The 72,089-nt window shown below is 31.6% G+C and overlaps 3 protein-coding genes across 5 annotated transcripts; all 3 read right to left on the bottom strand.

The window, feature by feature from the left end:
- Window positions 1–2,130: 2,130 nt before the first annotated feature.
- Window positions 2,131–7,141, bottom strand: LOC120092323 (transcription factor bHLH153-like). 2 transcript variants are annotated; one of them, XM_039050507.2, is made up of 7 exons: window positions 6,680–7,050; window positions 5,476–5,648; window positions 4,726–4,848; window positions 4,397–4,462; window positions 4,136–4,201; window positions 3,310–3,357; window positions 2,131–2,691 (listed from the first exon to the last, which is right to left on the bottom strand). In XM_039050507.2, exons 2-7 carry the CDS (start codon window positions 5,479–5,481, stop codon window positions 2,533–2,535), a joined length of 468 nt encoding a protein of 155 aa, XP_038906435.1. In that variant the 5' UTR covers window positions 5,482–5,648; window positions 6,680–7,050; the 3' UTR covers window positions 2,131–2,532. The 2 variants fall into 2 exon arrangements, with proteins under 2 accessions (XP_038906435.1, XP_038906434.1); XM_039050506.2 differs by lacking the exon at window positions 5,476–5,648 and having other exon boundaries at window positions 6,680–7,141.
- Window positions 7,142–36,163: 29,022 nt separating this feature from the next.
- On the bottom strand, window positions 36,164–61,036 carry LOC120082742 (C2 domain-containing protein / GRAM domain-containing protein). Its single transcript, XM_039038030.2, has 18 exons — window positions 60,382–61,036; window positions 58,759–58,812; window positions 58,483–58,580; window positions 56,361–56,436; window positions 53,056–53,184; window positions 52,897–52,943; window positions 48,483–48,606; window positions 47,936–48,052; window positions 47,789–47,818; window positions 47,595–47,694; window positions 47,231–47,337; window positions 40,912–41,070; window positions 40,721–40,825; window positions 39,955–40,101; window positions 39,016–39,069; window positions 38,613–38,676; window positions 37,103–37,164; window positions 36,164–36,642 (listed from the first exon to the last, which is right to left on the bottom strand). The coding sequence occupies exons 1-18, from the start codon at window positions 60,601–60,603 to the stop codon at window positions 36,526–36,528; spliced, it is 1,812 nt and encodes a 603-aa protein (XP_038893958.2). The 5' UTR covers window positions 60,604–61,036; the 3' UTR covers window positions 36,164–36,525.
- Window positions 61,037–64,018: 2,982 nt separating this feature from the next.
- Window positions 64,019–67,292, bottom strand: LOC120090836 (uncharacterized). 2 transcript variants are annotated; one of them, XM_039048546.2, is made up of 3 exons: window positions 66,346–67,292; window positions 65,700–65,738; window positions 64,019–64,526 (listed from the first exon to the last, which is right to left on the bottom strand). In XM_039048546.2, exons 1-2 carry the CDS (start codon window positions 66,719–66,721, stop codon window positions 65,734–65,736), a joined length of 381 nt encoding a protein of 126 aa, XP_038904474.2. In that variant the 5' UTR covers window positions 66,722–67,292; the 3' UTR covers window positions 64,019–64,526; window positions 65,700–65,733. The 2 variants fall into 2 exon arrangements, with proteins under 2 accessions (XP_038904474.2, XP_038904470.2); XM_039048542.2 differs by lacking the exon at window positions 65,700–65,738 and having other exon boundaries at window positions 64,171–64,526.
- Window positions 67,293–72,089: the final 4,797 nt, after the last annotated feature.

Here is a 72,089-nt window from a genome sequence, read left to right as displayed (position 1 = left end):
TTAGCCTCTTTTTCTTATTCATTATAATAAGAAAAAATGTTTTAAATGAAAAAACTACTGAAAATATTTTCAAAGATAGCAAAAGGTCATAGTCTATGACACTAATAGACGTTGATAGAAATCTATCAATGATAGATGAATGTAGTGTATTAGTGTCTATCACTAATAAACTATGATATTTTGATATATTTGTAAATATTTTGATTCATTTTTCCATATTTGAAAACAACCCTTATAATTTAATGTCATGTTGCTATTATTATTATATAAATATTATTTAAGTTTCAAGTTTTATTGTTTAATGGTCAGCATGATGATTAAGTTAGAATTGAACAATTAAATTTAGATTACATATATGAATATTTGATTGATAATTATTTTTTCTACTAGAAAATTTGAGTAATTTTACTTCAAATTCAAATCGTCCATGTGGAACAAATTTAAAAAGATGGTGAGAAATTTAACTATTTAATTAAAAATTTCCCATAATAATCAATTAAGATAATTAATCTTCTTTTAAATCAAACAAGAAAAAGTTTGGAACCTAATTCCTATAAATGCTTCAATTCTCGTGGAAAATTTAACATATATGGCGATGAAATGAGGAACAGGTCTCCACCCTCTAGACATCTCTAGAAGTGTTAGACCATAGATTGAAATAGAGAAGAGATAATGGAAGATGGTGGTAAACTGATGTTTAGATAAAGTGATAAAATGATGTTTAGATAAAGTGATTTTCGTTTATATATATGTGTATATGTAAAACATTTTTTTTCAACGGTTATGAATATTATCACAACTTTTAAAAGTTCAACAATATTTCTTAAACAAGGTGCAATTTTTAGATTTTGATTTTTTAAAATTAATCTCTTTCCTTTCAATTTCTTACAATAATTTGCATTTTTTTTTTAAGTACAAGAATTAAAATTTTTACCAAATTCCAAAAACAAGGACATATATATATATATATTCAAATTTTGACTTAGCTTTTTAAAACATTGATAAAAAGTAGATAACAAACTAATAAATTTAGAGATGAAATGAATATTTATAAACTTAAGTTTTAAAAACAAAAAATCAAATGATTACCAAACAAAAAATAAATAAAAGAAATGATTATATTCAATTAACAAAAAAAAATGTCCAATTACTTATTTCATTTTATAGAGAATGCCCAAGTATAGATTCAGAGTGATTTTGATATCGTCAAAATCATTCATCATGTTCAAAATCACTCTCAAGCATGTCTTTATCATTAGAGATGTCCACGAGGCACGGTAGGAATTTTCCTGTCCCCACCCCTTATTCTATTCTCCATTCCCGCAAATTTCCCGCAAGGAACGGGAGAGGGATTCTGTGGGGATTAGACTACCCGTAAGAAAAAATTCTCATTTTTATCTAACATTTTTTTTTATTTCAATTAAATATTTTTTTTACAATTCTTTACACATTTTCAATGAAATTTTCATTTAAATGAAATATTATCAATTTTACTAATTAAAACAATAATACACATACAATTTAAACAATATAATTAAAATGCTAAATTTGTAAAAATTAAAATTCAACAATTAGAGCATCCTATCTTAAATATTAAGACATCTAAAGAATTAAAATAATAAAAATCTCGAACTTAAATAATTAAAACATCCATAATTAACTTAATAAGTACACAATATTAAATATATAAATATATATTAAAAATTTATAAAAAATCGGGACAAAAAACAGAACGAGGTCGGAGTCGAGGCTAAGGACCAAAAATATATTTCTCGTCCCCAGCCCCAAATTGTAAATGGTAAAAAAAAATCTCAACTCTCCCCCATTCCACGTGTATTCAGAAATTCCCCACCCATTCAGGACGTGTTCCCGAGAGGTACCAACCCCACAGATTTTTTGGACATCTCTACTTATCATCAAAATTAGAGTTCATGATATGAAAACAGTATTTAAATGTATAAAATTAAATATATGTTTGAGAGTAATTTTAAAAATATCAAAAATAAATTTAGCAATTTCAGAAACACTCAAATATGTCCTAAATTATTCATCAAGCCACAAAATACACATACATCAAAAACTGATGAGAAAATAACTAACAAAGCATCCAATATGAACATAACTCAAGGATTAAAACAACTACTCTTTATCTAGGCAGGTAACAAATGCCACTCCACCATGAATTTCTGATTAGGGATCATCATATAATTCGTTTACAATATACACATTTCCACCATTTAATACACCAAATAATACACTACCATAGATAAACTATACCCTTCACCCGCTAAAACTAGAATGGTGTGCCGTAATGATTCATAACTTGGAAACCGATGAGACTCGGCTATTCTTTTGTAACAGAAGAATTACATATCCCAAGCACCATGCCTAAATTATTTGATACAATATTCTTCTACTTCCGGGAAAATTGTTATAAATTAGATATGAAGATGAGTAGTTACCCTTTTTACCAACCGTATGCAGAAACTTCAGAACCATTTGGCTAGCTGCTGAGCGATGATGATTTAATGGTCAATTGAATGGTGAGATGGGCTTCTCATATTTGGGGGAAATTGTCTTCACAGGAGCCCAAATATCTGCACCGTTGCTGCGTGCAACTCCAGCAGTACACGAGATTGGAACAAGACATAAGCCTCTGCTCCTCAGGCTGTGGCTGCATGGCTCCACCTCCTAACAAAAGCCAATATAACCCTTGCGATAATATTCAGAAAGATATCTGGATGTCGAAGCAGCACTCAGACTTAAATCCAATGTATAAAGCAGTGAAAAGGTGCAATGGCACAGGTTGAAGATAAATTTAGTATTACATCATCTAAGACTTTTCCTCACTTGTGGACTTTGAAATATATAGAGAACCCATCAAGTAGAAATCAAGAGGAAATAGCATTGCAGGTGTTTGAACACATGACTTCTTGAAACACTTGCTATGACATCATGTTAAACCACCGATTGATCCAAAAAGTTACATTGATGAGCAAGTTAAAGTAAATTTTACATGATATCAAAGTAGGTTTTATGTTGGACCTTCTATAAATTTTCAAGCTCACAAGTGGGGAGAGTTTTGAATTATAAATTATTTATATAATTAAATTTAATGTAATCTATAAGCTCAAACTTTTGAGTTGATTGATGACTTGATGAAGACAAATAAATTTCGAGGTAAGGAACACACTGCAAATTTCCCTGAGGGAACAGACGTTGGTTTTATTTTTCTTTTTAAGAAAAAGTGTTTTATGAAACATATAATTTTAGTCAAATCATGAAACAAAAGGTCCAGCATAGGCTCACCTGCAACAAAACAGTGGGTGTGCTTTGGAGATATGGAGCACTCAACACCTGAAAGCACGCCAAAATAACATAAGAGAATATGTAACGATACTTGAGAGTTCTAGCAGCACAGATACACAATTAGTATTTAATAAAGTTCATTGGAAGTGGCAGACAAATTTTCAGTCTATGTCACAGATGAATCCTGGTGGATGTCGATAAATTTCTCTGTTCTAGTCCTCCACCATCCAAACTACACCAGTTTCATGGACTTGGATGATAAAAAAATCAATGGTTAAAAATCAGGCAAACAAGATTACATTAACTGTGGTCACCAAAATTCTCTTACGTCACAACACAATCATAGTCTATACGAAGAGAGAACCATAACTGGTTGCACTACTGATTGATTCAATCTTGCAGCTCGTGTTCCATTGCTGATTAGAGAGAGAGAGAGAGAGATGGAAGAAAGGGACACAATGACTAAATACCTAAAACTAAAATAGGTATAGAAGAATACTTCAGCAAACAAAATCCAGTATCGAGAGAGAAAAAGCGAGGGAGAGACATAAACCAAATTGATATTAAATTTTACACCAAAAAGATCCAATCGATTTTTAGCCACCGATTGATGCTCAAAAGGTTTTGCATGCAAGTACAAACTAGTGTCGGATGAAAAATATGGAAGTGCGAAAGAAATATATTCCCTGGACCAATTAGAAGGAATTTATGGAGGGAAAAAGTATCATACAGGCCATAGGCTATATGCATGGCATGATAGCCATTCGTATCTGGTACCCATATCAGAATTAAAAAAGATCGCAAACTTTAAGCAAGAAAATCATACCTTGACTTGCTCGTGAAGGAATTGGATATATTCCATTGCCTCCAGAAGAACAGATGCCGTATCTGTCTGCAGTGAAATTGTACAATTTTAATTCAAACAAGGCAATGATTTAATACTGATGGCAAAATTACGAAACATAGCTTTATGGATTTCAAGAGCCAAAATAAAATTTGGTCCAGATCATCTAAGCCCTCAATATTATCCTGAAATTTCAATATAAAAGATCAACTTCTTTGAATATTTAATTGGTTCCCAACAAACCTTTCCGTATGGTGAAACAAGTTGTTGCAAGGCCATAATTCGTTCACCCAGTTTGTCTTTCCTCTCCTGTAGAAAGAGAATGTTACTAGGAAAACCATGGTATGGAGGGACAGAGCATATCGTAAAGAACAAAACAGGACGATATAGGGACTAATCAAGTGAAAAAATAATGAAATATTAGACCACCCAAAACAATGTGATCAGAAAGCCTGTCTAATGGACACCCCAAAACTTACTATATATATACTATTAACACTGATTAATTATCATTACTATAGGAACTTAATCTTCAATATGCTGCTATGTGAAGTTGAACCAACAATAGGAACCTTAGAGGAGATAGAGAAATCAGTCTTGTGTCGCTTGGATGTCAGAGAAGTGAGAGCGCTCTCATCAACAGAGCATAGACTCCTCTTCTGTTCCATCATCGTTTCTACGTCCATCACTTCTGCCTGGAACGGAGATCATCAAATTCAATCAATCAAGATGCAAAGAACATAGGAAACAAATATACAATGTTGTAAGTCAGAATGAGTACTATATTTTCATATTGACTTCAGATTTGTGTCTATTTAGTTCCTAAACTTTCAAAATTATAGATTTAGTCCTTGAATATTTGAATTTTTTAAAATTCACAAATATACTAGACATAAAATTGAAACTTTAAGGTTTCATTAGACATAATATTCAAATTTATATCTAATAGAACAATTATTTCTAAAGATTTCAAAATTTTCGAAGACTTATTAGATACAAATTTAAAAGTTTAGAGACCTATTAAACACTTTTGGAAGTTTCAGAAGTAAATGGACACAAGCCTCAAAGTTTAAGGACTAAACTTGTAATTTAACCTTTCATAAATTTATTGAGGGGAAGAAAGAAATAGCAAAGATACTAAAAAGAGATTTGATCTATGAAAGATCTCAAACAACAAAAGTCAACTGAGAAAATCTGCAACCATACAGGTTCAAGACAGGGATATTCTTAAATCCGTGTTCGTGTGTTTTTACATATAAATACATATTGTTTGACTTTTTTTTACCAAAATGAATATTACAACCAAGTAATAAGACTCCCACCTTCATAAGTTTTAATTAAATGCCTTCAAATAATTGCATTCCCATAGAATGGACAAAACATTATTACTTTGATGCAGAGGTTCAGACAGCATGCAGATGATGTATATCGCATTGGATTGTTAAATTAATAACAAAACCCAATCATGGTCGTGGTCAGAGGTCAAACCAACAACCTAAAAAAAGTAGTATAATATGATCCATTTGATCTACTACATTAACAACAATTATCGATATTAATACAAAAATACTAAAAGACAAAAGGAATACAAGTGGACAAAAGTTCCATAGTTTAATGACGGTCTCCAACAAATATAATATTGAAACCAATAAGCACAATTAAAAATAATAACTAAGAAAAGGGTAGGGACAGAGGTATACTATATTAGGATAAATAGGTTAATAACAACGAGAGCAATTTACATGAACTAAACAAATAAATACACTCATCTATTAGCAATTCATCCCCAAATTAAAAGGATCTAGATTTTGGCTTTTCGCACTGAGCATCTTGACCAACAAACAGTTAAAAGATGCATCTTTTAATCGAAATTTGGCTCTTTTTGTCAGTAAAAAGAGGAAAGACAGTGAAACCTTCCATCACAAAAGACAACCCAAGATATGAATACACAAACAAAGTTACAAAAACTAATGATACATTGGAATAAGAAACGGGAGAACACCTGTAAATTTTTTCTTTTCCTTTTACTTTTTGACACAAAAGTAAAAGTGTTGGGTAATTGGAATCCAGAATAAGTATTATATTAAACCAAGCAGGTGATATAAATGAAACAAGGTGGGCCCAGATATACAAATTCTTTTTCATTTTTTTTCTTTTTCAAAACCAGATAAACAAATTCACACTGGCATGGATTAAATTAAGAGAATATGTAATTTGCGTACAGAATCTTCATACCCCTTCATTTAATATATTGAACATACCAATCAATGGCAGAAAACCAGACAGTAAAACCAGATTATGATATATAATGAAACGAATAACACAATTATCAAAAACTCCATAAAACATTACACGGTTTAGCAATGGACACAGAAAGAAAGAAGACAAAAGAAAAAAAGGTTAAGAAAGTATTCGCTACTCGAAAACAAGAAGACAAAATACAGTAATTGAAACGCAGTTCAAGAAGTATTCCTGATTTTTTTAAAAAAAAAACAAATAGAGAAATAAATCAAACGAAAAACACACCGGGAATTTAGCGGAAGCATTGCAAAGAGAGCTCGCAATCATCCCGACGAAGTTTAGAGCAAAAATCCGTCCACAGGAAACAACAAAGCAAGATTTTCGATCGAGAAACGAAAGCTCTAAAGACTATAATCAAATTCAGTAGAACAATCGAAGAACAGAAGCGCGTTTTTCCACGTTAATCGATTTTTGGACTTCGAAGAACAAATTAATCTGCGTATTCACTGGAATTTGAAGGTTTAGAAGAGTATTAAAGTTCAAAAGTGGAGTGAAATTGAGGAATCAAAGAAGAAGGAATCCACCATGAATGAGGTTTTTCAGAGAGGGAAGAAGAGAGTTTGAAACTCTAGTGGGAAAGGGGAGAAGAGGAGAGTGAAGGTTTATTTGAAAGTGTTTAAATAAAGAGAGAAAAAAAGAAAGACAGAAAATAAATTAATAAATTTAGAAAAACAAATAGAGATATTTGAAAATTGAATATATTTGTTTTTATATATATTTTAAAAAATTGACAGCTAATATCCAGCCAGGAAGGGAGGTGGAAGAAAATTAGGCAAAGGAAAGGAAGTAAAATTGACCACAGATGGAATTGTTTTTTCCAAGGCTTAATATTTACTCCTTTTTTTATTTTTTTAATAAGAATATTTACTAACTGTAAATTCTTTTTCCTATTTAAATATTCTAAATGATTTTTTTATCCTCTCACCTATTTGAGAATAATAAAATTATTAGTTAGAATATTATTTTGATTTGATGTTGGTTCAATTTTAGTTTATGTATCTCTTAGAAACCTTAAATTTATTCTCTATGGTTTATTTATTATTGATTTCTTTTGAAAAAAAAATGAATTTATTTGTATGTTCGTTATCAATTTTGAAACATATTCATATATTATATTTCTTTGAAGAAAAATTATTATTATTATTATTTGTACATTTTAATTTTTTTAAAAAAAAAACTAACTTCGATAGATTAATTTTAAATTTTATTAAAAGTACCAAAACTAAAATTAGACATTTAAAAATACATGGACTAAAATTAAACAAATTTCAAAATATAAAACTAAAATTATATTTAAGCAAAAGTATTTCTAGACTATTAAATTTGACTTAGAACATAAATTTTGTTGAGGAAATTTTTGAAAATATTAAATTTATTCAAAATTCTCAAGTTTAGGTTTTTTTTTTTTTTTTTCATATAATGATATTTGTAACTATGATATTAAATTTTTATCGATATTTTCATATTTTCATGGATTCGACATCGACTAAGGAATACATCAACATTAGGAAAAAAATTACAAAATTCCACTAATATGGATATAATATCATTAATAATCAGTAATATCAACAATAATCATTTAACTTGTTTAAAACAACCTACAATGTTTATTTACTAATTTAATTTATTTTAAATTTTCTATTTTCATAGTTTCTACAAAAATATCTACTCACGTCAATATTTTACCTAGATCTTTATCGACATATTCGTAAAAGTGAGGCTCTAATATTTTTGTCAATATCGACGTTTTAAATATTGATCTTTTCCTTTTACAATGAAATTAAATTTACTATAAAGTAAATTAGAATAGAAGGTTCTAAATTTAAATTTTTATGATATTATTTTCTCTTCATTTAATATTTATATACTTTGGTCTCATAAACTTGTACTAATATTTGAGTCCAAACACGATCGGATGTAGGCGCAAAATAATAATAATAATAATAATAATAATTTTTTAAAAAAAATCTTGCCATGTGCAATGACCGATTGGAAGGGGGAAAATGTTGAATTATATAAAAAAATTCTTAAACTTGGAATAGTTATCAATTATATTTCTATGTTTACGTAAATTATTGAGATAGTTCATGCATAAAAATTGACTAGATAAATAATTTTGATCATATATTTTGAGATGAAATAAATAATAACAACGATTTAATCTATTATATATTTGTAAATAATATCGTACACACTTTTTAGTTTTTATTCGTTTAGTTACTACATCAACTTTCATCCTTTATTTTAACAAGAGAATATATATTTTTTAAATAATTCCAATTTTCAAATATAGTGTTTTTAAGTAAATTTAAAAAAATTAATGCCCGTTTGGTAACTATTTATTTTTTGTTTTAATTTTTTAAAATTAGGCATATTTTATCCACATTTCTTATAATGATTTGCATATTTATTGAGTATAATGGTTGAACTCTTAACCAAATTCAAAAAACAAAAACTACTTTTTGTAGTTCTCAAATTTTGGCTTGGTTTTTTAAACAATTAGTGAAAAGTAGATAACAAAAGAAGATATTTAGAGGTGAAAGTAGTGTCATTTGACGTAAGTTTAAAAAATAGAATGATTACTAAACGGACCTAAAATTTTCAAAAGTTTACTTGTTTTGAAACTCCGAGAGTAGGGCAATAGGTTGGATGAAAGACCTTGAAACATCTCCTTTGCAAACACCCTCACCTTTTCGTATAAGTTTATAATATAGCATCGATGGGATTATAGAAATATGGGAGTAACCTATACAACTCATTTGTTCTCACCTTCACACCATATCATATTTGGTACTAACTTAAACATCAGAGTATGTTGGATAAAAGCATCATATTAATGCAAAATTTCTTATTTGTAGGCCACTTAAATTATTCAAACATGACTTGTCTTATAAGTCATTTTCTCATGCCTTTATCCAATTTATTAAATTTAAGTCACTTCAATTTTCTTAAGGGGTCGTTCTTTTCGCATACATCCTATATTTCCATGGAATGGACATCTGAACTATCGTACTTGTGAGATGTCCCGGGTGTCTGAAGATTAAATAATTAAATATGGGTTTTCTATGTCCCCGAGTTGAGAGCATTCTTATTTTACTTTTTTGTCATTCCTTTATTTGCATTATATAATTAAAATAAATACTTAATTATGTATGTCATATATTTTTAGTCATATCATAATTCTTATTATTTTTTAGTAATATATTCAATTTTAAATTTAAATTAATATTTATTTTATAAAAATCTTAAATTATATATATTAGTTGGTTGAGAAAAATAATATATAATAATAATATATTGGGTTCATTTTAAAAGACATTCAAATTGATTAAAAAAAAGGGTATATAAGTTCAAATTATATCAAAATAATTATAAGTAATAAATAGTAAAGTCATTCTTAGAACTTTATATAAATTTAAGACGTTCTCGAGTAGAAATCCTACGAAACAAACATAATTATTAAAATATTCCCATATATCTACAAAAATATTCCTACAAAACAAGAATGATAATCTAAAGATGTCGAATGTTTATAATTCCTAACATATATAATTCTGGCATCTAAGATTTCGGTTATCTACATTCCTAAAATACAAACGGCTTCTAAGAAACTCAACTCATTAGTTAAAATTTGAAGAAGGTTTGAAATTTGATTTCAAACTTAGTCCTCCTTGTTACAAACTCCAATTATCCCAAATATCAATTAAACCTTTTATTGATTTTAATTTAGGCCTCGTTTAGTAACCATTTCGTTTTTTATTTTTAAATTAAACTTATTTCCTCCTCCCTTCTTACTATGATTTGCATCTTTTCTAACTACAATGGTTGAATTGTTAGCCAAATTTCAAAAACAAAAATAAAATTTTAAAAATTACTTTTTTTTAGTTATCAAATTTTGACTTGATTTTTTAAACCATTAGTAAAAGGTCAATAACAAATGAAGAAATTTGAATGTGAAAGTAGTGTCTATAGTTTAATTTTCAAATACAAAAACAAAAAACGAAACGATTACCAAACGAAATCTTTTGGACTAAAATCTCATATCTCTTATATTGCTCTTGAGTAATGTGATGTAATCCCTCACTGCACATATCATTCTTTTGTAATTTTATACAACAATGAAATTCTGATTAAATTTTCTTCATTGAAAAAAAAAAAAAGAGACTATTCATTGTTCACGAATATAGATGGTGAGGGTAGGATTTGTGATCAAATGGACTATATATATATATATATTGCTTTCAAGATAATTTAACAAATAATTATTTTTAAAGCATAAATCTAACAGTAATGTTACGAGATGTAGTTCACTTGTTTCTATATAAAGAAAACATATGATTGTCTAGGATTTGAACAAAAATAGCTTTAGCTTCTCTAGCTTAATTTATGACAATCATAAACAAATAAATTGTTAATTAATAATTTAATGATTCTTAGGAGTTAAAAATATGTAATTAAGAGAGTAATTTATTGGACTTTTGGCTCAATTGAAATTAATTACCAATCATTTATGAAAGGTTGACTACATTTAATAATTAAGCTCGTGGATGAATTAATTCTATAATGCATAGAAATGGAGTTCCAAATTTCTAATTAAATGAATTTAAGTTAGTAAATGAAAGTTAATTAATGAGTTAAATTAATTTATTTCAAATTATTAGAACTCATGATTTTAATTTGGAGGTCCATAAAAAGCAAATCCTTTTGCTTGTTAATAGAATTTCCATGAATAATCAAGTTTTAAAAAAAATAATAATAAATGTTGGTCTTCAATCTATTTACAATCAAATTATGAAAATGCTTCTTAGTTTTTAAATGTAATCTAAACTAAATTATGCATATATGTAATCCACATACGATAATTAATAAACTAAAAGATGTAACTTAAATGGTGTATAATATATGAATGTAATTTAGGACCTTACATTGGTGATGTTATTGATATGCTTTACTTATAAATATTATATTTAAAAAAGATATTATTTTAGATAATTCTTCGTACGTAAAAAATATTTTATATAATGGAATTATGAAACAATAAAACGTGACACATGTAATATTTCTTTATTTATTGAAAAAAAAATATATATATCAAAGGAATAATCCTAAATCAATTATTGAATTTTTGTCAATGGAGTAATAATATTTTTCATTTGCATGGTAATAATGGCTTGAAGATACATTTGTTATGTTTACTATTTTGGGACATAATCGTATATTAGGTACCTAGGAATAATAATATATATATGAAAAAAATACATATCTTGTACATAAAGTTTATGTTTAGTAGTATCTTGGTTTCATTTTAACTAGTTTAATGGCATTTTGCTATTTATTGTTAATTGGTTTTGAAAATATTGTTTATTAAAAGTTATTTTAAAAATAAAAATATATATTTTTCTTTTTTCTTCCTTCTTTCATCTATGGTATGTCATCGTGCCACCGTCTCATCTTCTTTTCGTCTCATTTTATTTTCTTTTATTTTCTTTATTTTCTTTTTATTCTCTTTTTTTTCCCTCTTCTCCGTCCTTTCTCTCAGGATGAGAAGATTGAGGGAGGAGAGGGAGACAAAACTCAAAGGAAAATTAATTGTTATTATGTTAAGAAATGTTAAAATATACTTTACAATGGGAAAAAAAAAACATTGCTATCAACTTCTTTTAGCTACCCTAATGCAAAACTCCCAACAAATCCGAAAATAAAAATGTAATTTTCCTTATATTTATATAAATGATGTTAAAAGTTAATTAGAGTTTATTCCTTTTTTTATTTAGTTTTTTTCAGTATTTTTTTTTTTAATTTTCCCTTTTGTTGGGTATGTTGATGTTTACTGTAAGAAGGAGGAAGAAAGGGAGGCTAAATGATCATTGAGAGGTGAAGGCTAAACGATCGTTGGGAAAAAGGCTAGACAATCGTTGAGAAAAATGCTAGATGCTCATTGTGAAAAAAGCTAGATGATCGTTGTCAGATATCTAGACGATCGTTGAAAAAAAGGTAAACGATAGGACAAGTGTCTACACGATAGAGGTAAGCGTGTAGACAATGGAGTAGGAGATTGCACGATTGGGTTGAGCGTGTAGGCGATAGAAGTACACGATAAGATGTAGACGATCGGGTTGGAAGTATACAGATGGAGAATACACGATAGGATGTAGACGATAGAGGAAATTTGCTATATGATAGGTAGAGAGCATAAACGATAGAGAGAATTGATTAAGACGATCAGCCTTCACGACCGGTATCACTCGTCGTGTAGCACTATTTATTAACATAAGAAAAGCCACATGGAAAAGTATCAATGGTCTACAATAACAACCACGAAAGAGAAAATACATAATTAACCACTAAATAGTGGAACTTGAAGCTGAAAAAGAAAATGCAGAAAAATGAATGGAAAAATTTATTATTTTCTTCAGTAACGTTGCACTCATTTATCATCCCCCCACAAACGAACGAGGAGCTGCCGCGACTGTAAACTTAGTTTTCAAACTAAGAAAACGAAGACTTTGTAAGGCTTTTGTCATGATGTCGGTTAGCTGATCCTTAGAGAGAATGAATCAAACTGAAAGTTGTTTGGAAGCAACTTTTTCTTTGAGAAAGTGAAGATCAATCTCAAGATGTTTTGTCTAGTTGTGAAGCACAGGATTGACGACCATGTAGGTGTCGTTGAGATTGTCATAGAGCAGCAAAGGGGTGGAGATGTTATTGACACCAAGTTCAATGAGAACTGATTGGATCCATAAAACCTCAGCGGCAGCATTGGACAAACCACGATATTCTGATTCTGCACTAGATCGAGAGACGACCTTTTGCTTAGATGAGCTCCATGAAATAAGGCTTGAACCAAGGAAGACACAGAATCCACTCGTGTTTCACCTGTCATCCAGGCAGCTGGCCCAATCGGCATCTGTGTAGCAAGTTAAGGCCAAAACAAGGGACTTGGTTAGAATAATACCATGATTGGTCATGCCTTTGAGGTACCAAATGAGATTTTTTGTTGCTTGAAGATGTGAAGTGGTTGGGGCGTGTGGACTGACAGAGCTTATTGACACTGAAGCTGATGTCTGGTCTAGTCAATGTACAATATTGAAGAGCACCAACTAGGCTTCTGTATTCAGAGGGGTTGTCTAGCGATTGTCCATCGGTGAGGGACAGTGAGGTGCCAACAGCCATTGAAGAGTGAATTGGCTTGCAGTCAGTGAGTTATGCACGTTCAAGAAGACTATGAATGTACTTGGACTGAGACAAATATAGGTGGTCTGAAGAGTGAAACACCTGAATGTCAAGAAAAAAAGATAGATCACCGAGATCTTTAAGTGCAAACTGAGTGTTTAAGCAAATGATGAAGTGCTAATAGTTGCAGGGCTATTTCCAGTAACAATAATGTCATCAACATAGATAAGAAAGGTAATTAAAGTATTTGAGTTGCGGAAAAGGAACATATATGTATCAGACTTTCCATTAGAGAAACCCCATTGCATCAAACAGATGCTGAGCTTGGAGAACCATACGCGAGGACTTTGCTTGAGGCTATATAGTGCTTTGTGTAGCAGTAATACGTGATCAGGGTGTTTGTCACTGATGAAACCAGGTGGTTGCTTGATGTATACTTCCTCAGATAGATCGCCATTGAGGAAGGCATTGTGTACATCAAGTTGTCTAATGATCCATCTTGAGACAGAGCAATTGACAGAACAAGCCAAATGGTAGTAGGCTTGACTACTGGACTGGAGGTCTCAAAGTAATCGATGTCATAGTCTTGGTTGAAGCCTTGAGCAACCAAAAGAGCCTTGTAACAAGCAATCTCACCATATGGAGTTTCTTTAAGTCTGAACACCCATTAATAACTTATCCTGGGGCAGAGCTGTGAGATACCATGTATTATTTTTTATGAGGGCTTCATATTTCTCAAGCATTGCTTGTTTCTAGCTTGGATGAAGGAGAGCTTTCTTGTAGGATCGTGGTTCTGTTTTATCCAAGTCAGTAACCTCGGACAGCTAAGCCTTTGGTTTGAAAATGCCCATCTTGAACCGTGTAATCATGGGGTGGTTATTAGTTGTAAGGGGCAGGGATGGTGTTGGTTCTGAGGTGGTAGGGAGGTTGAGGTGTGGGGAAGCAGGAGGAGTTGGGAGAGCAAAGGTAAGTGGTGGTGAGGGAGAGGGAATAATGGGAGCTGGTGGATTGGTTGATGGTTAAGATGATTGGGAAAGATAAGGAAGGGTTTGGTTGAGAGGTGTAGATGCATGTGTGGGTTAAGAGGATAGGGGTGGTATAGAGGGAGGTAGGTGGAGGGAATGATGGTGATGAACATCGTTGCTGTCGGAATTGGCAGTGACCTAATGTAAAGGAGAAGGGCTGACTGGAATAGGAATGGAAAGGACTTAAGAGGAAGAGTGTGAAGGAGAAGAGACTGATCGAGAGTTATCAAGGAAAAGGAAAGCAATTTCATTGAAGATGACATGCCTAGAGACATAAATTCGACCAGTTGTACGATGAAGTCAAAGATATCTTTTATGCAAGGAAGAGTAGTCTAAGAACACGCACGGATGAGATCTATATTGGAGTTTATTGTCGTTGAACGGTCGAAGGAATGGGAAATAGGTGTAGCCGAAGACTTCCAGGAGTTGGTAATCAGGAAGTTTGGAGTATAAGGTTTCATAGAGGGATTTATTTTCAAGGAGAGGTGTAGATAGTCGATTGATAAGGTAGATGGTAGTATGGAAAGCGAAGGGCCAAAAGTTATGTGGAACAGGGGAGTAAGCAAGCATGGCTATACCAACTTCAACGACATAACTGTTCTTTCGTTCAACAGTGTCGTTTTGTTGGGGTGTGTAAGGACAAGATACACGATGAATTATGCCAAGTTTGTCTAGTATAGGAGAGAGAGCTTTGAACTCCCCTTCTCCATTAGTTTGGATCGATTTAATAGTGATGGAAAACTGATTCAAAATCATAGCTTGAAACTTAAGAAAACAAGGTAGAACTTCATTTTTTTTTCATCGTATAGATCCAAGTGAAACGAGAGAAAGCATCGATAAAAAGTAAGAAATATCTATCTCCATTTACTATGTAAGAAGGAGGAAGAAAGGGAGGCTAAACGATCATTGAGAGGTGAAGGCTAAACAATCGTTGGAAAAAAGGCTAGACGATCGTTGTTAGATATCTAGACGATCGTTGGGAAAAAGGTAAACGATAGGACAAATGTCTACATGATAGAGGTAAGCGTGTAGACGATGGGGTAGGAGATTGCACGATTGGGTTGAGTATGTAGGCGACAAAAGTACACGATAAGATGTAGACGATCGGGTTGGAAGTGTACACGATGGAGAGTACATGATAGGATGTAGATGATAGAGGAAATTTGCTATACGATAGGTAGAGAGCATAAACGATAGAGAGAATTGATTAAGACGATCAGCCTTCACGACCGGTATCACTCGTCGTGTAGCGCTATTTATTAGCCTAAAAAAAGCCACATGGCAAAATATCAATGGTCTACAATAACAACCATGAAAGAGAACATACATAATTAACCACTAAATAGTGGAACCTGAAGCTGAATAAAAAAATGCATAAAAATGAATGGAAAAATCTGTTATTTTCTTCAGTAATGTTGCACTCATTTATCATTTACTTATTTGTCTTCATAATGTATTTTGATTAAGTTAATTTTTAATACAATATACAAGATTAATAGAGGGAGATTTTCAAAAATAGAAAAATAAAGAAAACTATTCACATAAAATAGCAAAATTTAACCATCATCTCCATTTTCCGTCTTCTTCTTATCTGTCGTCTTCTTCTTCTTCTCCCTCTTCTTTTTATTCTTTGGTCTGATCTTGGCTTCTCTCTCTAACCTGCACGCTTTCTTCTTCTTCTTCGGTCTAATCTCTGTCACTATCTCTAACTTACGCATTCTATCGTCCAACAGCTATCGTACTCATGCCCAATCGTCAATCCACCATTGTTTGAGTCTACGTTGCAGATTTGGTTGCACGTTGCCACAGTGAGCCAAATTTTCTCTTTCTACCCGACTCACTCTCTCTCTTCTCTAACTCTTAGATTCGTGCAACCCAATCCTTGTCACTACCACTGCTAGAGTCGCCAGATATTTTGCTGGTAAGATTTCGGGCATTTTGGGTTTATTTGTTTAGTTCTTGAACACCTATTAAGTTTTGGTGTTAAAATTGATTTACCTATGAAACTGGATGCTAGATTTGAGTTTTGTTACCTTTAGATAGTTGTGATAGACATTGTTATCAATGTCCATCATAGATAGATGCTGGTAGAAGTTTATGAGTAATAGAAGTTTATAGAAGTTTATTAGTGATAGAAGATGATACAACTCTATGACACTATTAATAGTAGAAACTGATACAAATCTATCATTGATGGACAGTCTATTAATATTTTTTTACTATTTATGTAAATAGTTTAATATTTTTTTTTATCGGTAGAGTTTTCCGTCAACGAATTCAATAAACTAATTTTAGGAGATATATATATATATATATAATTCAATCCTAGGTTGTGGTTCTAAATATAGAATAACAAAAGATTGTAATTTAAAAGAATAGATAAATCAGCAAGGGAAGAGAAGAATAAAAGAATGGAGATAAGAGAAGGTAGTAGATATTAAAACCTAATTTATTATGACTCATCCGATTCCGATGTCCAGTGCTCAATAAATTTATTGATTTTGTTTGACAAATTCGAACAACTATTCATTGATTTGACGTTTGATCTAATAAATCTGAACTCTCTTCCATTTTTATTTTTCCAGATCTGAGGAGGTTGAAGGAAAATAGAACAGAAGAAGAAAAAGAGAGTGACAGGCGTGGGTCATCAACGTCAACAATTTTTCTCCTTTTTTTTGTCTAATTATTCATTTTCTTATATTGTTCTTTCTTTGTTAAAATAAAATTTTTACTTCACCATATTTTAAAATTTGTTTTATTTTAGTATTTACTATTTTTAAATATTTAGTTTTAGATTATATCTTTTCAATAAATCATGAATCTAGTCTCTATCTTATGTTTTACCAAAACAAAAATATTAGGTCTTCTTTAGTAACTATTTAACTTTTTGTTTTTGTTTTTAAAAATTAAGCATATACCATATACATTTCTTACAATTATTTACATTTTTCCGTAAGTATAATGGTTGAATTTTTAGCTAAACTTCAAAAACAAAAATAATTTTTTGAATGTTATTTTTTTTTTAATTCTCAAATTTTGGCTTGGTTTTTTTAAACCATGGATGCAAAGTAGATAACAAAGGAAGAAATTTGGAGGTGAAAGTAGTGTTCATAAACTTAATTTTAAAAAACAAAATGGATATCAAATAAGGACGTAGTTTTTAAAAAACTTATTTTTGTTTTTGGAATTTTGTTAAAAATTCAATAATTGTATTTGATAAAGATGCAGATCATTGTAAGAAATTTGGTGGAAATAGACTTAATTTCTAAAAAACAAAAACAAAAAAACAAAATGGTTATCAAACGAGGCCTTAACATTTACACCTCGTTTAGTAACTATTTAGTTTTTGAAAATTAAGTTTATATCCTCTTAGTTTCTTATGATAGTTTTTATTTTTCTTAAACAAAAGAGTTTAGTTTTTAGCCAAATTTCAAAAGCAAAAATAAACTTTTTAAAACTATTTGTTTTTAGTTTTCAAAACTTAGTTTGGTCTTTGAAAATAATAGTAAAAAGTAAATAACAAAGCAAAAAATTTAGAAAATGAAAAGATTTTTATTGACTCGATTTTTAAAAAATTAAAAACAAAAAAGTTACCGAAGATAGTCTTCCAAGTGTCTTTCAATTTACTTCTAGTTATATTTTAAACATTTTCACTTTAGTCTCTCTCAAAATTGATTAACATTAATCAAATTAGTCGATAAATTTACATAACACAATACTTAATAATTTAGTTGAAATGTGGATGGAAGGAAAATGGTCAAAAATCACCCATTTTTCATCTAATAAATAAGTATAGAATTTAGTTTTTTTATATATTTTTTTAATTTTTTAAAACTAGAAAGTTTTCAATTTATACTATAGACTTTATTAGTTGTATCAATTCAAATTTAAAAAATTCGTAAGTATATCAATTTACATCATTTATTACGTTTCATTCAAATAAAATTAACATCATCTAAGTCTTATAGTTTTCTCAATTAAATCCTTGAACTTTCACAAAGGAATCAATTTATACAAAATCGTCTATGTAACAATTAAACGTTCATTTTCTTAATTTGGTATTTGAAAAACTACAAACTTGTAAAAGTTGATGCATGAGCGTGGAGGTTCGAGTCCTCTTCAATGTATAATGTTGAGAATACCCGTTGAATTGGAAGGAATAAGTTCGGCAGCGGATCACGAAATCTTGGCGATAGTGATCTTATTAAAAAGTCAAAATTAAGTCATTTATGAGTTTAATTAATATAATTATATGTATCACATAGTACTTTTTGAAATTAAATATGAGGTATAAATCAATAAACTATTAATAAAAAGTTTTGAGTGGTGCAGTATTGATTGCACCTATCTTCACATTCTTTATTTTTTTTTTAAAGTAAAATAATTTAAAAATATTTTATAAATACACGGGGTATTCATGGACTCAATTGAGTTGAAAGACTTTTTAGACCCAATCTAATTATTTGGATTGTAAATTTTTCAACATAAATAACCCTTATTAAAAAATGAACCAATCCCAACAATGAAATATTTGGGTTGGATTGGTTTGGGTTAATCGGATCATGTATTTAAAATTTTGTTCTAAAAAGAAGCAAAAAGTAAATATATACAAATATAATTTAATTATTTTTATATATTGAATTAAGATTAACAACTCAATTTTAATTTATATATTGAAAATTTTCTTTCTATAATGTAAAAAAACTACTTTTAAGAGTTGTAGAAGAATAAATTATTCAAAAAGGACTGAAATTAAATAAAATAAAATTCAATATATATATATATATATAATATTGTGTTATTCGCAATAAAAAATATATATTTTAAAGTTAAAAATAAATTTGAATTGATTCAGATTGGTTTGAGTTATATTAAATGAATCTATGAACCAACAAAATTTATAAAATTTTTATTTATTTGAACTCAATTTAATCCAAATGAATTGATAGCCCACACGAAATAAGATTTGATGGATTTTTCTAGATGATCTAATTTTTTGAACCTTCGTCTTTCGGCTTTAGGACTCACTCAGTCTTCTTAACCCTACCCCAATTGTTTTCAAGTTTTTTTTTTTTTTTTTTTGAATGTTGGAAAGGAGGAGGCGGATGAGGAATTGGTAGCGGCGTAAAGTATAGTAGAGAGTGGAGAGAGACAGTGTGGGGTCCCACATGTCCAGTCGTCGTTTAGTGGTCCGTGAATCCTACGCGACTATTCTTAAACAATGGTTACGCCACGTGTGCATGGGTCCCACATGGATACCCCAAAAGTCGCACAAAAAAGGCGCTGGTGGGACCCACTCCCGACGCGGTTTTGGTCTCCATCGCAGATCGCTCAACTACTGAAAGTACCTGATTTGGTACATTTCTCAGGACAACCCCTTCCTCTATTTACTCTTCCACCCCTTGTCCTACTCCTCATAACTCTCCTATATATATATATATTAATTACAAAATTATTATTGATATAATTCTATATATATATATATTAAAAAAAAACAAAATGATTTTTTTATCACTTTCTCAAAATTTAAGATTTTTGCTTGAGAAAATTATCCTTAATTTCTTTTTTTTTCTTCTTCTTCTCCATTTTCCTTTTATCTATTTATTTTCCAGATGCAAATGTGTCCTTGTCGGCCATCGAAAGACTAGATACCAAAAGGCAAAAGAGTGAAAGAGAAAAATAGAGATAGTTGATGAGAGTATCGTCGTCAACTAAAACAACAAACTTCATCATCGATGGGATGTCGTTGGCAAGAGAGAGAGGAGATCAAGGTGGGGTGAAAGGGGAGAGGGAGAATCACAATCTACGTGCGCAAGGTTCTATTTTGGTAATTTGAAGCGAATATGACGTAAGCAAAATATCATAAAACTTCAATTTGAAAATATAGGACATATTTCATTTTAGGCTCAGATTTAGGTCATCCATGTGACTTTCCATCATTATTGTTGTTGTATCTATTTGTTTATTTTTTTTAAAAGAAAAGTTTGCCCTTATTATTATTATTTTAGCTAATTTTGCAATAGTATCATATGGATATGCACTTGGAGACGTTAAGAGTCTGTTTGATAGAGAATTTGAAAATAAAAATTTAAAAATAAGGGATTAAATGGAAATAAAGCTGTATTTCATATTTTCAGATATGTGTGTTGGTAATTGATTCAAAAACTGGATTCTAATTTAAATAATTATTGTAATTTGGTACTATATATCTATAAATCATAAAACTAATTGTTAATTAACAACAAACTATAATTAATTTATTCATGAATATGATTTATGTTAAAAAAAAATTAATATAAGTATTCTTTTGTAATATTATATAATTTATGATACATTATATAATATATATTATATTTTTTTAAAAAATGAATTGAGTTTAGAAGATCATGTTCTATTTCTAAATATTTCTATCTTTATTTATTAAAATTCTACTTTTTAAAATTTAAAATTCAAAATCTAAATACAATGAAAACATAAAAATGTCGTTTTCAAAATTTGCACTGTTTTGATCACATAATCAAAAAATAGTTTTTAGGAATAAAATCTGAGTTATTTGCCAAACATATATTTGTTGAACTTAGTGAATCTAAAAACATAAAACAGAATCCGAATTCTATACCGAATAGGTCCTAATCTCTTCAATCGATTTTATAACGTAAGATTATCTGGGATTTTAATTAATTCCTAAGATGTTTGTGAATTTTCTATTCCTTGTTTCACACTTATTTTCATTTTGTAAGGTTATGTTTGGTAATAATTTGAATTTTAGTTTTTGTTTTTGAAAATTAAACATATAGATACGCTATTTCTAATTCCAAATTTATTTATTTGTTATCTATTTTTTACCAATAGTTTAAAAACCAAGTCTAATTTTAAAAATTAAAAAAATTAGCTTTTAAAAACTTGTTTTTATTTTTGGGATTTGACTAACAATTCGATCATTATAGTTAAAAAAAATGCAGATCGTAGTAAGAAATTGAGAAGAAAATTTTCAGAAACTAAAATAAAAAACGAAATGGTCACCCAACTGAGTCTTATATTTTAATTTTTGAGTTTTTAAAATTGGTTATCTTTTATTTTCTTAGGATTTTGGATATATATATATATTTTGTTATAAATTGATCCTATAAGATTTCTACATCTTCAATTTCTTGTCTTTTGTGTTTTTTTAGGATCATAAAAAAAAAATATTTATTGTTTTTAAAGGTGTGTAAATTATCTTGTAATTTTATTTGATATGGTTAGTTTCATATTATTTGATTTAAGCACGTAGATTGTGTATATACACCCGGTAACAATAGTAATTTTAGGCAGGGACATATCTATCCCTGTTTCAATTTAATAGAGCAATAAATCTAGTCATTTTAGCCATTTTTAGGAAAAATTATGTTAGCCATTTTTCATAAATAATACTTAATTTATGTTTTTCCCCCTTATTTTAATCATTTATCCAAATTAATTAACTATTTGTAAGATAGGTCTCACAACTAAATAATGGCGTTTTTGGTCCAAATACTCTTAAGGTATCATTTGGTTGAAAGTTTTCATGCATGGAAATGGACACAAACGTCCGAAATCCATGTTTATTTCACAACTTTTAACACTTTACCGAATAAGTAATTCCTAAACGTTTTCATTTTCCACATACAAAGAGTTTTCTTTTCTCTTTGAAAATGGTGGGTTTTTTCTTTTTCCCTCTCCATCTATTTTTCATTTTGAATATAGTTAATCAATTAATATTAATTTTGAATGTTAATATAATATTAGTATTAAATCAATAACATCTATTAAAATATTTACTAAATTTATTTTTATAATAAAAACTTATTTCAGTTATTAATCAATTAACTAATAATATTTTAAGTAGATTTAATTAGTAAACTAAATAGATTTAATTAGTAAATTAAAAATAGTTAAATTTAGTTATTTATTGAGATCACATATAATTATTGTTGATTATTTATAATTAGTTAATTATTTATTAGGATTAATTTTTATGCTTCATTCATTATTAACATATTATATTTATAAAACCATTTTTTAGTATTCTTAAACATATCATATTTTTATCTCATTTTTACGTTTTATACAATATATTGTTCATTGAAATATATATTTTTATATTATTTAATTAAAATTAAAATTACAAATCTTGAACTTAATTAATTATAAAAATGATAAGTTCGTAGACTATAATTAATATGATGCTCATTAAATATATTAATTGGTTAGTTTTAATTATAAATTACTCAATATTCAAATATTTATAATTGAAATTATTATTGAATCTCAATTATTATTTTTTATCAATATATTAAATGATATTTATTTATTTATTAATTAATCTATTACAATTTCATAAGATTGTCATATTTAATTTCATAAATTAAATACAAATATAATTTTTGTTCATAAAATTCTGATAACATTTTTCATGTACAACCAAATATAATCATATTCCATTTTCAAATATAAAATCTTAAACCAAATGTTTCTTAGAATTTTTTGGTAGCGAATATGTCTTGTCATATATATTTTCATCAATATTTTCTTTAACATTATGATCTCAACATTTTTGTCTCCATTGACATTTAAATTCTTGCAAGGTCTTTTCTTGTAATATTAAAAAGTGTCCAATATCAATAAAATTAAAATTTAATATTGCCTCTAATAAATTTTTTCTTTAAAGAATGTTTAATAAAGTTTTAAATTTTAAAGAAAGGGAATGAGGCACTATCAAAACACAATCAAAAGAAATAAAATAATAATAATAATAATAATAATAAAACAATCACCACACAGAAAAGTTCACACAACTCAATGATATATGTCCCAAAGGAAGAGACAACATGAATCCCCCGATGAAGTGCTAAACCACTTAGAACAACACATAAAAACAATATACCACAAAATTTAACTAATTACCTGGAGAACTCGTAAGATAGCCACATGAACATAAAGATTACACTCTCTCAAAATAGGATAAATAACAACACACTAGACCACTCTTTAAACCTTACACCGCAATCAATTGTATGCATCATATGACAAAACCAACTCAGTACCTTTGCACCAAAAAAAAAAAAAAAAAACTATCTAGGCCCAGGATTCAGATTAGGATTCAACACCTTATTTGTCCCAACATTCTCCTATAACTTGACACGTTATCATCTTGTGCTTCCAAGACTAAAGACTATCTCCACAAACCAACACTGGTCATTTCAGCATGTTTTGTCCTCACTTACATGCATTGTAGGAAAATTACTAGGAGGTCATCAAACATAGAATTGCTTCAAGCTAAGCAAATTTAACTTTGGAGTCCTTATGATTGAGCCGCCGAAAAGGAATATGCATCTTGTTGGTATAGATAGTAATTTTCAATTATTTTAAGTATTTCTTAACCATACTTTTATATTTCCAAGACCTCTCTCATTCGAATGTGATATCGGTTCATTTATTTATCCTTCCTGAATTCGCGTTGTTACATATCCACTAACTTTTGCTTGGTTTGTTCTTGAACCACATTTTATTGGGGGAGGTTCTGCTTTGATACCATCTACTACGCTCCAAACCCAAGATTCAGATCAAGATTCATGATTTTGTTTAAAATGCCTATTTGATTGGAAAGTTATTAGATATAAATTTAAAAAATCCGTACATATTTGCCATTTTCTAAATTCAAGAAATTATTTATAAAAAAATTAAACTCTAGTGACTAAGTAAATATAATATTAAAAATTAAAAGATTTATTGACCTTTTTTTATTATTTAAGTATTATATGATACAAAATTAAAACTTTATAAACCAATTATAAAGTCAAAGTAATGGGATGAAATTTCCAATTTAATTCTATTATTAAAATAGAAATAGAAAATAATTTGTTTTCTAAAGTTAAACCCTATTTCCATTCTTTAATATTAGGCCCTCAACCATAAGTAAAAACTTTTTTGAACCCTTAACCTCTTATTTTTGTACGTTTAATAAAAATCTTACCTAGTACTAGTACCACACCCTTTTACCTTTTATTTATAACAACATTAAAATATATAGTTGTAACAAAAAAAAAAAAACACAAATAAAAAGAAAAATTCTTCAAAGGAAGGAAAACAATGAGCAAACGAGAAGGCACCAATTTTTTAGTGTGTGTATATATTAGATTAGGAAAAAGAGAAGTGAACTTTAGAGTCGAAGTCAAGAGAAAACATAACAAACAATCAATCAAATAGGTAAAAATAAAGTACACGATTGGAAGAAAAAAGGCGTTTCGGATCCCACGATAGAAATTCCAAATGATCTAAAATAAAGAATAAAAATCTCAGACCAAACAACCAAACAACCAGAGATGCATATTTTGCAAAGGTAGAGTTGGGTATCGGTGTAGTAAGATTTGAAACCGAAGCAAGGGGAAGTAGTTAATTAAAAAAAAAAAAGTTAAAAAGTATTATTTCTAAAATAATAATGATGATAATGGAAATGAAATTAAAAACGGGATTGGTTAGAGTATTGACAAAGTTAAGGGGAGAAAGGGTGGCAACGGGAATTGAGGCATAAAACATGGATTTCCAAATCAACCCATGAAATTGACATCACATCTCTTTCAACTTTTTTCCTCCTCCTTTTTTAACTATTTTTTAAATATAATTTACTTTAAATTATAAGTTCATTCCATTCATTTTATATCCAACATTTTTTTTTTTATCGTCCTAAATGTCCAATAAATTTATAAATTTATATTTTTATGTTTAATAAATCTTTGACATAAACATGCACTTTTGGATTATCTCGATCTTAACTTTCTCAAAAACATCTCTAAGGAAAAAAACTTTTTTAGTCCCCAAATTTTGAGTTTACTTTTAATTGGGTTATAGATTTTAAAATGTTACACATTCGTCCTTAAGTTTTGAAATTAGTTTTAATTTAGTCTATAGATTTCAAAATATTACAAATTTACCCTTGAGCTTTGATTATGTTTCAATTTGGTCCTTAAATTTCAAGATTTACACTTTTAACTACAAATTTTAACTTTCTATCTTTAGTAGTAATGTTTGTTAATTAATTTAAAAGAATTATAATTATTTAAGTTTTACTATTTTTATCACTATTAAAATTAAAATTAAAAATTTACATAATTTTTTAAATTAATTAATAAACATTAATGCCAATGACCGAAAGTGAGTATATTTAACAATAAATCGAGGTTAAAAGTGCAAATATTAAAACTTAAAGACTAGACCACATTGAAACGAAACTCAAATCTCAAGAGTAAAATTGTGACATTTTGAAATTTAAGTCTTATTAAAAAAAATCATTTTGAAATATAAAAACTAAATTGAAACTAAACTCAAAATCTAAGGACTAAATATCTTAAATTTTGAAGCCTAGAGACCAAATAGAAATTAGATACAAAATTTAGGAACTTAAAATTATTTTCCCCTGATTTTAAATATGAACGAGTGGCTTTCTCTTATTCTCAAATCATATCATCCTTACATCTTGGGATTTCCATATGCTCATTGAGTTGCAATTTTAATTTCATTATTATTCATGCTTGGTTTAAGCTGAAGTTCAAACTTCATCAAGGCCAAAATTGTGCATTATCAAGGGGCAAGTGGGAAGTTTTTTTTATATAAGGGGACAGTCTCGATATAGCTTTTTATATTGTTTTGTGTGCCCACAATGTGCAATCTAGTCCCAACGACCTATTCTTTCTTAATGGCTCAACGATTGTTTCCAAAACAATCTTTATTTAGGCGTTTATAATTACGTAATTTTTGTTTTGCTAATTTGGTAGGGTTTTGGGAGAATAATAATTATAAAATTAGAAATGTAACGTTGAAAAACAATAAGAAAAGAATAGGAAAAAATAAGTGGAGAATTGTGGTATAAAAAGATATAAGAAAAGAATGGGATTCAAACGAAAGCTTTAATTTGTAGAATGGACATTTCATTCACTATATGACTGCAATTACGCTGTTCAACTAGATCCAGACACAACCTGGTATGTGACCTAGATGTACCTACATCTTTGCTTTTTCAAGCCAAGAGAGGTTAAGTCGTGGCGCAATTTACCCTAATCGACACTTAACCACATGAATTGAATTTAACTCTTATTTAGTCCTCTTAAAGAATCACATTTAGGAGACTAAGCAATAAAACACATATTTCTATGGCTAATTCAAACTTAAATAGTTAACATGCAATTCAATGAACCTATAGGTCAAATGAAATCCCATGTTTAGGCTTTTCTCCTATATTGCTTGTATGTCAACCTAGATGATCAATTTGAGTTAACCATATGTATAAAATCAATAAAAGTAAACGTAAACTAAGTGTAGAGCAAGGACAATTCCATAGGACATCCACCTATTTGAATCTCAAAAGGTTGTTTAACTCATAACATAAAGTAAAGAACACAAAGACATAACCTAAAGTAAACTTAACTTGCCTCTTAGTCTAGCTAATCCCTTTTTTTCGAGATGAACAATATTGGGTTGTATGTTCTGAAACTTATAGGAGACGTTTAAGGCAAGAACTATCCTAAGACTATAATAACCACCTTTTGTTATAGTAAATTCTATTTCAAAGCCTCAAATTAACTACAGTCAATATCATTCAAAATCTCATTTTGTATTTACTATTTGCTACAGTTTTTAATATTATACATTCATCATTTTTTTTTATTCTTTGCTACAATGTTTACTATTTTCTTTTCAAATCAAAATAGTTTATACCTCAAACACATACTATTATAACCCAAACTAAAATAATCTACACCCTAAACACAAACTATTATAACCTAACTATAATAATCTAGGACTATAATAACTAACTCCTTAATCCAAACGGCGTTGTAGTTTGTGAACATTAAACATATTCTATTTACATTAAAGTTGTTATTGAAATTTATTCAGTAAAAATGTTATTGAATATGTGAATTACACTTTTTAAACCTAAATTCAATAAACTAAGAACCCCTAGCTATATTATGAATACTTTAACTTTATGTAGAGGCATAAAAGTAGATCAAGTTCAAGTAGTAGCCAAAACGGTCTATAGTGTAGGGGTTAAGGTTGGGTATTTTATCTTAGGGACACTATGGATGCGACGCACTTTGTAATTGTTACAATAGTTGTAAAGCATTACAAACAATGTGATCCTGAATCGTTCATGTTAAGACATGCGAGTGGGACATCCTATATAATGAGTTTGCATAAGACCAGATCACAAAATAATCACTTTTACTTTATAACATCGTTTATTGATAAGATACTATTTCAATTCGTTAACCTAGGTAATTCAATCTTAATCCTGAGCTAACTATAAACTCATGTTTATTCGGGACTATCCTTTAATCTGCATAGATGAGAGTGACTCAATACCACCGACTCAATAAACCTCCCATTTTATGTGTAAGATTGGGTAGATACCTGGGGACATAGTCCTACAAGATGAAATTCTCTCCTACCCGCTTATAGGGTAAGTAAATAGGTTGTTCTCTTAAGTGCTAAATTCAGGTCTTGAACAAGGGACCCCACCCTCTCTAAGACTTGAGAAGGACTCGGTTTATTGGTTGGACCACAAACCAATTGTTCATTAAAGGATTAGTGGGATTTAAGGAGCAAGATGTAATTATAAGGGTAAGACAGTAATTTTGACCCAATTGTAATTACGAACAACCTGTGAAAGGCCGACTTACTAATTAGGGTTCAATCAAGTGGATAGAAATATATCTAAAGTGAGGAAAGTGCAGCTACTGGGTTTTAGTGGAGTGTCCCGGTAGTTAACGAATGTTGATTAATTAGATTAATTAGTTTAACGGTTAATCTCGGATTGTTGGAGTTCATTATTTGTAGGTCCATTAGGTTCCCCTACTAGCTCATAATGCACTAAACTTTAAAATAGTGTGGTGAGAAAATTTGAAATGTTTAAATTCGGATTAAGGAATAAAATGTTAATTATATGTAATATAGTTATAATGTTTAATTATCTAATTAAACAAAATTGGGGAGATGTAAATATTTAAATTCAATTTAAATATTATACATGTGAATGGAGATTCACGTTCGGAATTGGTTTTTTATTAATTTAATATTTTATATTAAATTAATTAAATTAATTAAATAGTTTAATTAATTATTTAAATTATTTTTTGAATTAATTTTATTTAAAAATAAACTTGAATTTATGAAATTCAAAAAATAAAAATTCCTTTTAAATTAATTTTAAAATAAAGAAAAATTGGAAAGTGGGAAAATCCCACATTTTCCATTCATATAATACCTAAATTCCCACTAATTTTGAGTAGATTTGGTGTCAATTCAACATGCAATCGGATTGCATGGATTTTCTCTATAAATAAGAGGAAAAATTAAGGGAATTTTTTTTCATACAATTTTGCCAATTTGAAGAAGTTTGTCCTTCAACCTATATACACCAAAACTCTCAAATTTTCTTAAATTCCCATTAATTCTCACACAATTTGGACCCCACAATCCATTATAAAGTTAGAGAATAGTAGGGAAGACTCTAACGGTGGTCTACGAACCATTCGTGACTAAAATCGAGCCAAGGATTGCAGGAATTTTGAGTTCAACAAAGGTCGTTTTTCTCAAACCCCAATTTTCATTATGAACTTGCATGCTTGATCCTCAAAATTAATATAATTAGAGTGCTTAAGATCCAAATTGCTTCCTCATGTTAAATGTTAATTGTTGGCTTTCTCGTCCTTAACTTCAAATTAATAAAATTTAATTATTAAATTGATTAATTAATTAATATTTTGATGATAATAAATCTATTTTTATCTATTGACAATTTGAGTGTTTTGAAATATATATTGTATAAAGCTCGAAACAACGATTTCAACATAATTTGAATCCAACTCGGAGCTCAAACGAAAAAGATATAGGCAAAACAAACTTAACAGAAAAATCTCGAGACATGACATATATTTTTCTTTCATCAAAGTGAACCAATTTTCTTAGCCACTTGGAGCATGGAAGGAATGACACAGGGTGAACTTTTGATTTTTGGATTGGTTTAAAATAAAAATGAATATAATATTATTTTATGTTTGTGTCTAACGTTAGTAGGACATATAATGAACTTTTACTTTTTGTTGGGTTTTAAAAGAAAATGATTTATATATATATATATATATATATCATTATATTTATTTTTGTGTCTAACTGCTAGTTGAGTTATCGTTCAATTTTCTTTTCTAAGATGCAATGACCCAAATTAAATGTGATTTCCAACAAATTTTCCTCTCTATTTAAACTTATCTTTTTCTCCAAATCATAATAACAATTTTATTATTTTCAATCCTCCAAAACTTATTAAGTTATCATTGTTCACTATCTCCAAGCTTAAATTTTCTTCTTGAGAGAGATATTATATGTGTGAGGATTGATTCATTGAGTGCTAAATTCGTAAATCTACTCTTCAAGAGTTCTCATATTGTTCTTCATTTCCAAATTCATTGTAAGGTTGCTCTTGATCCCTAAAAAAAGTGGTTGTAACGGTTTGATCCTCAACCGTGGAAAGAATTGGGTTCATTTTTGCTCTCGAAAAAAGAACATTGTAGCGGTTTGACTCTAAGTCGTGAAAAGAGTCAAGTTCGTAGTGACATATCTAAGAGGAGCTTGAGAAGTGGATGTAGGCCGGTTGTGCCAAACCACTATAAAATTCTCAATTTCTCTATTTCTCTCCTATTTAATTTTGCAATTAATCTGTTATTATATTTTATTGCTTGAAATTAATTGCATTTTTTAATCTTGAAATTAATTGTTCATATTAGATTATTTTGATTGGTTGTTTTTGAATTTCTATATCCATTATCAATCTTATTATGAGAACGAGTTTGGGTACTTTTTGATTATTTTGACTTGAATTTATTTGTTTTAAATTACTTGTGAGTAAAAAGTTTGTTAATTTGTTTAATTTAGCATACTTAGAGAAAAAGCGTTAATTAGTTTGATTGAACCCTATTCACCTACTCTAAGATTTACCGATGCTACATTAACTCCTTCAAATAATAGCCTTACAGCGTGTTTACAAAAAATAAAAAGAAAAAGACAGAAAAACACTGAGATTTCTAGGTAGATTGAGCTTTTGAGCTTCTTGGTTGATTGATGCTTTGGGGAGTGCAAACGATTTTTTTTTTTATAGAGTTGAAAGGGGAGAGAGTTTTCTTAGAACACCTTGCAACTTTTTCCTGATCAGTTATGGACGGAATAAATACAGATTTGATATGATTTGGATCGACATTAATAAGAATCAACAAACCCCCACCGATCTCGGAGTTTATGTTTTTGGTAGGCACAATTTGACTATTCCTTCCAACTTTCTATTCTGTCATCTAAACCCTTGCAACCTTGACAACCTTGACAGTTTCCTGCAAATGACGTAAAAACATAACAATTACTCAATATTTTACTCTTTTTTTTTTTTTCTACATCTTTCACATTATTTCACTCATCGAGGTTAAGCTACATGCATGACTTGTTTTTGTATAAGAACACTCGTAAATCTATCAAATTTGGCATTAAACACATGCTTTTGACTCAATAACTTAAGTATTTTAAAGCTAAATAACTTACTTAAGGGAAGTTATCACCCACCACACTCTGATGCCTAAATTAGTACAAAAAGTGTATCGTTCAACTAAGCACATAAGAAGTAATGCAACGCTCTCCTTTGGAGATGACTTACTCTCCCCTTTAGGTTCACCAAATGAGTCTATTATAAGGCCCTTCCTCTGACAGCTGCTTGTGATTATGTGTAACCTTGACAATGCCAACTAACCGAGTGCAGCTTAATTATTTTCCGATTGGTATATGTTCACCAGCTCTATTGATCGACCCAAACTTTGAGACTTTAACTTTTTCCTTTTGAGACGTGTGTTTCTCTATGTCCCCTCCTTGTTTTCTTTTGACTTGGACATACCAGTGAACTTTTAGTCTTGCCTTGGACAACCCTCAATAAAGTCTGATAACAAAAGGATTAAAAAAAGGGAATTTAGGACATTTTTTAAGTACAACAATTGAAAAGTTATAACAAATTTGCAAGGTTAATAATGATGTAGTAAATTTAATGTATATTTCTATTTGTGTATATATATATATACACACTTCTTCCTTTTAAGTCAGTTAGTTAAGCAAACTATTCTAGATTGACTTTTTTGGCTTTAACAACCTTTTTTCATAAGGCATATGGTTGATCAAACCAAGACAAGAGATCTGTTTTGTTCACAAAACCAATATTATTTATAGAGAAAAGCAATCAGTTCAACTTAAGAAGCATACCAGAAGAGGAGAACTTCTAAAGACCAAAAGATTGAATTCCAAACTATTTATGGTTGAACCTTTCGAATTTTTAGAGAAAAATCATGTTACATTTTTATGAGATTTTGAAATTATTTCAAAGGGCAAAACCTTGAAATACTTTTCAGTCGTCTTTTGCATGAGACCTTACTTCTGCGATTACTCGATAAAATCTCCTTGAAGTCTCCTCGAGTAGTCCAAGATGATCTCCTTATTAACGTCGTTCACTTGTAGTATATCTTTGGATGGCAGTATTGTGTCTCTTTTATAATTTTTTTTTTTGAAAAAGTATATATTTGGTTTGTTGATCTTTATTATTTTGATTTATATAATAAAAAATTCTTCATAAAAAATAGCGAGAATTTGGGAGAAAAAGGGAAATATTTGCTGTTTTATGGGATGTATCTATGGAAAAATGCATCCCTAGTTTTCATAGTATTTGAAAACAAAGAAAACAACCATTTTTATTTTTGAAAATATGCTATTTTGGAGAAATTTTGAAAACTAAGTTTCCAAATTTAATATACCAATTTTCTTTTTCAAATCATTTTTAAATATTTTTTTACTATAGAAAAACAAAAAACTGTAATTGAACCCATGAATCTAAATGGGCCTAAACCTCTCAAAACTCAACAAATTCAACACAAATAATAATACATCTTTTTGCACCTCATATCTATTTATTACATCGAACATATGTGATAATATTTCTTTTAGCTAATAGTCAACATGAACATAATTTAGTGGAATAGTATAGTCTATCGACTCGGAAATTAGAAGTTTGAATCTCTCGTCTTATGTATTGTTAAATTAAAAAAATTAACCAATAAAAAAATAATATCTATCTAAATTTAATCAATACGATGACATTAAAAGTTTAAGAAAAATTTATTCACACCCTAAATTCAAAAGATATTTACTTTTCTTATAAAATGGTTGCTTAAACAAGAAAAAAAAGTCGCAATCCCACATCAGAATTAGATCTAAATATTAAGAAGTGCCAACCACCATTTATTTTATTTTATTTTTTTTATTGAGTGTCCAATCAAATGCAAATAAACCCAAGGGTAAAATAATTATTTATAGCATCACTATAATTTTTGTCTCTTTAATTTTTTCCAACATGGTGTCTCTTTTTTCATATATATGTAACCATACTTTTATATTAAATACCTTTTCTTTTGCTAAAAAGATTCTTAAAGATCTTATTAACATGTAAGAAACCACCTTTACAAAGATATCAATTTAGTTGATCACCAAAGAGTAAAATGGGGAAAAAAAAAGTAGGCTACAAAGAGTGAAAAAGCAAAAGATTGGACATCACAATTTCTTATTTCACCAAGTGTTCCAAAATTTTAAAACAGTTATAAAAGTTTGCTTCACTATAACTTCATACTTTCTTTTTAATTTTTTTTTTTCATAAATATGCACACCCTATTTAGAGGATTAAGGCTCGAGGGAGCATACATTTTTAGTCACCAAATTTTAAGAAATATGTATATTTAGTCTATGAGTTTTTAAAATGTATATATTTAGTTCCAAATTTATAAGAACACATGCATTCAGTTCCTAAATTTTCAAAATGTAATTTTTTTCTCTCCAAACTCTTAAGAATAGGTTTACAGGTTCCTAAAGAATTTTCTATTACTTTAAATAATTATATGATATTTTAAATTTTGTTCCGAGACTAATTAACTATTTAGAATAACAATGAACATAGGAAAGCTTGAACCTATTATAAATCCACCGTTATATCTATCGTAAACTTTTTAGCAAAAAGGTTGATAAAAATATCCTCAAGTTAGGGTGAAAAAGGCAAATAAAACACATTTTATATATATAAAAAAGAAGGTTAATGATTGTCAAAGTTTGAAGGAGTCAACATCTCTCTTGGAGACTTCAAAAGAGCCTAATTTTTGAAAGATGAAATATGCTTATTTTGTCAAAACCCTAAATCCCTTTTTTGACAAAACAAAAACAACCAAACTTTCCCTATTGCCATTTCTTTGTCATTCTCATCACTTACTCTTTAGTCTTTACCTAAAAATCATTTTCTATTCATTGCACACTTAAAAAAAAGACTAGATTCTCTTAATTCCTTAATATGTGAATCATAATTACAAATTACACCATTTTTGTGTCAACTTGAACATTGCTTATTTGGTCATATTATTAATATATTTTTTTTATATAAGTTGTAAGTTCAAATCAGTTCTCTCTTATTGGAGAGTGATATTCTAGAAACAAATTATTCTTAAATTTCAAATTTAATTGGTTGACATAGTAGATATAAAATGAGTCACGAGTGAAAATTATGTTAAAAAATAACAATTAAATTTAATTGAAGGAAAGTATTTATAGAATTACAAACTGTGCAAGCATTTAAAATTATTTCAATTGTAAGATTGCAAATACCATAAATTTCAAGGGCATAGTTTGTAACTATTCATAACTTTCTTTTTATAAGTTTCATTTGGACTAATTATAACAAAACGTTTTTTTTTTTTTTTTTTGTTGAGAATTAAATTTCCTCATGCATGAATTATAATTATTGGTACATACTTGAAATAATCATTTTGTTAACATGGACATAGTTTTACAAGTATAATGTTTATAATGTCAATCTTAAAGACAAAGATTCGATTTTTCCACCCACATATTTTTTTTTAAGAAAAAAATCATCATAATTTTTACCACAATTTCGAGGTAAGATGATTTGAACCTCTCTAACTTCAAAAGAAAAAAAGACATATTAATGACGGTGATCTATGGTCACTTTTCTTAGCACAATAATTTGATGGTGGAAGGTTTGAGTCTTTGGCTTAAATATTTTTGATAAGCAACAAAGAAAACAAAACCCTATGTCTCTTCATTACATCTTGAATTTTATAGTTTCTCAAATATTAATCAAATTGAAGGGGAAAAAACAGGTTGATTAATAACATTGTTTTTTATCTTTTATTTTTTGAGCAAACTTTTATCAAACTTTACCCAGATTCCCAAATATATATACATGTTAGTTTTTATTTTTAAATATAAAAAAATGAATCAAAATATTTAAAAATATAAAAAATGTTATTGACTATTAGTAATAGACATCGATAAACTACTATCATCTATTGCTGATAGACATCGATAGTTTATCAGTATCTGTCACTGATACAATGTGACATTTTGCTATATTTAAAAACATTTTTAATAGTATTACTATTTAAAATAATTTTGCTATTAGTTTTTAAAAATATTTATTTTTTAATCAATTCTAAAATTTCAGATTCTATTTCTACATTGAAAGTTCGATGAGATTTTAAGAATACAGTAAAACAAAAGGATAACAAAAAGAAAAGTTTTATCATCAAGAAGACTTATTTTTAAGAATAAAATAATATTAAACAAATGATTGTATTATTATTATTTTTTGACAGAAAACAAAAATATACAAATTAATTATTGTTGTCATCTAATATAGCAGTATTATTCAAAATTGAAAGAGATATGAAATCCAAATATTAAATTGCTTTTCATGGAACAGTTGAAATAATTGAAAAACAACACCAACTGAAAAAGACACAAATTTGAATATTTCAACCATAATTTATAAACAAACATAAATCTCTAAATTAAATCTTAAGATAGGGAACTATTATTATTATTTTAATCAAATGGTTGAATTGTTGAACAAATTCCCTTTTCCTGTCCCGACAAGATATTAGCAACTAGATTACATTAATGATGTTTTATTATTTTTGTCGGATAATCATTTTTATAATATATATTAGAATGGAATTAAAAAAGTTGCTAACCATTATTAATTAATTAACTTAATAATTTTCCTTTAATCTAGCTCTCATTTTATATTATATTATATTATTTTTTAGCATTGTCTCTCATTTTATGAACAATCAAATCGAAAAAAAAGTAAAAAAAATATTGCCTTTGCATCAGCATCAACAGAATTTATTAGTCAAGTTATACGTGAAAAAGATAAATGCACTCTTCTAAAAGGAGTAGAATAAAAATATTCGTCGAATACTCTAGTAGGAGTACTTGGGCGACCAATGCAATGGAGAGCAGTGGAAACGCACACGAATCAATTCAGGAGTAAAGGTACGTCATGACTTAGTTTTCCAATAACTCAATACGGTATGGTAAATTAGACAGTTGTTCCATAAAAATACACGAGATATGAATAAAGTAGGTGAAAATTAAATCACTTTACAAAGTAAATGTGCTTATGAACATTCTGAGTTACCTGAAAACAAAGGGTAAGATTCTGTATTTTCTTGAAGAAACAATAGGAGGGGGCCATATGGAAATCACTTTTTAAGTTGCATAAACGTAACACACCACCAGTCTCCTAAGGAGGCAGGGTGAAAATTAAAACAAAATCTATTAAACAAAGCACTTATTCTGATATGATGAAACTCGTTTCCACACACCAAGAAAGCTTTTAAAGAAACTTGTTCAAAGAAGAAGAAAAATGAGAGAATATCATTGTTACAGTGTGTATGGTATAGGAGGAATCTGATCTGACCTTGGTGGAAATCATCAGGTTTGAGCTTCTGATGGAGCCGCCGATGCAATTTTTTCGGTTACACTGCCAGAAGAATTCGAATTCATATAATCAAGGGCGACCTCTATCCTCAGGTCCACAGCTCGCTTGTACTGTAATTAGTTATCAACTTACCATTTAGAACAAAACTAAATGAAAGTGAAATATTCGAAAGCTCGAAAGCTTAGGCCCCGTTTGGTAAGCATTTGTTTTTTGGTTTTTTGTTTTGAAATTAAGCCTATAGACACTATGTCCACCTCCAAATTTTTTCTTTTGTTATCTTCTTTTTATCAATAGTTTAAAAAACAAAGCCAAATTTTAAAAATTAAAAAAAGTAGCTTTTAAAACCTTTTTTTGATTTTGGAACTTGGCTAAGAATTCAATCATTGTACTTAAGAAAGATGCAAATCATTGTAAGAAATGAGTAGGAAATAGAAAAGACAAAAAATGAAATAGTTACCAAACCAGACTTAATAATTGAAGCCTAAAAGAAACTAGAGCAAGAAAAACAATGAAGGAATGATAGCTGAAACTGTAACAAAACCAAAAAAAAAAAAAACAAAAAATGCAAACCTCAAGCATTGCGCCAGCTTTTATTTTGGATTGCATCAGACACCATTTCTTAAAATGTACACCTGTGTCCCAGTAAAAAAGAACCTTGTTTGTTAATTAGAGATCTGACTCTCATAAATGTTTTTTTTCCCTCAAAAATAAAAAAGAAATTACAGAAAATGGGAAAACCCCCCCGAAGGGAGAGGTTACAAAAGGCCTCTCCAATTGGAAGAGGAGAGAAGAGTAGCTACAGAAATGGAAAGGACAACGTTCACAAGCTTCTGAACTGGTTCCAACTTCTAATATACAATCCATAAGTGCATATAACAGTGAGCTGGAAAGATCTTGTGACTCCTAAAGTGTAATAAGAAAAGGGGTTAGGACCAGCACGATTCACCCCATGGGAGAGTCATGTTCATATGATGGATTATTTGAGTCATATAATTGACAATGTTGAAGTTCCAACCAATTTATGAAGCAATAAAGCATCTTGACTGGAGGAAAGATAAAGAAGATGAAATTGAAGCACTTGAAAAAATGGCACGTGGAGATATGGGTGGATCTTTTCAGTGATGCATCAAGCAGATGTGACTATTCAGAGATCGAAGGCCATAGTTGTTGCTAGAGGATCCACTCAATCTCATTCGATTAACTACCAAGAAACTTTTGCACCAGTTACTAAACTCAACACTATATGAATTATCTCTCTAACAACAAATCTTGATTGGGGTCTTCAACAATTAGATATTAAAAATATCTTCTTGAATGGTGATTTGGAAGAAAAGGTATACATGGATTTCCTCTAGCTGTAAAGAGAAGTTTGATCCATCAAATGATCAAATATTTGCAAACTTAAAAAATCCACTATGGACTTGCGTGATCACGTCATCCTTGACTCGGTAGATTTGCAGCTTGTTGGGCTTCTAAGTTCCTAAGTTTGCTCCTTTTGGTATTTCGTTGGAGCTATTTGGCAATTTTGATGACATAGCAGCTTCTCTACCGAGGATGAGAATCCCGGTTTCTTAATGTATTAATATGGGTTTTGGGGCTATTTTATGGATCTTTTTATGGTGCTTTCTGGGTTGGTTTGAAAATTCACATGTCTATATACTTATTTTTTTGTTAAATTATACAAAATACCCTGAACTTTTGGCTTGATTTTAATTATGCCCCGCAGTAATATCCATTCTAAGATGGAAAGCAGGACATGTTAGCTGAAGGTTGTTTCATTAGCAGATGCATAAACATAAAATCCAAATACTGTATGCTTCATGGTTCTAGCCTAAAGATAGGATACCTGTAACACTAGCATCAAAATTCAGACTTCTTAGCAGAGACAGAAGTTTGCACAAGAGTAATGAAACTTTTTTTTTCCCCCCCTTCTTTGTATGGGCTAGGATTCTCTTTATTTTGTTTCTCTTTATTTATATCTTTTATTTCACTCGCCCGTGAAGTCTGTAATTTTAAGACTCTTTTTACTTATTCAATCAAAAGTTACATTTCTTGTTTTAAAAAAAACGCAAGAACTTACCTGCTTTAATATCAATAGATGAAGAGTCTTCCGCATTCTTCTCCAACGACCACCTACAGTGGAGCTGAAACAGTAGATACAATTATTAGTCCAATTGCGTAACTTGCAGCTAAAATCCAACTAATTTAACAAATAACTAAGCCAGTCCTAATTTATGAATCATGATACTACTGGCCCCTTCTACAAATATTTACCCCTAAAGTTACTTATGTTAGAAAAGAAGGGTTAATTTATATGCTAATGGCTTAACCATCTATTCTTCTCTTTTTAGAAAAGTAAGGAAATGTATAAGCAACATATAACACCAATCTAATTAAAAACTAATAAAGACTTCTATCTATAATCAAAGCAACAAATATATCAAGAAACACCGTAAAGAAGATATGCTTGAAAAATTGATCACCTCAAAGTTTGCCCCAAATGGCACATCGTGCGCGTTTTGTACTGTCTCGAATACCTAGAAGAAAGGATATAAAACATATCAAGTACCCAAAAAAAGGTATCGGAAAAAAATTTAGTCTAATGAAATGTAAAAGAAAACCTACCAAGAGTAAAAAAAAAAAAAAAAAGGTAAATAATAAATATTTAAAACCAATTAGTGGTGTATATTTCTTTCTTGTTTTACTTTCGACTGTAAGGGACATTCATGAGATTTGTAATACATGTTACCCTTCATAGAAAAAAAATTAAACAATAAATCTCATATTTGTAACAACCTCATCTAGGAGAATTGTAATATATGTTCTTCATAAGATTAAGACATTAGATCGTTCAATTTTCATGATCATGGTTTGACTTTGGTGGATTGAAGTCCTTTTTGTAGTTAGTTCTTGGACTCCCTTATTATAGGCTTGTTTTTTTTCCTCGTATGTTTATGTTATTCTAACATTTTTCTAAATGAAAGTTCGATTTACTAAAAAAAAAATGTTATCCTTGTAATATATGTCAATTAAATGTCCTAGAGGAACTCTAAGACTTCAGAGTATTTATGAGAAGATTCACCGAAGAAAGGAAATGAGGAACAAAGCAAAATTGCAATTTCTTTTCCAAGGATGGTCAACCTTAAGAGACATAAGAATTGGTGTTTTTAAATGCACGAAACACACTAATGCTAGCCATCCGGGGACTAAGCACCATGGGCAAAAAAACTGCAGTTTCTTAAATCCGTGGTATTTTGTACATTTTTCCTCGATATTATATTCAGTTTCTTGTCAAACACCAAAATAATGGCAATGCTATCAAGAAATTACAAAAATATTAAAAGTTGATTGCAGTTTGATCGCCATAAATACTTTAAGCTAAATAATAATATTAAGAAAGAAAATTAGTAGCCTAGCCATACCAAATTCTTTTTATCTTCAGATAAAACTACATGTTGATACTCCGTCATCGCTGTGTCTGGTGGGCACATGGGGCTATGACACAGGGATCTATATGTAAGCTCTCTGACTTGACCTTCATATTCATCTGCAGCATGCCACTGTCCCATCTGAATATAGCAAAATTAAATGTGAGGCATTAGAAATGCAATCAACGGAAGCCCAAAGATGCTCTTGCTCCATTAACGTTTACTTCATTGATTGGCAAAATATTTCACGATGGAGAAAGTATGTAAGTAAGATAATGGCCCCTCTCTGACCCCAGGGTAGGAAAGATGTACTTTTTATTTTTATTTTTAATAATTGCAATGAGGTTAAATTAATTCAGTTTTAATTAAAAATAATTGCAATGAACCAAACAAGTTTAAGGAGAAAATTTAAAGTTTCTATGCTTCAAGCTGAAATAATATGAAAGTCAATGTAATGAATGAAACCAGCATGTAGGTTTAATGAACAACCAAACACTTTGTGTAATTAACAGATCAAATCATTTAGTATTAGTATGTAGTAACCAACTAGAAAAGGTTCAAAACAACTGTAGGAGGGAGAGTCAGGATTGACGATTAAGTTCCAAGGAAAGTAACAGATCTATCATTTCTTTTTATAGAAACCTAACTTTCATTGAGAACATATAACCTATACTTACAGTAGTAGCACAATCCAAAGCATAACCATTCTGGCTCAGGAAGTTACAAGTTCCAGAAAAAAAAGAGTGAGTTTCCTACTTACAACTAGATTTGTATCTTTCCGTCTCAAAACAAAAGCACTTGTGTAACCTGATCCATCACTCAACAGCGTAGTAAAGAACTGCTCGGGAGAGCACGGAAAAACACCCTGAAAAAGAAAATGGCAACAGAGACCAAGCTCATTATAGGATTATGGTTTTTTTCAAGGGCTAGATGGTAAAAATTGATACGTACATTGTGTATGCTTGCAAGAACCTCCTCTTTAAGGAATGCCTGAGTATTTTTACTTTTGGGCAAATGATCATTGGGCAAATGATCAGCGGTGATCTTTTCCTTACTTTCACTTACTCTGACAGAGCTACTATGTGCACGTAATGCTGACTCAGCCTTCTCCTGAAATGAATAAAATTAACAATTGCCTTCTTCCATTCATTAAAAATGAAATTTACATAAATCCAAAAAAGGAAGAAAAAACATATACTACCACCAGGCCTCAAGAACTAATCATCCCTACAATTGACTTCCCATATTACTAGACTTTACAAGAGTTTAACATATTTCAAAAGGAAAAGATTTTTTTTATGAATATAAATTTTTAACAAGATACAAAACTAGAATATAGATTATTACTCAAAGGAAAGATAAATGCATCCCAATTCAAATAAATATATTGTAAAGAGAATGAAGCAGAGGCCTTAGAAAGAAATCATAAGACCAAGACTTATTTGGATCAGTTACATAAGTAACCTGCTTAGGTGAGGGCAAGGATGAAAATATACATCGATATGTCGATATATCTACAAATCAAAGGTTTTTTTCCCCCTTTCTGGGTAAAAGAAACATTTCATTGATAAATGAAAGCAGGGAAAAACCCTAGAAGAAAATTACATTAGGGAACGCCAATTACTGACTGAAAAAGATAAGCTAAAATGACTTAAAGGGTGCTTAGTTTTGCACCAAGAAAAAGCAAAAAACAAAACCGATTCCATAAAAAGATTGAAAGGGGAAGATGAGTCTTTAAAAAGTCGACTGTTCCTTTTGCTCAACAACCTCTAGAAGAAAGTGCGCATGAGAGCCAACCGAACTGTTTTCTTAGTACCACCAAAAGGATGACCCACCAATAAAGAAGCCAAAGCATCAGAGATGGAATTAGGGAAAATAAAAGACCACCCAAAAGAAGACAGAACAATATCCCAAAATTTTGCAGCAAACTGGCATTGCAAAAACAAATGAATTGGAAATTCAGCATGTTGATGACACATGAGGCAACAAGAGGGAGAAATACACATATAAGGAAATCGATACTGCAAATGATCAGTAGTATTAATGCCACCCCAACTAAGCTCCCAAAGAAAAATTTTAATCTTCTTAGGGTGACGATCTTTCCAACATCGAATAAAGATCAAATAAGGCAGAATCCTTAGCACCCACCAAATCAACCATAAGAGATTTGACAGTAAAGACCATAGATGAATCTATAGGCCATATCCAAGAATTGGGGGAGGAGCACAATTTGACAGAAGCCAGGTGATGTGATAAAGAGGCCCATTCCGTAATTTCCAACTCAGTAAGATTACGTTGAAGATTTAAGTCCCATACTCTAGAGGATGAAATCCACACATTAGCCACAGTAGCCTCCGATTGGTGAACAAGGTGGTAAAGCCGTGGAAACAATGTTGAAAGGACACTGCACTAAGCCTAGAGTCATTCCAAAAAGAAGTATTAGTACCATCACCAAGCCGACAACGGATACGAGCAGCAACCAGACCAATAAATTGGCAAATAAACCTCCAAGATGCTTTATAAGATGCATGAGTGATAGGAGAAGGTCACACAAGGTCTTAATTCTACAATGGAGCCCTTAATAAAATAAAATTTGTTTTTGAGTCAATCTTCTCAGTCTTTATTGTCTCGGGGCTCTTGGCTTTTTTGTTTTATGAACAGAACAGATTCATCTAATTATGAATCCATCAGTCTTAATGCTTTATTACACTACCTTTTATGAGATGACCCATAGACCTTACATATTACATATTGGAATCATATATCATTCATATTCTTTTTCTCTCTTTCTTTCACCCTTCCATTTCGCAAGAAGGACAGAATTTTGATGCTTAAAGTTTATAATACCAAGATCCCCCTGATAATTGAGGTTGCTGAGATATCCCCCAATTCACATTATGCATGCCACCATCACCATGAAAACCCTCCCAAAAGAAATTGAACCAACTTGTCAAGGCAATTGATGATAGAGGAGGGAGCCCCGAACAAAGATAAAGTAATACGTAGGGAGATTAGAAAGGGTAGCCTGAACGAGAGTGTGTCTGCCACCTTTCGAGATATAAGCATATTTCCAATTATGAAGCTTATGCTGAATTCTCTCCACCACCGACTACAAAAAATTGACAGAATTGGAATTACCACCCAAAGGAAGCCAAGGTAAGTATGGCTAGAAACCCTTTTTGCAACCTCGAGTTCACCAAAGGAAGCCCAAGGTAAGTATGGCTAGAAACCCCTTTTGCAACCTTGAGTTCACCAACCATTCAAAATAGGAACATGAATTCCAAGGAGCTTACTCTTAGCAAAATTAATTTTCAGTCCAGATGCATATTCAAAAATATAGACAACATTAAACAAATTCTATAATGCAGGATGCTCAGCAATGGAGAACAACAATGTATCATTTGCAAATTGCAAATGATTAAGAGAAAAAGTCGAATTTCCAACAGGATGGGCAATAGTAAGACTCAGGAGCTATGATCAAGAAAACGACTCAGGTAATCAACAACTAAAATAAATAAGAAAGGGGAGAGAGGATCACCCTCTTTGATACCACGGGTTGGTATAATCTTCCCCCGAGGATAGTCATTAATAATAATAGAGTAATTAGCACTAGTGATGTAACCTCTGATTCAAGTACGCCAAAGACTACCAAAACCTTTAACCATAAGAATAAAGTCAAGAAATTCCCAATCTTATAAGCATCACTCCCGACTTCTTAGAGGAGGACCAATCATCAATGAGCTTGTTAACCATCAAAGAAGCATCAAGAATTTGCCTATTTGCCACAAAATCAAGCTGATTGGCAGCAATAGTAAAAGGGAGAAACAACTTAAGATGATTCGATGGAACATGGACCACAATCTCATAAGCACAAGGAATGAGATTGATTGGCCGATAATCCGAAACAGATTTAGAATCCACGTTATTAGAAATCAATAGCATATGTAAGTCTCATTCAGCTTAACATTAATAACCCTAAAGGAATAAAAATCCTGTATCAAAAGCATCATGTTAGATTTGATGGTGGACTAGAAGAATTTGAAAAATTCAGCCGTTGAACCATTAGAGCCAGGAATTTGCTTGTGCCAAGAGAGAGATAGCCATATAAACCTCCTCTTCCATAAAAGGACACTCCAAATCAGTGGCTTGAGAGGAGAAGATAGGACTCCATTCAAGGTTGGTTGGAAGAAAGCTTTGTTTATCATCTTTAGTAAAATGGGAGTAAAGACCCAAAAATTTAGCCTCAATGTCTTGATCAGTCAAAAGACTAGTGCCATTCCTAGAGAGTATTTCAGTTATGAACTTTTATGATGCCAAGCAACAACGATTCTGTGAAAACAACGGGTATTTTCATCCCTTTCAAGAAGCCATTTAAGCTTACATCGTTGTTGCCAATGGACATGATCTTGAACAGTCAAGTTTTCAATCTATTCTCAAAGAAAATGACGCCTAATTAATTGTTCTTTGCCAAGATGGCCTCTATCTTCCATAACATCCAACTGTGATAATTGCGTCACAAGAGAGGGAAGTTGTGATGCTTCAGAACATTGTGTAGTATTCCATTAACGAATGATAGATTTCAGACCTTGTAATTTCATCGGTAATGGGGTGAAGATTCCACCAATCCTCCACCAAAGTGCGAAAACATGGAACTTTAAGCCATGAATTTTCAAATCTAAAGGGACAAGGGCCCCAAGCGATGTTTCCCGTGGATAAAGCCAAAGGAAAGTGGTTAGAGGTAGTTCGATCCAGATGTTTGAGTGTAACAGTTCCAAATTTATGAAGACAGTTCTCTATGAGAAAGAATCGATCAGGAAGAGAGAGATATTGAGTTGGGCTAGAGCTAGACCATGTAAAATCATTCATCAAAGGAGTATCTCACAATTGGTAATTGTTGAATGCACACATACTGGAGGAGATTGCATTATCATGAGATTTTTCCCATGACCACCTTGTGACGTTGAAATCACCACCAATAACCCAATTTACACCTCTCAAACCAGCCAGATCATCAAGTTCTTGCAAAAAAAAACAGATTGATAAACATTGTCAGATGGGCCATAAATTGCTGTAAGCCAAAAGCAATAACCATCTGTCAAAGAAACATGAACAGAGATAGTAAAATGGCCTCGGATGACCTTAAGGACAGAAAAATCAAGTTCACTCCAAAGAATAAGAATACCCCTTGATGTATCACTACGTCCAGAGTCGTCCAACCAATGTATGAGGAGCTCCAAATAGATTTGATAAAAAAAGAATCAACTAATGGTAGTTTTGTTTCTTGGAGAAGAACAATACTAGGGTTATGCTGTTGTAGAAGCTTTCTAACCAAGTTCTCTTCTTCCAAGAATTTAGACCCTGAACATTCCAAGAAAAGAATTTCATTGATGGCCCGGAGTACCCTCTCTAATGGCAAGGTTGCTGATTTGTCGTAGTGGATTGACGAATAGAGGCCAAGTAATTCTCGCTGAAGTTAGGGTTTTTTGTTAACAGTGGTAGATGGCTTCTTGGTTTTATTAGAAGGAGGAATGACAGGGATTGCCATAACACATAATTCATGTTTTGACAACAATGAGGCCAAATCATTAAGGCTAAAAGGGAGGGGAGATGAGGCTTGAGGTTGCTGTTGGAAAAATGGAGGAGAGATAGGAGAAGGTGAACCATTTGTCAGGGTGGAAGAGTTCAATATTACATCAATAGGAGATGAGGATTCATGGTCAGGGCCTTAGGTCGAAGCGTACAATATCGATATTAAATATCCACGGATATCTTCTATATCTTTAATAAATGCTCGTAAAATTTAACAAATGTCTGATATTTAATCCAATATGAATGAAAATACTAATAACAAGATCTATACCTTAGTCTGATAACACAAACAATTTAATTATTAATCTAAACAAATTTTCTAAATTTTTTGACTTACAAAAATATCTGTCAATATCAACATTTTATTGATATATCCGTCAATATATCTGTAAAATTGAAATCTCAATATTGATATTGTCATCAATATTTTAATTCTTGGGTGGAGGAAGCAGATTCAAGAAATATGATAAACAAACATGTAAAACCTTCCATATAAACTACCACCAATGTGTAAAGGTTTTGCTCTTCACACCTAGATAATATAACAGTAACAAAATTAATTATTAAAGCAATGGTCAATGCTATGTTTCATTATACACTTGTCATAGCATCTCCACGAGGTACCAAGACTCAATTTGTAACGCCCCAGGCCCAGGATTCGGCACCTGATGGCCCCGGCATTCCCTTGTGTCCTCTGCGACCTGGCTATGTCATCTTTACATGCCTTGAATGCTTCTCGAAGTGGAAGTTGTCCCCAAAAACCAACACAGGTCTCTTCAGCATGCTTTGTCCTCACTCACATGCATCCTAGGAAAATTCCCAAGAGGTCACCCAACATAGGATTGCTCCAAGCTAAGCACGCTTAACTTTGGAGTTTTTTTCATTCGGATGTGATATCGTTTCATTCATGTACCCTTCCGGAACTTGGGTCGTTACATGCCTACCAGCTTCCCCTTGGTTCGTCCCCAGACCACATCTTACTGGGAGAGGTTCCTCTCTGATATCATCTGTAATGCCCCAGGCCCAAGATTCGGAATCCGGATTTGGCACCTGATGGCCTCGGCATTCCCCTGCAACCTGGCTATCTCGTCCTTACGTGCCTTGAATACTTCTCAAAGTGGAAGTTGTCTCCACAAACCAACAGAGGTCATTTCAACATGTTTTGTCCTCACTCACATGCGTCCTAGGAAAATTCCCAGGGATTGCTCCAAGCTAAGTATGCTTAATTTTGGAGTTCTTTTGATTGAGCTACCGAAAAGGAAGGTGTACCTTGTTGGTATAGGTAGTAACTTTCAATTCTTTTAAGCATTTCTTAACCATACTTTTATGTCCTCAGGATCCCTCTCATTCGGATGTGATATCGGTTCATTCATGTACCCATCTTGAACTCGGGTCGTTACACAATTTACCAACATATATTTAAGAGAATAAATCTGTTTAGATTACTAGAACATCTCAAGATTTATATGCTTAAGTCAGGTTCTGATGGTCCTTAATTTCCAAGTTTGATGTCTTCCTAACAACAAATAAAACGGCATTCTGATAACAAAAAATAATAATAAATAAATAAATAAAACGCACACAACTAAACAAATAGAACTGCATTGAATTCAATGGAAATTGAACAGGAAATATCTTTCAAGAAATATCTTCAACGGAAAGAAAAACATAAGAAACATGCCTTCTTCTCAGCTTCCAACATTTCACGGAAGTTCTTCACTGAGCGCTGTAAAGCTCTAACTACATGGTTCCTATTCCAAAATGATGCAAATTTATATCTCACTTTACCTGGAAATGGAATAAGAAAGTGAGGAAAGATATTGAAGCATCTAAGCGCATCAAGATCAAGATTTACAAATGAAAGTCACATTTCATGAACTAATAATTTTTCCGTAAATCACAGTCAAACCACCACCAGGAAGCTTAAAAATTAGGAACAATAATTTCATCAAAGAAATTTGGAAATTGACAAGCTTGAAATATGTGTTTTCAACTCATATTTTGTGACATAACAAGTGTCCTGTCAAGTATAGAAAGGTACTGACCATCAGGACTTCCCAATGGAGGTACGCCATGCCCACCAGCACCCATACGAAGAATAATTGTTACAGCAGGATTGATAAATGCATGTTGAGTTCTTCGTATCTTCAATCAAAAGAAATTCCATTATATACACACAAGAATTTTCACAAGAAAAAAGCAAAATTAGTATGGAGAGAGAGAGGGAGACAGAAAATACTTCATCAATATCTCCTAGTGGTATAACCACCTGTCAAGAAAAAAGAAAATAAACATAATATGAAACAACAAATCTAATTTTAAAAAAATGTTTGATTTAAGACTAGAAACTGCCATCAAACAAAAAAATTAATCAAACATTCCTAACCTTCATTTGCTTGGAGAAGATGTTAGAGTGGAAGCAAATGTGCCAAGAAGAGACATACATACGACCATGGTACAAGAATGATCTCTCAAGAGCACAAGAAAAACTATGCTCAACAATCTGAAGGAAAATGATCTCCTTTAGGTATTCTCAAGAAGTAACAGAAACTCTAAGGCCTTGTTTGGTAACCATTTTGTTTTTTATTATTGAAAATTAAGCCTATTTTCTCCCTAATTTTTACAATGATTTGCATCTTTCTTAAGTACAATGGTTGAATTCTTAATCAAATTCCAAAAACAAAAACAATTTTTTTTAAAAGCTACTTTTTTAGTTTTCAAAATTTGGCTTGGTTTTTTAAACCATTGGTAAAAAGTATATAACAAAGGAAGAAATTGGAGGTGGAAGTAGTGTCTATAGGCTTAATTTTCAAAAACAAAAAACAAAAACCAAATGGTTACCAAAGGAGGCCTAAATATTTTAGTAATTTTGAAAATTAAAAGGAATATCAGTACAATCATTTTCAAAACAATGATGGTTTTAAGAAACTAGCCTCATCAGGTAGAAGCTCAAAGATTGTCTGGAGAGGCCCTGGCTTTTGATGAACCACTGTCAGCTCTGGTTTGTCTAAAGAAATTCTTCTTCGAGCATTTGCTCCCGCATAAGCATTAACTGTGCTGGAAGACAGTTACTAAAATCTATAAATACAAAGTTCATATATTTTTAATCATAAAAAGAAACCACCATTTGTTAGTAACGCATCTAAAAGAGTGACATTCAAGAGTCAATAGTAAGACTTTTTTTCTGAAACAAGAAACCAAAGAATTTCAGAAATAGTGAAAGAAACTAATGCCCCAAACATACAAAAACTTCACCGAAGAAATAAAAAAACAAATAAGAAGGAACAGAAAGGGATTAATAACTCAAATAAAGATAAATCCTCCATGAAGAACCAAAAATAATCCTAACAAAACAGTAAAATAAAGGTCAAGAGTGACGAGCTTTGAGCAAACGAGACCGAAGGAGGGGGGAGCCAAGGGAAACTGAAGAACAATAATCTCGGGAAATGAAGATGCCCAACCACACTAAACACCAAAGTATAAGCCCCCAAAGACTTCCAAAAAAAAGCTTCAACTGATAAACTTTGAACATCAAAACAAATCTGCCCTTCCTAAGGACATTGTCAGTGCCCTCTCATACACACTCACTGGACATCTCTTTACCAAACAATGCATCTGATTCGTGCTTTCTTATGGATGACATGGAAGGAGAGAATCAAGCACCTTTTCAATGATAAGGGAAGCTCTTTTGATTGCTATTTGAACTCATTATACTTGGTGTAAATGCACATCTTTCTTTAATTCATACACCCTTTCTTCCCTTTTGACCAATTGGAGAATTCTTATGTAACTCCTTTGGCCTGGGCGTTGGCCCCCTTTTGTAAATTTCATACGTCAATGAAATTTGTTTCTTAACAAAAAAAAAATAATAATTAAAAAAAATTGCAAAAGATGTTCAAGACAATACTAAAATAACAAACCCCAAAGCCTCTGAAATACTAAAAAGAACTATACACTGAATTACAATCATTAAAGACCAATGACACACAATTTGATCTTAATTTGTGGTGATTGAGGCGTGATTTCTTTCATCTATAATCCACAAACTGATTAAGGAATGAAATTTGGGAGGAACTGAAGGGTACTTAACAACTAATGCTATGGAGTTCAAAACTTCAACTAAATTCCTTCTATCATCAACCAAAGAAAGACTTTCAAATGCTTCTACAAAAGAGTTTTTGATAGGAGGTTCTTCCATCCTAAATCAACTAAGTGTGCATCAGCTTCCTCACTGCTCAAACTTTGGTTAAGTAGTTGATCCTGGAGGAGTGATCCCTGAATGGACGTATGAGTTAGAAGGTTTTGAAAGAGAGACAGTTGTAACTTTGGTGAGGAAGTGACGAACTGAACACAAATTTCTTCCAAAATATCTGGATTAATCTCTGAATTATAAGGGGCAGTCTTCCGAGTATAATGGAGAGGGTAAGCTTCAATCATTCTATTTTTCATAATATTAATACTATTTGAATTCATCACATAAGTGGTAGTTGTAAGGTCCATCACATAAGTGGTAGTTGTAAGGTCCACTATTAGCATATTTCTTTTACTTATTGAAAATAGTTCCCCTTTTGGAACCGTGGTAAACATTCATTAGTCTCCCTCTTCTTAGTTTGCCCTCTGTAAGATTAGCTTTCCATTCTTGTTTAGGCTTATAATCATTACAATTAGGGTCATTAACTTACTAATTTGATTAATGAAGGTGAGATTGCAAATTTTTGCAAACATCAAAGTATAAGAGGACTGAAACTGAAAGCCCATTAAAAATTATACACATCTGAGGAACTTCCATGGCCTAAATCGGCACACACTTGGATGCAGCTAGAAGGTGCAAGCTGTGACAATTCCTTGAACCCAAATGGAAATTGAAATCGGACTTAGAAGGAGATGAAAACAGCAGGTTTTTACGTCGTTTAATGTCGTACAAGAGAATGAAAAACACCACTGTGTAGCTCCTATTATGATCAGGGGTGAGTTTGTCTTTCTTAGGAGTGAAATTGGTTACTGATTTAGATATTGAAGCCAAATTTCTTGATTTCTACAAGAGGTTATACACTAGAAAACATGGGGATGGGACAATGCCCCACTTAAAAGAGATTTGGTTTAATCATCCAAGTTTTGGTTCAAGCCCGGTTTGGTTTAATCATCCAAGTTTTGGTTCAAGCCCGGTTTGGTTTAATCATCCAAGTTTTGGTTTGGTTTATTCATTCTTGTTTGGTTCAGTTTTGTTCCTCGGCTCATTTGATTTGGTTTGTTTGATTGCTTTGGTTCACTTTGCGTTTGTGGATTTATGTTTCGTTTTCAAATTGGTTGTTCAAGGGTTTTGTTGTAGATCTCTCTATGAGGATCTTTGTTTTCAGTCCAGACGTTCTTCATAGGTTTTGTAATCGATCTCTCTATGAGGATCTTTATTTTCAGCCCAAAAGTTTGTTTCCGTTCTTCATGGGTTTATGTTTCCAGCCTACTTCGTGTTTTTGTTCTTCATGGGTTTCTATTTCAATCCCAAATTTGTTGATTTATTTTGAAAGTTATCTTCACAAACTCAAGTTGTTCGTCAATCTACCACCTTCAGTTTGAGGAGGGTGTTAAAAGGAAATTAGGGTTTATTACTAATTATTATTTTCAATTATTTTTTTTTTTTTGGATATTTTCCATCTATATATTTTTATTTAGTGGTATCTTGATGTCTATTTATTCACCTTGTAAAAAATTAAATATGTATCCTGATTATTCAATAATATACAAATTTAACAAGTGGGGTGCATGGTTGGCCACATATTTAGGATTGCCTCTCAAGGGCAATCTCTGTACTTGTGCTCTCTCGGAGCCTATTGTTGAGAAGGTTGTTAGGAGGCTCGATTATTGAAAAGATCCTATATTTCCAAGGGAGGTTGGCTCACTTTAAGCCATGCTGCTCTCCAACCTCCTGCCTATTATAGATCCATGTTTTTATCACCCATCCAAAGTTGCTCACGCTATTGAAAGACATTACAGAAACATTATCTGGCATGGAAGTCAGGGAAAAGGTAGAAATCCATCTCATTAGGTAGCAAACAGTCAACCTACCAAAAGTTGAAGGGGGGGAGTTTTACATGGAAAAAGTCACATGTGGAGACGGAGTATAGCTGACAACAATGATACCTCTCATTTTAGCAACAAACTAGGCACTTATTCTCTCCACTTCTCCAAAGGATCATGGAAGTACGTATGGTGGCTTCAAGACACTTTTTTTCTTTAAATAATGTTGCATTTGTGATTGGTAATGGCAGCTCTACATGCTTTTGGACTGATCAGTGGCTTGGAGTTTTCCTCCAAACATGGCCTTCCCTAGACTTTTTACTTTATCTCTAAGAAAAATGGAACCATGGCTGATTTATGGAATAGGGAATCAACTTGCTGGGACTTGGGCATTAGAAGAAACCTCATGGACAACGAGATTGAGTGGATTGGCCTCTCAGCCTTTGTCCCTAATTTGCACAAGGGTTTTTATTCATCCCTGTCGGGAGGGTCTATCAATACAACACGTGTTTTACAAATGAGATATCCTTGGTTTTCTTCATCCTCTAGTTGGTGTATCCTATTGAAACATAATAGTGGATTAGCGATGCATATTTTTACACAATTCACGTTCAACTGAATCATTGCCTCGCTAGGAGATCCTCCAACTCTATTAGACTCTGTTCATGTTGGGCATCCAGATTGTAAAGAAAAAGAAATCTTATGGCTAACCTTCACACAGGCCTTTTTCTAGTTGATATGGTTGGAAAAGAATGATCGCATCTTGAGGATAAGGAAATGGATTTTGATTCCTTCTTTGATCATTTAACTTTTATTGTTCTACTTGGTGTAAATTCTCCCCTCTTTTTAATAGCTACAGTATCACATCACTCACTACCATTAAAATCATTTTTTTAATCCACTGGCTTTCCTCCCTTCTGTCATTTCATTTATTCAATGAAATGATTATCAACATTTCTCATAAAACACATAAAGTCAGAAAGCCATTCTTTGATTTGAACCAAATAAAAAGCCTTCCATTCTCAAATAAAAAGAGAATATAAGATATCCTACTGTCATGCAATTTCTTAATGGAATTATATGCCAGCAGTTGTATGTATCGTTTGCAGGTGCGGCTAACTGTCGTGAGATAATTATATGATTTTGCAAAGTAAAAGAGGCCCAGACCAATTCAAACAAAAAATAAATAGAAGCCTAGTTCCAATAAAGGAAATCCATGGACCATATTCCTCACCAACCTGAGTTTTGTTCACATCTCAAATGAATCAACATGACGAGATAACACAAGTTATTAGAAGAAGAAGAAGAAGAAGATTAAAGTACAAAATGTACCTTCCGGCATTCACTGGCAATTTTATAGTTTTAATGTGGAGACAAACCTAAAAATTTCATGTACAAATTTAGTAAGTCTTCTTAGGGAAAGGGAAGCATGCATACTAGAAAAAAGTAAATAATAAAACAAAAAGAAGCAAAAAACTTATGAATGAGAACCTGCCCAGAAGGACTATCCAATGAGTACCACACAGCACCTGTGTGGCCTTCACTTTCAACTGTAACAGTAACAGAACCAAGAACAGCACTTTTCCAAACTATATCCCAATCATAAATTGTAACATTAATCTGTTAGATAAGGGGAAAAGGTTATATAAGTGACATGTAAATTAGATATACAACTTTGAACTTTGACAGAAGCAATGGAAACAAGTATGTATGATGTAAGAAGAATAGGGGTTAATTGGGTAATTAAGTAATATTCTAGGTTAATTTCCTTTTTACCCCCACTTGTAGTAAAACACTACAAATAGGAACTCTCCCCTCTTGTATGAAATACATTATTCATTCTAATAAAAGATCAACAATCTTGATTCTTGTTAATTTATCTTGGTTAGGCTTCCTAAAGGAGATAAAAGGAGAATTCTCTCCAAGAATCAAGATTGTTGATCTTTTATTAGAATGAATAATGTATTTCATACAAGAGGGGAGAGTTCCTATTTATAGAGTTTTACTACAAGTGGGGGTGAAAAGGAAATTAACCTAGAATATTAGCTAATTACCCAATTAACCCCTATTCTTCCTACATCATACTACCCCACCAAAAAGAAAACTTGCCCTCGAGTTTTAAAAAGAAAAAAATTATGAAACAAACAAGGAATGAAATAAACTTGCTCAACAGAGTATGACCAAACCAACCTCCTACATTTTGAACAAAAATATTATGATCAAAGGTATAAATTCGAGACAAAAAATCTAATATTACCACCAAAAGATGAACTTATCCATCGGGCATATACCCAAAAAAAGATGTTTTCTTCAAGCTCATTCAAAACCGTATTCAAAGGACCAATCACTAAAAAATCACATTCCAAGGAAAATCATTCAAAAATCAGATCTTCTTTATCATTCGCTTCAAGTTCTTTGACAATTTGGTGATCCATTTCCTCCGCAATCAGTGTGTCGTTGTTCTTGTTTGATTTTTGCTCGGTGTTTGATGCTTCTTTTTCATCTTCTTTGTTGGATTTTTCTTCTTCATTTGAAATTATTTCCAAATCAACATCTTCAAATTCTTATTTTTCTTCAAGTTTATCTTCAAGATTTTCTATTTGAAAATTTTCCAATCATGATTTTTTTGTTTTTCTTCGGTATATGAAACCAATCCGTTTTTGAACTCTTGCAAATGAATTGATAGTTGATCAATATGTTGAGTCATTTTCTCCAATGAATGTTGGATTTCTTTTGTTGTTTTCTTTATTTCCTCCAATGCTATAGGATCAAAGTAGTCATTTTGTTGGATTCTTGAATATGTTTTAATCTCATGATGGGTATAGGGCTCATCCATTGATTCTCTTGTATCAACCTTTCTTGATCGTGTTTCATAACCAAAAGAGTAATTTTGAGTCTTGAACGTTTTTCTTGGGCTGTAAAAATCCATTCTTGATGGTTCTTGATGATTCTTTAATTCATCTAATTTCCAATCTTTACGTTGATATCTTGAAAAATGGGTTTGATTGGATCTTTGGGCCTTTTTCCGATATTTTCGCCTTCTTATTCCGTCCTAAACTGCTCTTGATACATCATCAAAATCACTAGAATCACTAGAATCAAACTTCCAATGTGGATAATGATAGGTTATTTGAGAAAATCAAGCATGGGCAAAATTATTATGTTAAAATTCTTCTTTGGAATCATTTGAGTCAAAATTCTAGGATTCTTTTGATAAGTAAATTTGATTTTCTTGCCCATACCAATTGTTGTATTTTTTCTTGGATGCCTTCTTTGGTTGGTAATGGTCTATTCTTGCAAAATCTTGAAAAATCTTTGGTTTCTTCTTTATTTCTTGGAATTTCAAGGATTTCCCCTAATGAGATGTGTGTTGTTTGGCAATGAGCACAACTCACGAAGCTCCCTCTTGTGATCAACATCGCCAAGAGTTTCACGGTCTTCTATTAGAGGCAGTCAATCTTGGCCCAGGCGGTCGCTCTGATACCAATTGATGTAGCCTAAAGGAGATAAAAGGAGAATTCTCTCCAAGAATCAAGATTGTTGATCTTTTACTAGAATGAATAATGTATTTCATACCAGAGGGGAGAGTTCCTATTTATAGAGTTTTACTACAAGTGGGGGTAAAAGGGAAATTAACCTAAAATATTACCTAATTACCCAATTAACCCCTATTCTTCTTACATCAATGTATTTTAGTGTGTTTGCTCTATGATGCGGGCAATCCTAAATCATATGTTCACCGAATTAACTTGCAATTTGTTTAATAAATATCCTCTGAGTTTCCACGGAGTAGAGAAGATCAAGGGGTGGCAAAAGAGTTGGCAAGGTCAGCAGTAAGGACTAACTGTTGGGTTGGATAGTATCTAGGACAGAGATGAGCCAGGTGTAACACTAAATGTAATCTAAACTAGCTCTTAAGTATGCCAGTAGAGGTGGTCAGGCAAAGTTGTTTGAGTCATCGGCACAGGTTTGTAATTTTTATATTATTAATAGTTAGTTTTTAGTAAAGTATCTAAGACATGCATGATATATCAAATAATTATAAGTCACACGTTAAATAGATGGTTAACATAGGTTGTTTTATTCTTTTGCCCGTTTTGAAATATATTTTCTCGTTTCCTATCACAAAAAAAAAAAAAAAAAAACTGAAAAGTATCATTTTAGCATTAGTCCCTTTTCATTATTTCAATGAAAAATTCTTGTTTCTTGTTCAAGAGAGAAAAAAATACGGTTGAAAGTCTGTAATTATAATTTATTTATTTGATAATAAGTCCATTTAACGGGTGAAGTTTGAGAGAAGCAATCTATGTTAACCATCTACATTAACCACTATGGGTGGGCCTATTATATTATTAATAGTTAGTTTTCAGTATATATGTAACTAAAGATAGAGAAGGTATTAAAAGCAATTCAAATTGATCAAGAACTTGCACAAGTAACTTGTCCCAATTAGTGTAGTTTTTACATTCATTCAGTTCAAGGATTTCGCGTGTGTGTGTGGAGCTCTAGTATATCGAATGGTTTAGAGTTTCTTTATATACATAACCTATTCCCTCTAAGTTTATTTACCTTTTTACTAGTTTAATGACCATTAGGCCCACCCATAGTGGTTAATGTAGATGGTTAACATAGATTGCTTCTCTCAAACTTCACTCACTCTGTTAAAAACTTAGAATATAGATCCCTCAGACCAGTCCAAAAAACCAATTCTTTAGATCCTAGCAATAATGACAGTATCTCAATTTTCAGTCGGATCCTAACAATGATGACAGTATCTCTAATAGCAGCAAAGCTACCTGCACAGGAAGCTCATCAACGGAAAAATTGAACTCCTCTCCCCACATGGGATTCCTTGAACCAGGAATCATTGAACTGCACCAAGCAAGTACTTTAATGCAAGCATTGAAGGAAAAGGAAGCGAAAGTTACACAATCTCGATACATTAATAGAAAAGTTTTCATAAAAACCACAATAAGTATGATGAGGACAAAGTAGACATGAAAATGTTAAAAAAATTTGAACTCTGAAAAACTTTATTCATAAGGTACACTTTGAATGAAGCAAAAAATTAAACAGCAGGTGGCAATGAGAAAACGTTCTGATTTCCAAAAAATAATAACAATAATAATAACAGGGGGTTCATACAGAATAGTGGTTTTCATATATTCAGGAAACTGGTGAGGGAGATAATTAGAAGACAATAGAAAAATAGAACAGTATGAGAGTAGCACACAGGACTGAGCACGAGGATGGAAACCAAAATTTTCAATAATATAGAACCTAGTTACAAACAAACTATAAAACGGAGCTGGAGATGCAAGTATACTTCTACATCTATTAGAGGTAAAGAAGATCAAATATATATTATAAAGAAAACATCTACATTGGTGTGAGCCATCCTGGTGAAGTTCAAAAATAAAACCATGGGAGTTTATGCTCAAGGGAGATGACACAATACCATTGGCTATATCAAGAGACTCTCGTCTTATCATATGGTATCAAAGACAAGAATCAAGCATAAGCTATGTGAATTGTACATTTGGAAGTTGAGTAAGAGTATAAGAGAAGTGACTCCTACTGAATTAACATTAATTCAAGATCAATACTTGAATTTTCAACAAATCAAGGATTCAATGATCTACTGAATTGGCGCTTCAATGAGCTTAAAAAGACATCTTTTGTTCAAGTTTTTAAATTCTTTATTAGCTTCTAAGCAAAATTCCCAACTTCATTATCTTTAAGCTTGAGGACAAGTTATAATTCAAAAGGGAGGGACTCGATGAAGTGTGGTGAAAATGATGCCAGGGGGCTGATGTGATTTCGAACAAGAACGAATACTGCACAGAAGAGTAACACCCTTGTACCTTTTAGGCACCAGTAGTCAACCATTTTCTTATTGCTTATCTTAAAGGGACCATACTGACCCTCATTTGAGCCTATGGGAGAAAATCAGGTAAAGAAAACTTTGAGTCAGGCTATTTGACAGGGAAATTCACGAATTGCAAGGTTTTATTTCACAACATGCTTTGGTCCTACGTGTCTTTAAATGGTCTTCTAGCAATAGAAAAAACCATGTCCTTCCTGGAGACCCAATTATGAGAGATAAATTGAACAAGTGTTTCCACCTTTAGCAATGACTTGATACAAAGCGTGCAGCTCAACAATGATCATTAATTCAAGACCAAAATATCCTGAGTATTTTTCTAACCAAACAAACAATTGTAAATAAAGTCTGCCAACATTTAGCTTTTGTCATATTAGGCTTTGTATTAATACCATGAAAAAAGTCTTTACCATGATACTTTTACTTCTCATTTTGGGCAATTAGCAATAATTTTTTTACTATTTCTCATGGAATTTGACACTTTTACTAAATAAGCGATCTTGCTCAATGACTGTCACTTATTCTAGTTAATATTAGTGGTGGCCCATAAGGTACAAAATCAACTAACATACTACTGGGGATCCATCTAGAAATTTATTATAGAATCATTGAAAAATGATTCATTTCATAAGAATGAAAAGATTTAATAATTTTGGAATCTTATACTGCACTGCTGCAAATTTTTAAATTTTTAGTTTGAGTGGTTAGCTTACTTCATAGGTTAACATCCTAATTTAAATAAATAAAGGTGAATCTCTTATATTTTCAAGCTTATACGAACAACAATAAAGATTATCAAATGAGCATTCTTGGAGTAAAAACTCTGATGCTAGTTTGCATCCCCATCCACTGTTCATCTAACATTAGCATAATAAAAATGTAAAATATTGATCCAACTTTCTTCATTAATCAAATCATATCCAGGTGAGAAAACTGATTTACAATCCGACTATTAGGTACGGCTCACATCCCCACTAAACCATCAACTATTCTCAAAGGTTAAAATTTCAGAAAAGGATCAACATGAAAATAACCTGAAGCGCTTTTCTGTACCACAGGTAATGATAGCATAAGGATCAGAAGTGCCATTCAAGTTTGCAGCTATAAGATTCTTTGCAGCCAACAATTCCAACTGAAAAATCAAACGCATTGAAATAACAAAAATGAAGCCGTATTATGTAATTGAGGACAAAAGTACAAGATCTGATTTGAACATTTGTACAAAATTTGATTTGAACATTTGACAAAAGCAATGCCAGTCTTCATCCACACAATAAGAACCAGAGCAAACCATTTGATGACCAACATACCTTAATTAGATAAGCAGAATTAGTTTGAAGGTCTCTTAAATGACCAGGGGGAATCTACAAAATAATTGCAAAACTGCACGTCAGAAGAGTTACATATTACTCTTATGGAAAAATATCTATCTAACATTTTCTAAGACAAGCAATATAACATTGCAACAGAGCGGCTAAATGCTTCCTTTTTATCAGTTCCAAAATTGAACCAGAAAAGTGAAAAGATTAGGCCCTTGGATAACGACTTCCTATTTAGTTTTTTGTTTTTGAAAACTGTGCTTGTTTTTCTCACAATTTCTTTAATTTGGTTTTCATCACTCTTAAAAGAAAGATTTCATTCTTAGCCAAATTCTAAAAACAAAAACTACTTTTAAAAAGCACCTTAAATAGTTTTCAAACTAACTTAGATTTATTTTTATATATATTTTAAGAAACATACAGACTACCCCTCCCCCCACACAACTAACAAAAGAGTCTCCAATTGTTAATAATCATTAAAAGACTAATTACAAAAGAATTCAATATGATTTGCATACCACCAAGAGGCACTATGTTGAACTAAAAGCCAAAAAGAATCAAAACTTGGCTTAGAGTTTGGAATCACTCTTAGAAAATAGATGACAAAACAAGGGAACTCACATGTGGGAGTAGTATTTATAAGCTTATTTTTCAAAAACTAGTTACTAAATCGATATATAAAAAAGTTCTGCATTCTTATTTCACATTATTCATAAGTATATTCATACAATAGCGATTTTTATCTGCAAACATTATTTATCAAAAAAAAAAAAAAAAAGAGAGGATAAAACCCAAAGATTGCAGAAAACATCCAATTTTACCGGTAACATTCGTCGGCTATGTAAGCAAACCTATTGGTATGAAGCACAGGTTAAGTTACAGAGAACCCAAGTTTTCAACATTAATGACTAATTCCTCAGGCCAGCATTTACTGAATTGTCTGTTACACCACTGACTTGTACTTATAAGAAGACTCGACTTTTCCAACTTCAATGGTATCATGTAATAAAATTTCAAATTAGACTGGTAGACAGATCCATTTGACCAGTTTTGATGGTATCAGGTAACAAAATTTCAAAATTACAAATGAACTCGTAGGACTAACATACAGGAAGTCAGAATGCCCAAACCCATTAGAATACGAGAATTAAAAACAAAACACACACAGAGTAGCAACAAGAGGCTAGACTTTAATCCACGAGATAATAGCTTAAACCCCGAAAGTTCAAAGGATCATATCAGGAATCTACCAAATAGCAGAGAACTAAAGATTGAGAATCAGAAATCAGTTCCTTAAACTAACATGAATATATATATATATATATGTAAAGTTGCGAATCAAAAAACGGTTGAATGTGAAGTAATCTCTTAAACCAGTAAAATCCCCCAATAAATAAAAACAATTCGCCTTCAAAACCCAATTCCAGAACCCAATAAAATGATTTCATCATAAACTGAAACATGAACTTATACAAGTTATGCAAGAAACTACTCGATCAAAGCCAACAGCAAAACGAACCCGCATTCAAATATTAATACGTACACCAATCAATAGAAAACATAAACAATTCAAACAGAAAATACATTACAGCCAAAAATAAAGAAAAAGACAACCTTGTCCTTAACGTGAATACCATCCCCAGAACCATCAATCAGAGAACGATCAGCATCAAATAACCCACTCCAGTGAGCGAAAAACCAGTAAGCGAGAATCACAAAGAGAGAAGTAGCGAGAGTGATCTCGATCTCCAACCAGGAGGGGAGAAGGAAATCGAGCGCCATAGCGATCACCATTTGTGGCCTGAATTCGAAGTGGAGGAGAATTGAAGAAGTCATAGCGAATATTGACGAAGAATTGGTATTGCTGTAGACTTTGAAGAGCTCGAAAAGGTCATCTGTGTGTTCCAATGGAAGAAATTGGAACCGCCATTTCTTGAAACCTTTCCTTTTGTCTTCTTCTTCTTCTTCTTCTTCTTCTTCTTCCTCTCTTCTCTCTCTTTGTGATTAATTCTTAAAAATAAAGGGTCAAAGTTGGACCGTTGGAGGAAAAAGACCAAAATTGTAACCACTTCATGACGAAATTGCCCTTGCCGGCCAACCGTATTGTAATCGAATATGTTAGTAATTGGTAGAAATGAAGGGTGTTTTAGGTAGAGGGAATTGAATTTTCATTAATGCATGAAGAATATTTTTGTGAAGTGGAGACTGATAGATTGGTAGTTAAATGAGAGCTTTCATCTGGACAAGGACAGTCACAAGCCCACTCAATACCTTTCTTTTTCTTGTTCCTCTAAAATAAATAATAAGGGGAGGATTCGATTCGATATTCCAACGTTTCATCAATTGATTATAATCTTTTGATCATAAGCTTTTCTTTTGGCATTACCATAGAAGAGTATCTATTTAATCAATAGTGCTTATAACTTGACACAAACTACGGCTTTTCACACACAAAGTTCGAGAAATCTTATAGTCCATGACTATTCTTCCAAATCTAAAATCTTTTTTATTTGGAGGGTGTGCCTCGCTTCCTACGTGTGAGATTCTTACTAGCTAAAAGATTATGACACTAGATGAGATGTATCCCCATTGTCATCGAGGATAGAAATCCAACCTACTCCACGAGGTTGCACCCAAAGATTAGATTATCAAAGGATTAGTTTACAGTACAGACCATCTTTTGCATAAATTAAAAGAATTCTCTTCTTGAGTTTAATCTGTAATCCCTATCACTCTCTGATAATTTATGTTCACAGACTCTTCTTGTACAGATATTGTGTGCTCAACAATTGTTCAAGTAGTTAACAATCTCCAATCGAAATGCATGTCCAAAGATTCAATAAAAACCAACATTAAATGACTCTTGAAGAGCCAATAAAAAATAATTACAATTGTATTATTTTGTATGTGATTTTAACAATATTCAAAATCTATAACAAAGAATCATTCACTCAGTAATGAAAAATATTTCATCAATCAATCAGCGAGAGGTAAGGATATATAACGTAATTACTTCCTTGAGTTTATCAATAACCAAAGTGGTGCAAATCTCATCTTAGAAACAATTTTGACAATAAGAAAAAAATATTTAAAAGAAAATAACAATTATTTTGAAGAATTTAATTTTTAAAGAGAGAACCAAAAAAAAAAAAAAGAGAGAGAGAGAAATCCAAAATAGGAAACAAAAATAATGTCAAATGAATTAATATTTTCAATAAAGAAATAATCTTTTTAGTTTCGAGCGCGTACATGCTTAGAACATTAGAAAGAACAGAAGGGTGAGATCTATACACATAAAGATTGTACAAAAAAAACATATGAAACTTATTGAAAATATAGATATTAAATTTGAATAACTATATAAACTTTCGGCTCCTATACCTATCTAGACTTTACATTTTAATTAAGGATTCCATCTCCAGATTTTTATTTTGTATCTATTTTTTTTAGTACAATAATTAGTAGTGGAAGCATTCCGACCTCTGACCTCTCCATCAATAATATATCTAATAGGTTTGATTTGTATTTTAACATATATTTAAAATTTATTTGGAAAACTGATTTAAGAAGAAATTCAAAACATTGAAGGTCAAGATAAGATAATTAATAACATAGATTTACTAGATTTATAAATTATGGCGGGTACTTTTTAAAGTATAGAAATTAAATAAACACACTCTTAAATCTTCAACCATTTATTAAAAACTTTTCAACCAATGTTTTTTTTAAAATTCTTTTAAATATATAGGATAAAAAGATCGAACATTTAAATTTGAAATTGATAGTACAAGAATTTACCAATCGAATGCTCATTCTTAAAACTTTTCAAAGAGTATAGACAACAAAAATAACACTAAGCTTTTAATTTAACATGATTTTTCAAATATAAAATTAACCACAAAATTCACAAGGAATAACAAACACTTGAAAATAAAAAGTTTATTTAAATAACAATATTTCTTATTTTCATTTAATATATTTAAACATTTTTTTCAGACCAATCACACAATTGAATAACAGTGATTGACTTCTTACATAACATCACAACTAAAGTTCCAACCAAAGACTAATTAAAACCATTTTATTAAGAAAAAGTCAAGATATTACAAATATAACAACTAATTTTATCACCCATTATAGTTTTCCAATTTTTAGGCAATCCCTCAATCTCAGCCATAATTAATTAATATCGATGTCAATATCAAATTTTCATATTAAATAAAATATCGATGTCTATAAATACTTCTGTAAATAGAAGAAAAAAAATTAATCAACTTCCTCTTTCTTCTACACTAAGCTATCCATCTTATTATTTATGTAGATCTTCCTATTACAATATATACATATAATATAAGTTTTATAAATATTTATAAAAGATATAAAAGATACCTATTAATTCCAAAGTCTTTAATTCATAGATAGCACATTTTAATCTGATATACTATGTCAATTTTGGGAGAAAATCAACATCAAAAATCAACCAAAAAAGTGCATGAAATCCGACCAACGGTGAGTAGGCTCGATTGGTTTTGTTGGATTTTTTTTTCCAGGAAAACCAAAGTGAATGAAAATGAAAGATGAAGTGTTTTCGTCATGTTAATATAATTTGCAACTTTTTTTTAAATTTTCAATCAATCATTTTTTATTAAAAAATTTAAATCAATCATGTAGTAGACTCGGAATTCAGACAACATAAAAAGAAAAATAATAAATCAATACTAAGGCAATAGGCCTAAGTTAATGATAGTATGCTTACTTTTATGCTTATTTTTTTAAAAAAAAAAATTAAAAAAATAATATTTATATATATCTTTTCAAATTTTGTTATATGAAAACTGGAAATTGACCAACTTCAATTCAGTTTGTTTCGATTGATTGAATTGATTTTCAGTGTTGGTATGCTCAGCCCTAGCCATTTTCAGTCAGTATTTTTCAGAAGTCTTTTGGGATAAATCCTTCGTCAACTTGGACTAAAAGTAACATATTTGACTTCAAAAGAAAGGACAAAAGAAATTAAATGAAAAGTGGGACCACCTAGAAATACAACTCATAACCCATAAAGGAAAGGATGAAAGCTGAAGGGAAAAAAAAAGGATGAACAAGAATCAATTCTTAGGCTAATTGTCCACTTTGCCACTTTTATACAATCTTTACGACTAAGTCTATGTTAAGGAGTTAATGAATGTGGCTGCCAACTACAATATGATTACCCATATTAAGTAACTCTCAACTTCAAGTGTTAGGGTGAGACTTTCACAACTCTGTTTCTATTAAAAAAGAAAAAATGTAACATTTCTAGATATTTTCTCTAAAGCTTTTCATCCATGGACCCCGATGTGCTAGTGTGAAACGACATAAACCTTCGACCAAGTAGAAGGAGGCTCGAGATATTAGAGTATTCAGTAATGAAAAGGGGGGGCAACAGCTAATTACTTCTATAATCAATACAAGTAACTTCAAAGGTATGGCCTAAGCGTAAGAGGAGGAAATGAAATGGAACCAGGTCCCCCACTTCTTGCATTTCCTTATCGTATTCTTAAACCTTCCAACATTTTGTTCCCTTCAATTTAACAGAAACAATATCAACAGGATCCAGTATGGTATGAAATATACTATTAACAAACATTTCTTCTCCGTGGAGTCGAGAAGAAAGCCAACCAGCGAGGCAGTACCAAGGGAATTAGAGGCACCCGACACCACCGTAAACAGAAATTGCTTCATAGTCCAACATCATCTACCTCTTCACATTAGTTTCCAAGCTGCAGTCACAAAAGTAAATGGGAAAATTGAGTTAGAAAGTTCTATATTTGTTGCAAACAAGAAACAGGGACGATAGACGGGCTGGTTGCTGATTAAACAGCTTCGTGCGGATGGGAAAAATAGTAGTTACGAAGTTAGCAAATCTTCATAGTCCTATGACTCTACAAATGCTAAAATGGAACACTTGTAAAGTTAGCTAATTAACAATTACGGTCAGAGACAAGTACAGAAAATGCAGCATTGAAACTTGAAGCTATTACTTGCAAAACAAATCTTTTACTTCAGGCAACACTTTCTAACAGAAGGCAATTGCAGAAAACAGCGACTTCTGTTCGACACCCAAGATGGAGCATGAAGTTTTTTGACAGTTAATATGACTCCTTGGTTGAAGTCATTCATTTGCAAGACATTTGAATGAAACTATGAAAAACTACAAACAGCTTACAAGGTCATAAACAAAGAAGAAAATTGGTCTCCATTTATGAGTACAAACAGAATACATATCCCAAAATTCTGAATAACAGACCAACGAAGGAACTGTCTTCATGTTTCTGTTAGTATTGATTTTGACATTCCCTAGAGAATCTTGTATTTATATGTCCATGGATTTTGATACTACCATCTTTGGATCTCGACAAACCATTCTTCATATTACAAAAGTGGAAAGAGGAATAACCCCAAGCCAAAGGTCCAAAGGAGTTACAAAAAACATCTCCAATTAGACAAAAGTTTATCAAAACTATAAGACTTGAAGTATTTAGACAATTTAAATCAAGAGATAGCGATCAAGATAACATGCTCTAGGAAAGGAAAGGATCGAAATTTTGATAAGAGACAATTTCAAGTTGTGGAGGGTAAGTGAAAAAGAAAATTCACCCAACAAGGCAAATAGAGTTTGACATTCTCACAACGACCTTTTCGTTTTCCGATGCTTAACCGATGGTTTGAAAAGTTTGGTGGATCTATTAGTAAAGGATTGGGACGTTAGGAAAAGCCTCCAAAGTTTTATGTCCAAGTCCTAGGTAGGGAAAATCTTACTCATTTTAAAGCCTATTTCTTTCTCAAAGTTGGCCCAAGGGCAGACCGTGGCTTAGCAAGATTAATGAGGGTGGACCATGAGCATAAATGCAAGAAATGGGACCCTCGACATCAAGATTATCAAATGGCCAAACCTTCTTTTTCATTTTCTCTCAATGCAAGTTGTTCCTATCCTGGAAGAAAAAAATCAAGGTTATCATTAGGAAAAAGTGTTAAGATATTTCATGGTACCGTGCACTACAATGCCAACGTGAAAGTGACACCGTTTTTGCTAAAATCAACCATAAGGTCCATAACCTGGCTTTTAAACGAAATCAAAATCAGACTAATCAGTTTCCAAAAAAGCACCAAATATTAGAACACTCCAACACTTGTAAGACACATATATGTATTTGTATTCCTATTCGTGCTTATTCGTCAGTTTCTATTCTGGGATTGTACGGTTTGAAACATAGATTGTTAGGAAGCCTTGATCTATCTGTTTTATAAGACAAATTCTTCTTTCCCCAAACGATTAGTTCTTCAATACGACGAACGATCACGCTTGACCTTCAGAAAATAAGACATAAAAGCCATCCCCATCATTGGTTCTAAAAAAAACAGAGTTCCAACAGAAGAATTTGAATCTACTTTACTTTAAACGGATTCAACATACCAATTGGAGGAGAAATTAAATTTACTTCTAAGACTCAAAAATTGATTATGTCATTCAAACACAGCAAAATCATATCAAAGAGAAATCGAAATTCACAAGAAAATCATCAAAACGAACAACCGTACCTGGAATATCCTTTCTAGGCGGAGCCGTAGCGTAGCAGATAATCGAGCGTCCGATCATGGAGAGGCAGGAAACCACCGCGGCGACATAGAAAAACATAATTAATCCAATAACCCAAGGCATCATCATGAATCCGATGAAGAAGGTAACCGATCCACAGAGCATCAGAGCCAGAGAAATCCCTAGAAGTAGCGACGCAAACCCCGCCGGAGTTATCTGCGCCGGAAACGACCGTCGTGAAGACGCGGTTGTAACCACCGGTGAGTGATCCGAAAACGGAATCGACGACGGTGGCGAACGGAGAATATTCATAACAAGCGAAGAAAACTCGTAGAAAACACTCGATTGCCCCCCATCTCGCTGCTGTCGTTGCATCATAATTCCTAGATCAAAAACTCTCCAAAAGGGAAAATCCTCTGAAGAAAAAGAAAACCCAACAACGCTTTTGTTGAAAAAGTCGAGGGAAACGGATAAATCAAAGAAACTTTTTATGGAAAAAGGGGCCCCGTGATTGGATTGGAGAGACTAAAACCCGTCAACAACAAGAACGGCAAGTGGATAGGTCTGATAAGCAAAACTTTTGTTTGTTTCTTGACAAAATCATTCAATCCACAAGACAAACACACGGAACGGTGAAAACCCAAATCCAAGATCGAACTAAAAAACCCTTTTTTGGGGTTACCCAGAAAGTTCTTGTTCACTTTTAACTCGATTTTCTGTTTGGATAGAGAGAAAACAAAAGGAAGAAAAGGGGGAATTGGGATTGAGATAAATATGGAGGAGGGTGAAATGAAAGGGAAGATTTGGTGGATTACACGTAATGGACACGAATTGGGAGCTGGGACCTTATCTTCAAGGGATAACGACGGCTTTGCGCTCGCGTAATGGCTTCTTCGCATGCTGCTGCGAATTTTGGGAGTTTGGCGTTCTTTATGCGGCAATTTGCTGGAGCCTTTCCCTTTCTTCTTTGGGATCGGAGAAGTCATAGGGGCGTGTGATGAATTTCAATAAGAATGATTGATTTCTTTTTCTAAACCCATTGCAAATTTCTTTTTCTAAACCCATTGCAAAAAGATAATGATAGGTACAACATACATTCTCATTCTTTATCCAAAAAAAATTATTTAAAATGTATTTAAAAAAAATTATTTATTACATGTTAAGATAGGTGTTACTGACAAAACACTCAAATTTTGTTTATTGCAAAAATCAAATATTATGGTAGTTGCAATTACTTTTAAGTTTTTAACTTCATTAAAATTGACCATTAAATTTACAATAGCAGTAGAAATTAGATCTTGAATAATAAAAATTGAACCATCAAATTTATATCATTATTATAGTTTTAAATTTATAAATTTGAAGGTTGAGATATAATTGTGATTACCACCACCATAATTTAATGGTGATTCTTGTAATGTAATTATTTCAATTTTGATGCATTTTTTTAAGTGAGATAGAAGAATTGAACTTTTGACTTGTTACTACATTTGAAGTGAGTTTGTATTTGTGAAATTATGTTCATTCGAGGATTTAAACTTTTTGGAAAAGTTGCCTTTTCTTACCTAAGTTCTCTTTTTATTTATTTATTTTTTTTAAGTCATAGGTAAGTAGTTGACTTTAGTTTTTGAATTTTAATAGTTGTACCATAATCCCTATATTTCTTTTTCATGTATTTGTCTCAGTTTTTCAAAGAAAATATGTATATTTAGCTTTTGTATATCTAAACATATTTTAGTCCATACACACATTGATTATCATTTCGATAGTAAGTTTGATTCTCTACTCATGTAATTGTTAAATTAAAAAGTAACTTATTTGATTATTGACCTTACTTAATCCATAAGGATTAAAAATGATAGTTTGAACTTATTTGAGACGTCAAATGTTGCTGAGGATATTTTTTTCCTCGCTCCTCAAGTGAATATTTTGAGGTTTTCTTTTTGTAATAGGGTTTGCAATAAGGTTGCTCATGTCCTTGCGACGATGGAAGCTTAGCTTCCCCACCATATTTTATGTAATGTCTCTTCCTTGAATGAGGGATCAAAAGAGCTTTTTGGGTGTGGGTCTTTCTCAGACAGGATGTCCTCCACTTTGTCAGAGGATAATGGATGTATTTAGTTTTTTCTTGCGTTTTAATATACTTTCTCTTTAAAAAATGAACACATTAAGTTTTCAAAAATGACACTAAATGATGATCGAAATATCTCACAACCACTTGGCCTAAAAATGTCCATTTTTCTCACGAGGATGGGTCCAGGGAATCCATCCCTAATAGGACGGGAATTCCCTGATTAGACAGGAAAATGGGAGGAGTGGGAAAAAATTGCTCGTAACCTAAATGGAAATGGGATGGGGAATACATTCCCCGCCCCCGACTTGTTACCCTCTTTTCTTTATTTATTATAATAATTTAATGTTATTTTGTTATTAATACTATTATATGAATATCATATTTAAATTTCAAATTTTATTATTTAATGGTCAAAATAATGAATATGTTTGAATTGAACATTTAAATTTAGATTATATATTAATAATTTGATTGGTAATTATTTTCTTTTACTAGACTAATTTCTCTTTAAATACAAATTGTTTATGTGTAATTAATCATATAAAAAATTAATGAAGAATTTAACTATTTAATAAAAAAAATTATCCATATTGATGATTTAAGTTAATTGTTTTTTTTTTAAACATCAAACGAAAAAAATTTCCCACAAAATTCTTTGTAGGGAATCCCCGTCTTGATCCGTGGAAAAACTTGTGGGGATGGAGAATGATATGGGTGAAGGAATGAAATTCTCAATATAAGCATTTAATCGCCTTTTGTTTTGAGTTTTGTTTAGAAATAAAATTCAGAAACGCATAGAATAGTAAATTACATAAGCATAAACATATCGCAATTTCAATGATTAAGTATGAAAAATGGAAAGGAGAAGAGATTACCTTTGTAGAAATACTTTTCTCCAGCGAATCGGAACTCCCCCTCCTTTATGGGAACGCCTCTTAAAGGGTTTCATCGCTATGTGATGGGTGGAAAATGGAGTAAATAAATATGTGTTCATTGTTCGTTCTCCATGCGTCGCTGGTCATGCATTGGACTAAGGGATATGCAATATGCGTCTGATGACCATACGTTCTTGCCACAAGTTTTCTTGTTCTCTCGCAGAGTATAACGAGATCGCAAGTTTGTCGGGGTGATCCGAGGACGAACTCAGGGACTTGTAGCTAAATGTTACAAGGTAATGTGTTTGCGGCAAAGAATAAAAGAATATTGAGGTTTAGAGGCTATGCGCTACTCCTACTCCTAACTAAAAAGATTAAGCAATGGAAGTATGACTATGAGAGTTAGAGACACGATAACTGTTAACGTGTAATAAAATGCATGAAAAAATAGATAAAATGGCGGGGATGACTTCACCACATCAATAAGCTTGATTGCAAGGGTAACCCCAGCCAGGCAAGCTATGCGATTATGCTATACACACTTGACGAAGACGCATGTGATGCATATGCGATAGTGTCGATAGAACCTATGTCTAAGTCTCTATTCTTGCTCACGTGCTCCCACACATAAACATGGTGACCGCATACCACCGTATCCTACTTCTGGACGCATGCGATGTGACTGCATACTTTCATATCTTATCTATAGGGTACATACGTTGTGTCATGGCAAACATAGCTTATTCCTAAGCCTCTATTCTTGCTTATGCGATTCAATCTGACTCTCCCAAGCCTAGATTTGGTTTTTAGACTACTCTCCCAAGTATGCCTAAATGATGAATGATGCACTCATAAGACAAGGTAATCACATAAAGCATGGTTGACATAAGATTATTCCTATTCCTATGAACACTGCTTACTTTGCTTAGTGTGTTCCACTACTTACCCTCTCGGACAGTTAGTCACCTCTGATCAGCTCATAGACAAGCATTGCGTCCGTTCATAGACAAGCGTTGCCTTAGCCTCACACTAAGCAAATAGGATTTTCTCACAATCCCGCACAACGCACACCTCTCGGTGGTTTGCTACATGCTTCATATGTCTATGCCGAATGATTAAGTATGCGATACTCTAGCAATCTTACTTATTTGTTGCAATAAAAGTAAAGGATGATAAGAAAAGGTAAATGAAGATGGAATCGGAGGAAGTAGAGAAATGCATTGATCACAAAATGTATTAATCTCTTAAGCCACAATGTAATACAATACAGAGATAGAAGAGATATGGAGGGCCATATAGGTAATGTCTTGCTTCCATCAGATGTGTGTCAAGGCTGTTGGTGGTGCCATGAATGGGTGGTGGAGTAGTCTTTCTCGAGATCTATCTCCGACGGAGCTCCAGTCGTCACTCGGAATGGTAGAAGAAATGAAGAACTCTTAAGAATATCTTCTCACGCTTTTGTCTGGATCACAAGGATCTGCTCTAAGGCAGAAGCTCGGATGAATTAAAGTTGAGCTCTAAGGCTTCTATTTATAGAGCTCGATCGACGACAACATTAATGATCCTTCTCTGAATTTCTGCTGTTAACGGCGTGATGGACCTGCTCTGAATCTCTGCTACTAATGGTGTGGTAGGTGAAATGTCAACATCACCTTTTGATACTCCCAAGGTATGCGTCGTGCTTGGTTTTCGAAGTATCATCGCATTGCACCACCCTTGCGTTCATCCCTCTATTACGGTTATTATTCTCTAGCTGCACCCTCTATGCGATGGACGCATGTAGTTAATGGCCGCAACATCCATGCATTGAATGTATACGATCGCCTCTGCGATGGTGAGATTCGCCGCATGTGATCGTTTCCTGTGATTTCTACAAAAATAGATAATTGGACGCAAAAAACGCATAATAGTGGGTTAGCCGAGATTTTCATTGCTGATCGATGCAAGCTCACTTTCTCATGAATTCCTAGAATAATCGCTGCATATTCTTCTTATCAGCCCTCATTATTCTAAATAAAAGGGGAAACTCAAGCTCTACTGTCAAATTTAATTTAAAGTATTTGGTTATATTCAATATTCAGGGTTTGGATAATTATATTCAATATTCTGCTGCAATTGCTTTTCTCTCAAACTCTCTCCAAACCACTTCCAATTCTATCTCAATTAAGAGTTCCACCATTCAATCCAAGGTTGAGATTAGTAGAGAAGACACTCTTGGTGGTTTACTGAAGAGATTGAAGGCCAATTTCGTAGAACTTGCAAGGATTAAATAGAAATCTACAAAAGTAGTAAAACTGAAATCCTATATTTGAAACTATGAGTTTGCATGCTTGTTACTCAATTAGAGTGCTTAGTGATTCTATTAGCTTCCATATATTGCATGTTTACTTTAACAATTGGTATCAAAGCATGATTTAAGTACTCAATTAACGTTAATTTGAGTATGGTGATTGATATAGTTTTTTATTCAGCTTTGGCATTAGATTCTTCTTTGATTATGTTATAATAATTGTAATTGGATCTTGTTTGATGGACCTTAATATGTACTTAAGGGTTTATAATTTTATTGGAGTGAATAGAGTTGAAATTAAGTTGTAATTAAAGATTCAAGCAAGCAAGACCAGTTGGAGAAAATTGGATTTGGAGCTTCTGCCAGGCAGCATTACAATTCTGCTACAGTGCGTTGCAACGCTGTTCTTGAAGGCCCGAAATGTCGCAACGCTGAGATGGGGTGTCGCAACGCTGCTCATCCTAGCCCAGAAATGCGCGCACGCGAGGACCGGTTCGCAAGGGGTTT

This window comes from Benincasa hispida, chromosome 1, assembly GCF_027475165.1.
Source record: "Benincasa hispida cultivar pf3 chromosome 1, pf3_genome.v1.1, whole genome shotgun sequence".
Lineage (NCBI taxonomy): Eukaryota > Viridiplantae > Streptophyta > Magnoliopsida > Cucurbitales > Cucurbitaceae > Benincasa > Benincasa hispida.
This window is presented reverse-complemented; position numbering and strand designations above follow the sequence as displayed.

Coding starts and splice junctions, on each gene's coding strand:
- LOC120092323 (XM_039050506.2), bottom strand. CDS start 6,721: ATGATTGCGAGCTCTCTTTGCAATGCTTCCGCTAAATTCCCG. Junction 4,463..4,725: donor ATTTCTCTATCTCCTCTAAG/GTTCCTATTGTT, acceptor CTCTTTCTACAG/GAGAGGAAAGACAAACTGGG. Junction 2,692..3,309: donor CACCCACTGTTTTGTTGCAG/GTGAGCCTATGC, acceptor GGCTTTTGTTAG/GAGGTGGAGCCATGCAGCCA.
- LOC120082742 (XM_039038030.2), bottom strand. CDS start 60,603: ATGACTTCTTCAATTCTCCTCCACTTCGAATTCAGGCCACAAATGGTG. Junction 48,053..48,482: donor TTGAGCTTCTACCTGATGAG/GCTAGTTTCTTA, acceptor ATTTTCCTTCAG/ATTGTTGAGCATAGTTTTTC. Junction 47,695..47,788: donor CACTAGGAGATATTGATGAA/GTATTTTCTGTC, acceptor TTTTGATTGAAG/ATACGAAGAACTCAACATGC.
- LOC120090836 (XM_039048542.2), bottom strand. CDS start 66,721: ATGATGCAACGACAGCAGCGAGATGGGGGGCAATCGAGTGTTTTCTAC.